The sequence below is a fragment of the Microcaecilia unicolor genome, chromosome 6, assembly GCF_901765095.1.
Source record: "Microcaecilia unicolor chromosome 6, aMicUni1.1, whole genome shotgun sequence".
Lineage (NCBI taxonomy): Eukaryota > Metazoa > Chordata > Amphibia > Gymnophiona > Siphonopidae > Microcaecilia > Microcaecilia unicolor.
The window spans coordinates 118,472,738-118,544,826 of record NC_044036.1 but is presented as its reverse complement, the minus strand read 5'-3'; the positions used below and the strand labels follow the sequence as shown (position 1 = coordinate 118,544,826).

Below are 72,089 nucleotides of genomic sequence, written 5' to 3'. Positions count from 1 at the left end.
ATCCAGCGGGTCTACATGGAAGAGCAATAGTGGCAAGAGGAACGAGTAGAGTGACGAGAGGAGTGTAAGAGCGGTGCGAAGAGCATGAATTCCAGCTGCATAAAATTAAGATGGAAATATCCAAGGCTCCAGCCCATCCTCTGCGCTGAAGCAAGAGGCAGGATCCACAACCCAGATCAGACCCAACTTGTTTCTACAGTTCGATGATACCTGAGGTGACATTGATGGCTACCTAACTACCTTTGAAAATGTTTGCCACCTCAATGAGATTCCCAAAAAAGACTGAGTGTGCTATTTGGGAGGAAAGCTCACTGGTAGAGCACTCAAGGCATTCCAAGGATTGTCCATGGAGACATGCTCCCAGTTTGAGGAGGTGCAGAAAGCTTTGTTGAACCATTATGCCATAACCCTTGAGAACTACAGGCTAAGGTTTTGGACTTTGCAAAAAGGGGCAGATGATACCCACAGCGAGTTCAGCAAAGATGCCAGCACCATCGATGGCTCAATGGATCTAAGGTTGAAACCCTGAAGGACTGCCAAAACCTGATAGTCCTGGAGCAGTTTCTTACAGTGCTGTTGTCCAGAGGTGAGGGAACACGTTCAAGATCACCAGCTCCATACTCCAGAGAAGGCGGCTGAGGTGGCCAGCATCTTTGGTCAGCAAAGAGAAGCTGTCAGTATCCACAACATCCAGGATCTAAGGGCAGTCAGAGCCCTAAGTTGAATATTCTTGCAACCTCGGAAACATTTCCAGTTGTCCCCAAAAACCTAAGGACTTTAAGCCCAAACATCCCTGTTACCATTGTGGGCGTACCAGAGTAGATTGCCCAGATAACTCCAAGCCTGTACTGAAGAGCTCCCCAATTCCTGCATCGAACCTGGCAGCTTTCATGGGCAATTCCAGCCCCATGAAAGAGGCCTACACAGCAGCCGTGGCACAAAACGTTACTGGTCATTTATCAAGCAAGGAAGCAGATTGGTTTCCGTAACACTATCGCACCCCAGTAACTGTGAAATCAGATGCAAGTAATTGGACTCGTGGACACTGGCTCTAGCATGGCCTTACTACAATCAGAGCTGAAGCCAGAGGATGCTGTTCTTCCAGGGCACACTGCAAATGTAGTGTTAGCCAATGAATCCAGAGAGACTGTACCTATTGCTCGACTATACCTGGATTGGTGTACCAAACCTAAATACAGAGAAATAGAAATAATGAAGAACATGCCAGTACCAATGCTGTATGGAACTGACATGGGTCCAATTAACATTACCCTTGACAGTGGCATCAGCATTTCCCCCATGGTGACCCGACCCAGAGTCGGATGCGGGCGGTCCAACGAACAAAACCAGCAGAGACCACCTCTCCAGTTCCAGAACCTGAGCCCATCCAGGTGGGACCAGCTGACCAAGCGACAGGAGGAAGTGCCCCAGTGTTTACAGCAGATCCAGTTCCTGAGGTGACCGGGGCCATGAGTGTGGGACAGCCTGATTTATCCAATACACCTATTTGATTAGACCATTTACTTTGATTTGACAGAGTCACCAGCAGAGGCCCTTCTAACTATGGATGCTGATATAGGACAGAGACATGCTTTCCAAGAAGCATAACATTCTGACCCTGACCTGGAAGCTCTGTGGCAGAGGGCTGGTCAGCCAACCGATGAGACCCCTAAAGATTGCATCCTATAGAAAGGGGCTTGCTGTGCAGAGAGACCGATCCTGTTGATCCTAACAGGCTCTGGACAGTAAGCAGACAGCTTGTAGTGCCCAAAGCATATAGAGAACAACTCCTACAGATTGCGCATGGCATTCCGCTAGCAGGCCATCAGGGAGTGACAACACGCACACCAAACTGAGACAACTTCTACTGGCCTGGGAGTATCTTGAACCATAGCTGACTATTATCAAACCAGTGATATGTTCCAGACAGTGGGTAAGCCCCCAAGATCACCCCCTGAAACCCTTACCCATAATCAGGAAGCCATTTGAGAGGATAGTCGTAGGTATAGTGGGGCCTCTAGCTGTCCCTGGTCTGGGAAAAGATATATACCAACAGTGGTATCCCCATCCTCAGTAGAAGCAGAGAAATATGCCACACTCTGCTAGAAAATTTTCAAGAAGAAATTCATCTAAGAAATGATCAAAAATAAATGAACAAATAAATATAAATATGTAAGAAATTAGGAGAAAACGGGTTGATCTATGACGAGGTGAACAGCTCCATCAGTATAACTGAAAAGTTTCTTAGATGGCTTGTTGCTGTTATTAATTCTGAGGATCCCCGTGTACTACAATATGAAGGAGTAAATAATCAATACACTGTGAAAAGACTGTAAATAATTCTCTAGTGTTTGGGATGATTTGAAGATTTTTGATTGATTTAATCCTCACACCTGTTGTATATGGTCCCTTTAAAGTAGACACTCTGCTAGAAGCATTTTCCTGGGTAGGAAATGCTGTCAGATCAAGGGGCACAGTTTGAACTGATCCAAATTCTTTGAACACACTGGAGTAAAATCTGTTCATATCATCCTATATCACCCTGAAACTATTTGGGCTGGTACAGAGATTTAATGGGATTTCGTGGAGTCAGGAAACTGGGACTGGGAAAGGTACTTACCTTACCTATTGATTGCATATAGAGGATTACCACAGGAGTATACCAGCTTCTCTCCATTTGAGCTGCTGTATGGCCAGAGGGTGAGAGGGCCCCTTGACCTAAAAAGACCCCTGTAATTGAATATGTGGTCAATATGTGGCAGAGATTAGAAGACCTCATGGGCTTTGTCAGAGAACTTGCAGCTTGCCCGGCCTAAGCAAAAGACCTGTTATGATCATAAAACCCGAAACAGAGTTTTATGAGGGTCAGCAGGTACTTGTTTAGCCCCAGTACGTCAGAATAAACTTCAAGCTAACTGGGTGAGACCTTACCAAGGGCATACAGCACCTAAATGACACAAACTGTTATATCTATGGACTTGCAAAACAGAAAGCAACATGCCCTTCATGTAAATATGTTAATGGCCTATGCAGATAGCACAGCTATGCTGCTAGCTGTATTTACCAAATCCAAGAAGACAGGAGGAGCCTCCACGGAAAGTCAAAGCAAAACAGCCAAAGTAGAGGCTGACAAATGCGCAAGCCAATAGGGAGATAATATCAATAACCAGTTTATTCATATCAAGGACCCGACACGGTCCGTGTTTCGGTGCCAAAGCGCCTGCCTCAGAGGTCACAATCAACTTTCTCTGAGAAGAAGCTGATAGGCTTGAATAATTCCTTTATGTATGCAAGTTAATCCACAGAACAAAAGAACAGCCAACCGATCAGCAAACACCATGTGACAAGAAAACCTAGTGTTTGCTGATCGGTTGGCTGTTCTTTTGTTCTCTCTGTGGATTAACTTGCATACATAAAGGAATTATTCAAGCCTATCAGCTTCTTCTCAGAGAAAGTTGATTGTGACCCCTGAGGCAGGCGCTTTGGCGTCAAAACATGGACCGTGTCGGGTCCTTGATATGAATAAACTGGTTATTGATATTATCTCCCTATTGGTTTGCGCATTTGCTAGCTGTATTTAGCCCACCAGAGGAGTGTCGGGATAGTGAACCCATAACTGATCAAATGGAGACATTACCAAAGGGATCTACACAACAAGTAGTGGGAGAGTAATGAACCCCCCACCCAGAAACAACAGCTGAAAACAGTATTGCAAACATATACCGATGTGTATTCTACTAAACCAGGAATTACTCATTTGGCTATTCACAATGTAGACACTGGTGACCATAAATGAAGCAGAGTGCTTATTGAGTATCTGCTGAGGTGGAGAAGTGCATGAAGCAGGAGATTGAGGAGATGCTAGGCCTAGGTGATAAGTCTTATAGTCCCTGGGGTTCCTCTAGTTCTTGTCCCTAAGAAAGATGGCACAACCTGCTTCTGTGTGTGGATTACAGGAGGTTTAATGAATGTATCTGATGCCTAGCCAATGCCCCAGATGGACATGTTGTAGACCACTTAGCTGGGGCCCAGTACCTGCCACAATGGACCTTATTTAAGGGTACTGGCAGATTCCCCTATTGGCTGCTGTTCAGAAGCGATCAGCATTTATTACCCCATATGAAAATTACCCCTAGTACGTTCCAGTGCTTGGTCAATCACCTGCCAAGACTTACTTTGACATTGCTGTGTACAGTCAGACTTGGGATGACCATCTGATCCATTTAAGTGGAGTGCTAGACTGAATCCAGGAAGCCCACCTGACCTTCAAACCCAGCAAATATCAGATATGAATGACAGTCCAGTATTTAGGACACCGAGTGGGTGGTTGACAGTTAAATCCTGAGCAAGCTAAGGTAGAAGCTATACAAAATTGGCCCACCCCCCAAACCAAAAAGCAAGTACTGGCCTTCCTCGGGACAGGTAGGGTATTACAGAAAGTTTGTACCTCAGTATAGCACCACAGCCAAACCCCTGGCTAAAAAGAGACTGCCTCAAATCATTACCTGGTCGCTAGGATGTGAAGCAGCCTTCCAAACGTTAGTTTGCATTGGCTACTGTTCCAGTACTAGCTGTGCCGGACTACCATCAAAGATGCCTTGACCTGTGACATTGGGGCTGTGTTCAGTCAAATGAATAGCAAAGGGGAAGAGCACTCCATTTTGTATCTGAGCTTCAAGGTCCTGGACAGAGAGGTAGTGTATTTATTTATTTGTTGCATTTGTATCCCACATTTCCCACCTATTTGCAGACTCAATGTGGCTTACAATAATACATCATAACAAGCACCAATCAAGAGTAGATAAACAATTGGTTACATAAAGAACAAGTGGAACATAAGGGATATAATCAATAAATCAGAAAATAGGTTATCAAGTAAATAGTGATGTGCTAGAGATCCTATTATTGATTATTATGGTAAGTCTTGTTAAAAAGGAAAGTCTTTAATGATTTTCAAAAGTTGATAAGGTTGTGAATATTTTTCAGATCAAGTGGTAATGCATTCCACAAGTGCGTGCCAATGTAAGAAAAGCAGGACGCATGTACTAGTTTGTATTTTAGACCTTTACAGCTAGGGAAGTGAATGCCACTATAGAGAGAGAATGCCCCTTAGTGTGGATCCTTAAGAAACTGCAACCATTGCAGTTTGGGCAAGACTTTACTGTCATTACAGTTCACAATCCATTGGTCTGGTTCAAGAGTCTTAGGAGAAAATGGGAAACTACTTCAGTGAAGTCTGTCCCTACAGATGTACAACTTCACCGTACAGCACCTGAAGGGCAGTGAACATGGCAATGCCGATGGACTCTCCAGGAAGAAGAGCCAGGGCAGCCCTGATGCTAGACTGTTGACCCAACCAGGAGTCTGAGCAGGCAACAGTCCAGGGTCTCTCTTGAAGGGGGCTCCCGTGCTTTGTGATTTTGTTGCCTTGTGACACTTTTTCCCTTCAGGGTATTTCCCTTGGCTGACCATCAGATGGTGTTAGACCTCTGTTACAGCTATAATGTAGAGGTCTGTTTTCTTTTTAGCTACATTCCCCAAAAGGGAAAAGTAACCTGCAGTGTCATTGGTCAAACATCCTTAGTGCTAATTCTCTGTGCCCTGATTAGCCCTAAAGACAAAGACTTAGCCCAGAATGTGCTAGAACACCTCAGTGTGGAGGGGGTAGACCTCTGCTGAGGCCCTGTTCAATTCTTGTAAACAATTTCTTTTTCCTGACCTCCCCATATACTAAGGTAGTAAAGTGGAGTGGATGAACTTTGATCCTGGGGAACTGGGTTCAATCCCCACTGTAGCTGTTTGTGACTCTGGGCAAGTCACCTAACTCTCCATCTCCCCATGTAAAAATAAGTACCACGTAAACATATTATCAAGTTCCATTCCCTTTCAGCAAGATTTAACACCAAATGTTATTTTTTTACCTGTACCTGTTTGCTATTTAAACTTTCACTGATCTACTATTTTTGATAATAAACCTAGGCGTTTGTTTGCTCTGTTGTACATCTGCTTTTAGACCTGGTGCTTATCACATCCAGGTTACAGAAAGGTGCTCTGATTGAGCAGCTGTCCACTGGAGAAATTAAGGCACATCACATCCCTAATCCCCCATTGGTTGCTGTCTCCCTCCTGTGAATGTGAAACTGGCAATTCTTAATAGCCCTCCATGCAGATCTGAGGAATAGCCTAATGGTTAGTGCAGTAGAGTGTGAACCAAGAGACCTAGGTTCAAGTTCCACTACAGTTCTCTGAATTATTATTTTTTTTAATTATGAGCCTTCTAGGGACAGAAAAATACCTACTGTACCTGAATGTATACCCACTTCCATAGCCTTCGTGTTTGCAAGTTTCTTATACATTCAGGTACAAGTAGATATTTTTCTGCACCTAGAGGGCTCCCCCCCCCCCCCAACAAAAACAAAAAAAAAAACAGTTAAAGTGGGATTTGAACCTAGGTCCTCAGGTTCTTAGTCCACAGCTCTAGTTTAGAGCTGTACTTAGTATATTTTACAAATAAAATAAAATACATAAGCATTGCCATATTGGAACAGACCAAAGGTCCATCAAGCCCCAGTATCCTGTTTCCAATAGTTGGCCAATCCAGGTCACAAGTACCTGGTAAGATCCCAGAACAGTAAAACAGATTGTATGCTGCTTATCCTAGAAATCAGCAGTGGATTTTCCCAAGTCAATTTTAATAATGGCATATGGAGTTTTCTTTTAGGAAAATATCCAAACCTTTTTTTTAAACCCTGATAAGCTAACTGCTTTTACCACATTCTCTGGCAACGAATTCAGAGTTTAATTACACATTGAGCGAAGAAATCTTTTCTCTGGTTTGTTTTAAATTTGCTCATAGGAGCTTCATTGCATGCTCCCTAGTCCTAGTATTTTTGGAAAGAGTAAACAATCAATTCACCGCTACCCGTTCTACTCCACTCAGTATTTTATAGATTTCTATTATATCTCCCCTCAACCATTTCTTCTCCATGCTGAAAAGCCCTAGCCTCTTTAGCCTTTCCTCTTAGGGAGGTCGTCCTATCTCCTTTATCATTTTCATTAGCTTTCTCTGTATCTTTTCTAATTCCGCTATATCTTTTTTGAGATGCGGTAACCAGAACTGCATACAGTATTTGAGGTGTGGTCGCACCATGGAACGATACAAAGGCATTATAACACTTCATCATTATTTTCCATTCCTTTCCTAATAATTCCTAACATTCTATTTACTTTCTTAAATGTCACTGCACACTGAGCAGAGGGTTTCAACGTACCATCGATTGACACCTAAATCCTTTTCCTGGGCAGTGATTCCTAATGTGGAACCTTACATCACATAGCTATAGTTTGGGTTCTTCTTTCCCACATGCATCACTTTCCACTTGCTCACATTAAATATCACCTGCCATTTGGATGCCCAGTCTTGTAAGATCCTCTTGCAAATTTTTCACAATCCTCTTGTGATTTAACAACTCTGAATAACTTTGTATCATCAGGAAATGTAATTACCTCATTAGTTATTCCCATCTCTAGATCATTTATGTTAAAGAGCAATGGTCCCAGCACAGACCCCTGGGGAACCCCACTATCTACTCTTTTCCATTGAGAATACTGACTATTTAACCTTACTCTTTCAATCTTTTAACCAGTTTTTAATACACAATAGGACATTACCTCCTATCCCATGACTTTCCGATTTCCTCAGGAGTCATTCATGAGGTACTTTGTCAAATGCCTTTTGAAAATCCAGATACACAATATCGACGGGCTCAACTTTATCTACATGTTTATTCACCCCTTTAAAGACATGTAGTAGATTGGTGAAGCAAGATTTCCCTTGACTTAAATCCATGTTGGTTTTTGTCTCATTAATCCATGCATAGGTATATGCTCTGTAATTTTGTTCTTTATAATAGTCTCTACCATTTTGCCCGGCACTGACATCAGACTCACCAGGCTATAATTTCCTAGATCACCTCGGGAACCTTTTTTAAAAATTGGCATTACGTTGACTAATCTTCCAGTTCCATGCTTGATTTTAAAGATAAATTATAAATTACTAACAATAGCTCTGCAAGTTCATTTTGCAATTCTGTCAGTACAATGGGAATGTATACCATGCAATCCAGGTAATTTGCTTCTCTTCAATTTCTCAGACTGCTCTATTGCATCTTCCAGGTTTACAGAAATTTGTTTCAGTATCTCTGACTCATCAGCATTGAATACCATTTCTGGCACTGGTATCTTTCACATCTTCGGTGAAAACCGAAGCAAAGAATTCATTTAATCTCACCGTTATGGCCTTGTTTTCCCTAAGTGCCCCTTTTACCCTTCTTTTTGTTTGTATTAATAGAGATCTTTCACATTGCTAAAGTAAAAAAAATCAAAACTGAGGCTTCCAGTGCCTATTAGCTGTGTTTATACTGATACTGTAGTAGTAAAAAATACCCCCCTTAAATGCTAGCCTATGGAACTGTAACACAGACTAAACTATTCCTTAAACTCCTTTGCTAATTGAGCAGAGTAACTTAAAATCCCTGAGGTTACCTATTTAATTCTAAGTCTAGTTTTCCCCAAGTTTAAAAATCACTTCTTGGCAAATTCTTACCAGTTAAGGTCTCTTCCTCTGGAAGTCTTCTCACAGCACCTCTTCTGGACTGAGGGGAGCTCAGCCCCACCTTATGTGTTTGTGCTTCCTTGGTGATTCACACTGCAATCATTGTGCCAATAAGGCTCTTTGAACTTTTTTCTTGAATCAGTCACTGGGGGGGGGGGGGGGGGGGGGGTTAATTTATGATTTGGAATATTACATCCATTACAAAAATGTATTAGATACAGAGAATATACTAAACATACTATAACATAAAATATTATTATTATTTCTACTTCGACCAATCAACACCACATTATGAGGCAAGAAACTAGGAAAAACAAAATAAGAAGAAAAAAAGTTGTTGAGTTTAATTTACTAAGAGGAAGAAAACCCCAGTTACTTGCTAGCCGATATAACAGCTTATTTAAAGTGGGGCCTCAGGTCTGAACATCAATCTTACTATGCTCTTTTGATTCAATATATTTTTGCATTTTTCTGGGGTCAAGGAACATATAATTAACACCATCAATAGACACAAAGCATCTGCATGGATATTTAAGAACAAATGTCCCAGGTATTGCGAGGATTCGTGGTTTAAGCACCAGGAATTCTCGTCTACGCTTTTGTGTCTCTTTGTTAAGGTCAGGAAAAATCTGGATCTTGGTTCCAAAAAAAAGTGCATTCATATGCCTGAAAAACAGTTTGAAGATATTATTTCTATCAAACTCAAGAGCGAATGACACCAGGAGAGTTATACGTTCAGTAACTACCTCTAATAAACTCTCGAGGAACTCGGTCAAGTTCAGGTCCGGATGAGATTGAGAAACCAGGGGCTGAGCTCGAATTCCAGATATGTAGCGAGCCCCAGTGATGGGAGGAAAGCCCTCCACTGGGATTCCTAAAATTTCTCCGAAGTATTTTTTAAGCATATCTTTAGCAGGAATTAAAGGAGACTTCGGAAAGTTAAGGAATCTCAAATTATTTCTCCTCCCCTGATTATCCAGATACTCCAGCTTTTTGGCTAGAGTATCGCTGTCTTTTACCAAAGTTCCTGTCAGGTCTTGTATTTTCTTAAGCTGTCCTCCCAACGCTTCAGTTTTTTCTTGGTTTTCTTGTATTTTCCCACAAAGCTGCTCTTGGGTTTGTTTTAAACTAACAATTTCTTCTTTTATGGAAGTTGTTACCTTAGATAGGCTGGTGTTCATCCCCTGTATGGCGTCCCACAACAACTCAAGCGTTATAGCTTGTTTTATTCTTTTACTGCTTACCACTGAAGGTGCCACCAGGACAGGAGTGAGTGCAGGGCTCACTGCACCCAAATCTGTAACTGCTATCTTTTCTGGGGTTGATGCTTCCATGGGGCCTCCTCCGGTTGCTAATGCAGTAAACACTTTGGTTTGCATTAGCTGCCCCTCCGATAGAGAGCAAATGCTTCCAGGTCGCGGTGGAGCAGTGAGTGGAGGCGGACTAAGTGACGCCGCCTCTAAGCTGCGGTCCGATAGACCAGCTACGGACCCCATCGTCATGGGTGCTGGCGTTCTATTCGTCTGAACTCCGTACTTCTCTAACGTTTGTTGCCGGGCTTCCAGGGCAGGAGGAGGACTGAATCCCTGTGTTCCCCTTCCTTTTCCCTATGAATCTTCAAGGGGAAAGTGCTGCTTTCTCAGGTAACGACGTCCGGTTTCGGGAGCTCAGAATCTACTTCCTCTCAAGTCGCCATCTTGCCTCAGTCACTGTGGTTTGATTGACAGACAAACTGAACATAGTTTTCATCTTGCTACCCAGGGCTGTGCCTAGGGTCTCTGGTGCCCCCCTGCAGACTATCGGTTGGCGCCCCCCCCCCCCTGTCCAGCAGAGCAGGAACAGAAGGGAGCAGGCAAGTAAGCCGGACCTCAGGAAAAAATAGCACTGTATGTATCCCTCATTGATAAGTCTCTGACTCTAAAGTTTAGCAATTTCATTAAAGCAAAATGTATTTTCACATATCACATCCTATCCAAGGAGAATGTTTTATATATGTCACCCGTCTGTGGTAAAACTTCACACAGTATCAAAATACCTCTAATATGTAGTCGTGCCAGCCAAGGAAACTAACTGTGCTCAGCTCACAAGAGACAGAGTGAACATAAAATAAAACTTCATCCTTAAAAAATAATATCGGATGAATGCATGAAGGTGAATATGAATTCCTGTGAATGGAATCAATTTGATTTACAATAAATCCAGATACTACTCCCTCATATATATATAACAAAAAATTATTTAATGGGAATGGAATTATTTGACTGTACTGGTAAACAGAAAGAAATACTCTATTGCATTCTAATCTCCTTTGCACCAAAGGATATAATTCAGATCAAACATTTATCTCTGAACAACTATCTCAGATCAAATATTTATTTCAGATCAAATATTAAGGTTTCCTTGCTTACAGTCACTTAAATCTACCTAGCCTTTATATAGCTTATAGGATTTAAACACTCTTAAACTGAAATTCACCCTTTTCTATTCTTCATAAACTTCAAGTAATCCTGAAATATTCAGATCCTTTTCTCACTAGAGAAACTTCAATCGCCACCAATCTCTTTTCACTTATATTTTCTCATTTACCACAATCAGGCGCTCTTTTATAACTTCAGTCAACAAACACAGGAAGTCACAGCTGGATGTCTCTCTTGGCAAAGGACAGCTCTCACTCTGTTCACTTCCCGGGCAGATTTCTTAACAGAAGCTGATCATCCAATCAGAGAGCTCTATTTGAATGCAGATTAACATACAGACACTCATGGGAATGTTTAGTGAAAAACACCGGTCTAATTTGCATATGATTTAAACAAATCTGAGCATATGACAACCAAGTACAGACTCCCAGCACCTGAATTCTGCAATTAGATTCAAGGCAAATACTTTTAAAACTTATTTTTTAGCACTTTTAAAATTTCAGGTTCTCTTTAATTTGAATGCTGTTTCAAGCTCTGAAACTCACCCTGACTGAGGAGCTGGCCCCAAACTGAAGCATAAATAGCAATCTGGTTGTATTCTCATGTAACTTGAAGAGCGTGCCTGCCTCAATTAATACTGCTCCTTTGCATAAAAAGGTGGAGATAGGAGAATCACAAGTTCAGGTGAAAGATTTTGCAAGTGAGCAGACGGACGACAGGGCAGTGGCGCCCCTCGAAGGCAAGCGCTTACCTCGCTTACTGCATCAGCACGGCCCTGTTGCTACCTAAAAGGAAAGCTCTTGTAAAAGGTTCTCTGTAAAGGTTCCTTTCTCTAGCAAATAATTTTAACTGGATATTCACAAGTATGAACCTACCCTTCTTTCTGTTTGTATTGATAGAGATGTCTTTGAAATGGCTGAAATTAAAAAGTCTAATCAGTGGCTTCCTGTACTTCTTAGCTGTGCTTTATACTGGGAATCAGTAAAATAGCCCCCTTAAATGCTAGCCTATGGAACAAAGACTTTGGGGCTCATTTTCAAAGAACTTAGACTTACAAATTTCCATAGGTTACTATGGTAACTTTGTGTGCTTTGAAAATGAGCACCTATATATGCTAAGAAAAACTATTCCTTAAACTCCTTTGCTAAGTGAGCAGAGTAACAAAATAAAGTCCCTGAGGTTACCTATTTAATTCTGTCTACCTTTCCCCGAGTTTAAAAATAAATAATTTCCTAGCAAATTTTTACTAATGTAGATCGATCTTTCTCTCTCTCTCTGGAAGTCTTCTCACAGTACATCTTCTGGCAGAATACGAATACTGAACATGAATAATGGGCATTGAGCTTTAACATAATAAAAAGCAACATGAAATCAGTGATCAAGTATTTATTTCAGTTGGATTTAGCACAGTAGAGCCCCGATTATTTGTATATTTGGTGCAGCCTTAGTATGGATGGGTGTTTGTGTGGCCCAGGGGCGTATCTGCGTGGGGCCACAGGGGCCTGGGCCCCCGCAGATTTTGCCCCGGACCCCCCTACCGCCGTCAACCCTCCCTCCCTCCCTTGCCTACCGCCGTCACCTACCCCGAGGTCCGCTTCCTCCGGCTTTTTAAAATATTGCTTCAGCTGGCGGGGGACCCCACCCCCCCCCCCCCCCCCCCGCCAGCCCAGCCGCGATCTTTAACTTTTTCATCCTCGTCGTGCAGCGCGCTGTGAAAGCTGCATGCATCTTTAGATCCAGTTGGATGGAGTCTGATGTCGCAGCACGTTGTAACGTCAACGTGCTGCGACGTCAGACTCCATCCAACTGGAACTAAAGATGCATGCAGCTTTCACAGCGCGCTGCACGACAAGGATGAAAAAGTTAAAGATCACAGCTGGGCTGGGGGGGGGGTTGGGGTCCCCCACCAGCTGAAGCAATATTTTAAAAAGCCAGAGGAAGCGGACCTCGGGGTAGGTGACGGCGGTAGGCGGGGGAGGGAGGGAGTGTTGACGGCGGTGGGGGGGGGGTTGACGGCGGTAGGAGGGGGCTATAATGTGCCCCCTCACTGTAGCCCCTGCCCCCCCTACTGCCGAACCTCAGATACGCCCTGTGGCCATTTTATAACATAGATGTTTTTATGCTGCCACGACGCTGTCCATATCCCTTTATTTTCTTTCTTCATAATTTGGACATTTCAGTTTGTAAAACTCAACTATTTAATTGACACTAGATGATATTGTGGTGCTGAAAGATAGATCCCAAGATCATCCTCAAACCCATGGTATACCTAAGGATTAAAGACACTGAAACAAGCCTACAGGAAATTAGAACGGACCTGGATGAAATCACAAGCAACCCAGGATTGAGAACCTTGGAGATTGCAAATCAGAGAATACAAAATTATGGTTAGAATAGAGAAACAAAAATTGTACTCCCGAAAGATTACTAATAGCTGCAATTCCTCCTGGACACTGTTTCAAGTAATGCAGTCATTAATGAATGCTACACAGCCAATAGAAAATGTAAATCTCTCCCCTGATGCCTTTGCAATCCCTATAGATGACAGCTCCTACAGACACAGCCATGCCTAGTCCACAGCAGACCATCCCTGGACTTCCTTCAACCAGTCAGACTCAAGAATTTAGATCTCCACTGGGCAAATTTGCCAAGGGCTCCTGTATTCTCAACCCATGTAAGGCAGAAATGCTTAAAGAAGCACCCACAGCAATAGTAATGCAGATCAGAGTGATGATAGAGAACATACTAAACAAAGGATCCTTTCCCAGAGAGATGGGAGGCATTGTCCAGTCTCCTACAGGGAGAAACACTAGACAAAACATCACTATTGACCAGTGGCTAACATCCCCACACTTGCAAAGATAATGGAGGCAATAGTGGCCATACAATTCTAGAACTTTCTAGTCCAGCATGACCTATTGTATCAATTGCAGGCTTATGCCCTTACCACAGCACAGAAGAAGTAAGAACCATGCTTCTTTCAGAATACTGCCTACTGCTTGAGAAGGACCAACAAATCTTTATAATGCAATAGGATTTATTGGCTGCATTTGACCTAGTGAATCACACATCTGCTAGAGAAGTTAGCTGAAGTAGGAATTGCAGACACAGTCCTTAGATGGTTCTCTGGCTTCCTTCAGCACAGATCAGTTCAAGTAAAATGGCAGCGCTCACTATCCTGCACTTGGCCTATGAAGTGTGGGGTCCCACAAGGATTTCCCTTATCCCCCATTCTCTTCAACTTCTACTACCTGAGAGATATAGGTGTAATCCTGACTCCATATGGGATCAAATACTTCTCATGTGCAGACGACATCATTCTTCTCTTCCAGTGGTCTGACACTCCATGTACATGTTGATGAATGAAGTATTCAGTTCACTTTTTTCATGGTTCCATGAAAGAAACCTGAAGCTAAACCCAGATAAAACGAACATCCTATGGTTAGGTAAGGACACTTACGCCCCACCAACTCTACTGCCAAAGCTACCAGGATCCACAATTGCCATAAAACAAGAAATAAAGTTTCTAGGGGTCTGGATAGATTCTCACCTTACCATGTCCACCCAAATAAACACTGTAATACACAAATGCTTCTACCAGCTGAAACATCTCTGCCATGTTAAACATTTTCTGGATACAAAACACTTCCAGATTGTGGTCCAAGCACTAGTTATATCAATCCTTGACTACTGAAATATAATGTACCTAGGCCTCCCAGATAAATCATTAAGGAAGATGCAGATTATGCAAAATGCTGCAGCCAAACTAATAGGAGGTTACTGGATTGATTATGCCACCCCAAACTACACTGGCTTCCCTGCAAGGCAAGGGTTGAATTCAAACTACTCTAATCTTTAAATGCCTTTACAAAATAACCCCACGCTACCTACAAAGGTTCATATAAATATACCAACCCAAAAGAGCATCAGCCTGGTACCTCCAAATAACCAATACAACAATAATGGGCAACGGTGCAGAACTAAGGAACTCATTACCAATAAAGAATAGACAGACCCCAAACTATCTGAGCTTCTGTAAAAAAAATGGAAAGCCTGACTTTTTTTTACAAATACTATAGACCACAAATGAACCCTTCCTAGTGACCACTCAACTCCCTGCATACTCCAAGGGGCTACAAAGGAAGTAGAGCAATGACATAGACAATTCTGTACAACCAATATTCATAGTCATTTCATTCATTTGTTTTCTCTTTTTAGTTACCAAATGCTAAATTGGACCTGACACACAAACACATGTAACAAACTTCTCTTCTCTTTAATAACATTCCTGCACTTCTTTTGTTTCAATGTTAACTATTTGTAGAGCTTTTTTTTCAGTTTCAATGTTCAAACTCTTCCCAATCTGGATTTGTTCTCCTCCTATGCCTAAATTAAAATGGATGTTTATGCTGGACATCTCCAACACATGAATGTGCACATCTCATTAGACAGCTGTGTCAGCAGAAGCTGTTCTAAAGTACATGTGAAATGGACGCCCATATTCGGAGGTAGACTTTCTAAAATCTGCCTCCACCCTGTGTTATGTGCAAAATAAGTGATGTAACACAAAAATGAAATACAGTAGTTTAAATATAAAAGCAATACAATAAATGAGAGAAAAAATAAATTATCTCTTAAACCAACTGCAAAATATGTGTTGGGGGGGGGGGGGGGGGGAATGCCTTGATGTTTCCAGAACATCACATAATTAGACTTGTGCTTGTGCAAAATAATTCATACTAGTGGAGCATAGTAAGAGAATGCCAAATAGTGTCAGAATTCAAAGTACAGTAGGCTCAACAATTATGCAAGATTAGGCAGTTGCCTAGACCAGGTGCTTCGGGGGGGGGGGGGGGGGGGGGGGGGGGGGGGGGGGGGGGGGGATAAATCAAAGAGCTGCTGTAGTCATCAATTGTCTTTGTACATTGAGGAAGCAATTTGTGTCATGGTGATTCACCCCATGCTAAATTCAAGGCTTTATTACTGTAATACACTGTACATTGATGTAACAACAATGGATTTGCACCAGCTCCAAGTGATTCAGAATGCCTCAGCATAACTGACAAAAGGTTTGAAGTGACATTGCCCATGTCATTTCATACTGGTTTTACCCTGAAACAGGAGGAATCCAACATTTCAGGGCCCTTTTATGAAATGGTTGCCTGATGGCAACCTGGAACTACCGCTGGCCCAACGTGGCTGCAGGCAGTAGTTCTGGTACACTGGAAAATATTTTTGAAATATTTACAATGGTGCTAACCTGGTGGTAATCAGGCAGTGCCATGGGCTGCCTGGCTACCGCTGGAGCCCTTACCGCCACCTCAGTAGGTAGCAGTAAGTGTTGCCTGTCACATGACCACATGGTATGAGTAATACTGCATGGCCATTTTTTTTTTTTTTTTTTTTTTTGGGGGGGGGCTTTTTACCTGCTGCAGTAAAAAGGGGCCTGGCGCATATGAAAAATGCCCCTCTCTGCTACTACAGGGCCCTTTTACTGTAGCTTGGTAAAAGGACCCCTCAATGTCTTATCCTGTGTTGGAGAGTGGTCACTCTTTGGAAAGACCCTGAAGAGTATATACTTTCCCAACATCCCCTCCCCCCCAAACAAAAAAAAATTTGACTGTGTTAAATTTCCTATGGATAAGATGGTGGTCAATGCCAGAAGATAGGCCTTCTCAAGAAAAGCAGTGTTGAAAGTGTGCGCTGCCAGGAAAAACAGCATGTCCCCATGGTAATAGGTACTCATTCGTTGCATTGCTATTCAACTGACTCCTTTCTATCAATATGTGAAGGTGCTGTCTCATGCCCTGATTGGAAAAGAGGCTTAGAAAGAAAAAAAGGCCCACTGAGCTCTATGCTAATGGGTTCCAGGTACTCCTTACCTTCCCCTTACTCTCAGGGCTATCTAGTTCAGGGAGCAGGGAGGCACTTGACCAGAGAGCTTCCAGAGGTGGGTAGACCCCCCTGAACCAATTTTATTCACTAGGTTTTTTAGAGTTGTGCTCAGCAGCATCCCTCTGTTTACACTGTCATCGTCTAAAACAGTGGCACCTAACTAGACCCAATTTAACCTCTTACAAAGCTCTGGGCATAAGTACATAATATAAGTACATAAGTATTGCCATACTGGGAAAGACCAAAGGTCCATCAAGCCCAACATCGTGTTTCCAACAGTGGCCAATCCAGGTCACAAATACCTGGCAAGGTCCTAAAAAAGTACAAAACATTTTATACTGCTTATCCCCAGAAATAGTGGATTTTCCCCAAGTCCAATTTAATAATGGTCTATGGACTTTTCCTTTTTTAAACTCTGCTAACTGCCTTTACCACATTTTCTGGCAACGAATTCCAGAGTTTACACGTTGAGTGAAGAAAAGTTTTCTCTGATTCGTTTTAAATTTACTACTTTGTAGCGTCATCGCATGCCCCCTAGTCCTAGTATTTTTGGAAAGCGTAAACAGATGCTTCACATCTACCCATTCAACTCCACTCATTATTTTATAGACCTCTATCATATCTCCCCTCAGCCGCCTTTTCTTCAACCTAAAGAGCCCTAGCCACTTGAGCCTTTCCTCATAGGGAAATGATCCCATCCCCTTTATCATTTTCGTCGCCCTTCTCTGCACCTTTTCTAATTCCACTATATCTTTTTTGAGATGCGGCGACCAGAATTTATCACAATATTCGAGGTGCGGTCGCACCATGGAGTGATACAAAGGCATTATAATGTCCTCATTTTTGTTTTCCATTTCTTTCCTAATAATACCTAACATTCTATTTGCTTTCTTAGCCGCAGCAGCACAATGAGCAGAAGGCTTCAACGTTCAAACATTCATAGATGGGCACCCTTTATATATTTTTCAGATTGATCGTCCTCCAAATCAAGCAGCCAGTAAATGATGAATTGCCTCTAGAGGTACCATTATCTTTAAATGTTTTGCTTTATTACATCAAATATTTTGAGATACAGAAGTACTCCATCTAAAGATAACAAACAGCTTAGGCAAGGACGCCATTTCAATTACCCCCTACATGGGAGTGAAGTCTGGGTCTAATTCAGGAAGGGAGAGAACTTCAGTATAATCCCTGCAGATTTACTCTAAACGCATTCTTCATTCACAGAAACCAGCCCAGTAATGGGGGCAGAGAAGAACTAGAATTTTTCCCCTTACTACTCACTTTGACCAAAAAAAAAAAAAAAGGAAATTCAAATTTTGATGCCACCTTACCATTACCAACTCCCTCCATTACCAGGCACCCTGCAGAGAAGTACAATACCCTGGAAGAAACATTCATGGTAACATAGTAAATGATGGCAGATTCAATTTCTCTGTGGTCCATCCACTCTGCCGAACAAGGCAGCCAGAGTGTACCTGCCACTCTGCAGGTTATACTCCATGCCCTGTTTAAAGCATGAAGGTCATTTAAGGTTTGCTTTGATTACATCCTCTTTCTGTTGGGATCCTCTGTGTTTATCTCATGCATTTTTTTATGTTGTCACTGTTTTTGTCCCCACTGCCTCCATCAGGAGGGCACTTCAGGCATCTACCACCCTCCCTGAAAAAGTATTTCCTGATGTTAATCCTAAGTCTACCACTCTGCAACCTCAATTCATATCCTCTAGTTCTACTGCTTCCCTGTCTCCAAAAAAACATTTGTATATGAATACTTTTCAAATATTTAAATGTCTTATCATATCTCCCCATCCCTCCTTTCCTCTAGTGTATTCAATGTATTTATTTAAAAACATAACCTGCACAAGCCATAGAGCTCTTGGTTTACAGTAAGTACATTCACAGTGATGAAATGATAAATCATAATAAACAGCCATCATCTACATACTTCACCAAGGACTCAACACAAAGTAAGCAAACTAACGTCCACTACACATTACTTACTAGTTTACCAAAGCAGATATGGCTCATACCTAAACAGAGGCTTGCTGGTCACCAAATGCTGCTAAGAAAAACAATGTTTTATGCTACGTTCTAAAATTGATCTAAGGCCTTCAAAGACCTTATGTGCATAGGCAACACGTTTCACGATTTTGGCCCCTCAACTTTATGTTTCAATACTTTTTATTGATAACAGATCAAATAAACAATGTAATTACTATGAAACTTATACAATGTAACAGCTGTCATCAAGTATTATTTTACCCCCACCCACCCCCCTCCTATTACATAATATGAGTCATTATTCAACATTCACACTGAAAACATTACGATCATCTTCACAGACGAACCATTTCTCCAAACCTTCCTTCACTTCCTCCCCAGATCTCCCCCTCCCCCTTGTCCCAAATTCTAATCTCTATCTACCCTTCCCTTCCCCAGTCCACATATCCTTAATTAGTACCCTATAAGTTCAGCAAACGGCTCGTGGCAGCAGGGGTAAGAGTATTCCAGAAGGGGCTCCATATCCGTTGTAAATCATCTCCAGCTTTGGAGTTCATGTCAGCAACTCCCAGACGTTCAATACGCATTAAATATATCATACATACTCGCCATTGCTGCAGCGGTGGATACTTTTATGACAACCACTCAGTCACGATGACCTGTTGAGCCATGATAATCACCTTATTAACGAATGTTGTAAATCCACTAGTGTTTGAACGCCCCAACCTTGGTTGCCCAAACAGGAGTGTGGGATCACATCTCCACCTTGTCCTCCACAAACCGGATGTGTAACGCACAATTTCTTTCCAGAATCCAAGTATTCCTTTACATGTCCAAAACATATGTCCTAGTGTCGCACCACTGGATCCACATTTCAGGCATGACCCCCAAGGTGAGAGTCCCATATAAAATGCCCTTTTCGGGGATATATATAAATGAAGAACAAACTTATATTGCTGTTCCCAGTGGTGTGCCAACGCAGACCTGCGGCGAATCGATAAAATATAAGACTTAAGTTGTGCTACAGTTATTGTTACCTGTAAGTCTTGTCGCCATAATGTCTCCAGCCTGGAATAATCCAACTCTGGCACTGAGTCCCTAATGTGTCTATGGTAAAAGGAAAGTGGCACCTTCTGTTGCACTTCCAACGAGAAAGCAGATGAGAGTTCTACCTGGGCGTCCTCGGCCAAGGATTCCCAAGGCAATGATGTTACATAGTGCCGTAGCTGAGCATAATGGAACTCATCAGTGCTTGGTAGTGCAAATTCTACTTGTAAGTCTGAAAAACGTTTTATGTGTCCTTCTTCAGAGACCACTTGTAGTAGATATGCAATGCCCTTTTTCTTCCATCTATGAAAAACTGAATACATCTGACCTGGTGCAAATGCTACATTATCACAAATTGACAAGAATGGTGTGACCTTTGAAGTGGTATGCGTTGGTCTTCTTGTCAAGGCTTATTCATTAAAGAACTGTGTTCCATTTTTAAAGGCCCGTGGTGCTGTTTTATTGTTTGTGACCTTTGAAGTGAAATGATGCAGTTGGCATATCCACTTCCACACTTCCCTAGCTGACTGCATGATCTGAGAAGTTTTTAGTACATATGGTATGGAAACCCCTGTTACATGCAAGTAGTTACTGAAATGAATCCCTGGCGACAATTGTAATTCCATGACAGTATTAGAATACTCTTGGGTTGTTCTATACCAGTCATTAATGTGTCTCATGCCACTAGCAGCGTTAAGAAAACGTATACTTAGCAACCCTAGCCCCCCATATCTACAGGAATTTGCAATGTTGATATGGGGAGGCGTGCTCTTTTCCCTTTCCAGAGAAAACTCTGAATTAAAGAGTTTAATTGTTTCTCTTCTTCCCTTCTTAAATATAAGGGCATGGTCTGAAAAGCATAGAGCCATCTAGGGACTATCATCATATTGAATAATGCTATGCGACCCAACAGAAAAATAGATAATGATCCCCAGGCCTGCAGTCTCAATTTTGTTGCCTTTAATAATCTCTGAATGTTTTGATCATATAACTTGGGTAATTCTGATGGAATATAAACTCCCAAATATTTAATTTCCCCTTGTGCCTATTGAAGGGGGGATTGTCCTTTCCGACTAAGTTGCTCATCCGACACCATCTGTAGGGCAGAGGATTTGGATAAGTTTAGTCTGAACCCAGAAATTTGCCCAAACTGTTCTACACTTGCAAGAAGTAAATCCAGTGACCGTGATGGTTTGGTTAATATCAGGAGCAAATCATCAGCATATGCCAGAACTTTCACACTTTGACCTGTCAGCGGGACTCCCTCTATCTCTTTTGTTAGCACAAGCGTTCGGAGCAAAGGTTCTAATGGTATTACAAAAAGTAGGGGGGGGGAGAGTGGACACCCTTGCCTTGTTCCCCTACCAATAAGGAATTCTTCTTCTCTAATACCGTTTATGAAAACACTTGCTTGTGGGTGACAGTAAAGGGCCCCAACCACTTGAACAAACCAACCATAAATTCCCATACTGGCCATAGTTTGAGATAAGTAGTCCCATCTCACCTGATCGAATGCCTTTTCTGCATCTAGGCTGACCACCAGTGATGGGACATCTCTTTCTTTACAAGACACCATCACCAGTAGTAGCCGCCTGACTATTATGTGTTGCCTATCGACAAACCCCACCTGCTCAGGTCCTATCAATTTTGGTAACCATTGCACCAGCCTTTCCGCCAACACTTTAGCCAATAGCTTTACATCTAAATTTAAAAGTGATAACGGTCTGTAAGAATCTGCTCTCTCTGATGGTTTACCAGGTTTTGGAATTAAAGTTATCAAAGTAGTGTTAGCGTAATTGGGGAAACAACCTTCTTCTACCACCTTTTCGTGGAACTCCAATAATGATGCCAAGGCCTCCGGAGGTAATATCTTATAATATTCTCCTGTAAATCCATCAGGCCCGGGGGCGGAATATTGTTTTAATTACTTCACCGCCCGCTGCAATTCAGTTAACGTTAAGGGGCTGTTTAGGCAGTCTACTCCTTCTGGGGGCAGTTTTGAGAGACCTGCACGCTCTAAATATTCTGGCAATTGTCGTCCATTTTATGCTGTGTACAAAGAGAAGTAATCTGTAAATATCTGCCCTATTTCTTTTCGATCATTTGTGAGAACTCCTCATTTTTCTTTCAGGGCCGCCACTGTCCTGGGTCCCCCCAAATTTTTTATTGCAAGAAAACAAAACCTTTGTAACTTGTATTGCTTTTATGGCCACTGCCACACACTGGGCAGAAGATTTAATTGTATTGGTACGATGACACCTAGATCTTTTTCTTGGGTGCTGACTCCTAAGGTGGATCCTAGCATCAAGTAACAATGATTTAGATTATTCTTCCCAATGTGAATCACTTTGCATTTGTCCACATTAAATTTCATCTGCCATTTGGATGTCCAGTCTTCCAATTTCCTAAGGTGTTCCTGCAATTTTTCAGAGTCCGCATGTGTTTTTAACAACTTTTAATAGTTTTGTGTCATCTGCAGATTTAATCACCTCACTTGTTCCAATTTCCAGATCTTGTATAAATATGTTAAATAGCACTGGTTCCTGGACAGAACCCTGTGACACTCCACCAGTCACCCTTCTCCACTGAGAAAAAGGGCTATTTAACTGTTAGATCTACTGTTTATATCTGATTTGAAGCTGTACAGCTCCCGTTACATTCATTCAATGGAACAGTAGATAGTAGTGGGAAAATGTGGGCTACAAATAAATAAATAAATAGATGAAATCTGACCTCAACAAATGTAAGGCAGCCATAATTGGAGGAAAAATAACCAAAATTGAAAACATCTCTGACAGATGACTAATATAGAAGAACTCGAATAGAAAGGACTACATAATATATACATATTTACAGACCCAGATTTTGGCACAGGGAATTGCCTAGGCCCTATGGTAGAGGTTTTCAACCCAGTCCTTGGGGTAGACCCAGCCAGTCAGGGTTTTCAGAATATCAGATATCCTGAAAACCCTGACTGACTGGGTGTGCCCTGATGGTTGGATTGTAAACCTTTGCCCTATGGTATCAAGTTTTGATAGGCACCATGATGTCATCCAGGCCTGTTACAAGCCATCCTCTTGAGTTAGCACCCACAGCAGCATCTCAGAGAAAACAGCATGGGGTCCATGAGCCAGCACATAGTCACAGTATCTATAGTAGCCCCACCCTTCACAAACATTTCTGTGGTAACAGCAATGCCAGCCCAAGGGTAGCCGAAGCCGTAAGCAAACCTTCAGATATGTGCCCCTGCCCAAGGTGACTTATGGCCCTACTGTTCCTCTCCACCAATAGTCCATCAGCTTCCTTTCCTTTCCTTACCCCACCCCATTGTTCGGTATCTCTCATTCCCTTCCCTAACTCTCTCCTCCATAGTCCAGCATTTCCCTTTCCCTATTCCTTTAGGGCAGCCCATTCCCCTCCCTACATCATCACAAGATGGCCAACATCTTCCCTCCCAAACCCCTAAAGGCCAATATCTCTCCTTTTTCTACCTACCACCCCTCCAGGGTGTTCAATATCTCATCCCCCTTTCCCTACCCTCCTATGTTCAGCACCTCTTTCTCTCCCCACCTTCTTTATATCCAGCTCGCCCTTTCTTTTCCTCTCCAGTGTCCAGCATTTGTTTCCCACATCCTTGTTTAGCATCTCTCCCATATTGTCCCTTTCTTTTATAGGCCCTGATCCTATCTTCCACTGCTGCCACCATCTTACCTTTACCTGAAAGCTCTTGAAAGTAGCATGCACTTTGGGGGATCTCTCAACACATGCACATGCCAAGCCAGGGGCGTAGCCAGATGACCAATTTTGGGTGGACCTGAGCCTAAGGTGGGTGGGCATGGAATTCATCCCCACCCCCGTTTGCTCCTCTTTCCACCCCTCCCTGCCCACAAACCCCAAATATTAAATAGTTGAGCTGGCGGGGATCCCCAAACCCTGCCAGCTGAAGATTTCCTCCTCCTCCTCAAGCAGCCAGCACTCTTCCAAATGGCAGCCAGCAGCACTTGCTTCAAATTGATGCTGCTGCCGGCAGGCCATGCATGCTCAGTGCTTTTGCTTGTGTGAAAACTGAGCATGTGCAGAAGGGCCAGTCTCAGCCTCAGTTCAAAGAGTGGGGACTGCCCAAGGACAGAAAATCTTCAGCTGGCAAGGTTTGGGGATCCCCACCAGCCACAGCAAGAGTGTCACAATTTTGGGTGGGCCTGAGTCCAAAGTGGCTGGGCCCTGACCCACCCAGGCCCACCTGTGGCTACGCCACTGTGCCAAGCCAGTCTTGTTTTCAAGATATCCACAATAAATATGCTTGAGAACTGTTTGCATACAATGGAGGCATTGTATGCAAATATAACTCATACATGTTCATTGTGAATATCTTGAAAAACAGACTGGCTTGGGGCTCCCCGAGGACTAGGTTGAGAAACCCATAAACATTCAAACATTGCAGTACCAGAAAACATTGGGATCATGACCCTGGCACAACTGCAGAAAATTAAGAAGTTGGAATCATATAAAACATTCCCATTCCCACTGAGAAAATTAGTTTGATGTTAGAAAAGCTGGCATAGTGGTAAAGGTGAAAGGCACAAGAAGGAATTACTGATTTATTTATTTGTTGCATTTGTATCCCACCTATTTGCAGGCTCAATGAGGCTTAAAATTTTTCCGTCATGACGTATGTCATTTCAGAATACATATACAATTGGTAATATATATAGAACATGAATGCTAATTGATAGAAATGTAAGTGCCAAGCAATGATTTTGTACAACATATTGAGAGACTGCAGATCACTAAGTACCAAGGGATGCAATCAGAGACCTACAAAATACAGAGGAAAGATACAGAGAGGTGTATTTTCAAAACATTTATTTATTTGTTGCATTTGTATCCCACATTTTCCCACCTATTTGCAGGCTCAATGTGGCTTACATTATGCCGTAGTAGCGATTGCCATTATCGGGATGAGAAATACAGAGTGGCATTGCATTAAAGTTCATAAGTGACAGAGTACTTAGACTTAGAAGGTTACATGTTAGTAACCTATGGAACTTAAGTGCTTTGAAAATTAGCCCCTCAATCTGGGTATCACTAGTTTAATTGAAAAGAACTTCCAAAGTCATCTTGATATGTTACTTATACACATTATACCCTAGGACAGTGTTTCCCCTGGAGTACCCCTTGCCAGTCAGGTTTTCAGGATATCCAGAATGATTATGCATGAGATTGATTTGCATATACTGCCTCCACTGTATGCAAATAAATCTCATGCATATTAATTCTGGATATCCTGAAAACCTGACTGGCAAGGGGGTAATCAAGGACCGACTTGGGAAATACTGCCCTAGCACAGAACAAAAAAGGGGGAAAAAACCCTACGTGCAGACAAACAACAGCAAAGCAAGGAAGTAGTGGTGGAACAAAAGTACTCTGCTGGCAGTAGGGTAAAGGATCAGCCTTTATTAAGCACCACAGTTGTCTACAGACCTGACACGGGGCCATGTTTCGACGGGAATACCGCCTACTTCAGGGGCCACAACAACTGTGTAACAGCACTAGTTCTGCTCTCCAAACAATGCAGAAAGGTTCACAGACCTTACAATAAAAGTGAGCGATACCACACAGGTATCCTCATTTAGACACTCGCAGAGATGTACTGCATCCTGGAGAACAACGTTTCTGTGATTGTCTAAACGAGGACACCCATGTGATATGATGACCAGAAGTGAACGCAATACTCAAGGTGAAGTTGCACCATGGAGTGATACCGAGGCATTATAATTTTCTTGGTCTTGTTTACTGTATCTTTCCTAATAATTCCTGGCATCCTGTTTGACTTCTTGAGGGGAGGACAGCAGAGGCAAGATTCCCCCGAGCCCTGGCACCAGCAGCCCGTGAGATCTAGCATATTTCTCTCCCTTCCCAAACACCCCCTCCCTCTCATCCTCTATTTGCCTGGAGTCATTGAATGGCAGGCAGCAGAGAGCGAGAGAGACTGCTCTGCCAGCCATGGGTCCTTCTGGCAGCCATGGGTCCTAAACAGGAAGTTACTTCACAGGAGATGGGACGTGGCAGGAAGGCCCCATGTCTAGCAGAGCAGTCTCTGTCAATCACTGCTGCTTCCCATTCAGAAGGGCCCATTTACATTGTTTGCCCTGGGCCCAACTTTGTCTCTTTGCGGCCCTGGGTATTGCTCGCTTTTATTGTGAGGTTAGTGAACTTTTTTACCTTGTTTGGAGAGTAGCACTAGCACTATTACACAGTTGTTGTGACCCCTGAAGCAGACGGTATTCCCACAAAAGCATGGGCCCGTGTCAGGTCTGTAAACAACTGCAGTGCTTACTAAAGACTGATCATCTACCATACTGGCTGCAGAATACTTTTGGTCCACCCCTAAATACTAAATGCTGCCCTGGGACAGAGTTGTCCAATCTCGGCTGCAATCCAGTCAGGTTTCCAGGATTTCCCCAATGAATATGCATGAGATCTATTTGCCTGCCCTGCCTCCATTATATGCAGATAAATCTCATATATATTCAATGGGGAAATCCTGAAAACCTGACCTGGCAAGGGCTGAGGTTGGACTATCCTGCCGTAGGAGCTCCAAAAGAAAGTCCTCCTTGGTGCAATGCAAATATTAAAAAGTACACTAGCAGTGAATTTGAGAGATTGAGATCATGTATAACATACAAGTGCAGTTCATTCCTGTTCTAATAAATACCGACTAAACTCATTTGGAGACATTACCCCATGAGTGAATTTGCTACGCATGTTTTGTTGTGATACTATGAGAGAGATGAAGCAGGGAGAGTACAGAATAGAGTTTGTTACACACACAACATGTGTTGTGATAGTAGTTAAGGGAGGGGCAAGAGGAGAAAGCTATGATTAAAGGAAAGAGTTTCAGGTGCATATAGGGGAGGAAGGGGACTTGATATACCTCCTTTTTGTGGTTTTTGCAACTACATTCAAAGCGGTTTTGCATATTATATCCAGGTACTTATTTTGTACCTGGAGCAGTGGAGGGTTAAGTGACTTGCCCAGACTCACAAGGAGCTGCAATGGAATGGGAATCAACCTCAGTTGCCCGAGTTCTCAGCCCACTGCACTAACCATTAAGCTACTCCTCAAAGCAGCTACAAGTATAAATGGGAGTTGGGAAATACATGTGCAGTATTTCAGTGTTAATGATTACTAGAAGGAACAAATTGCTCTTTGTGTCTAGCAGTTCTAGTGGCTGTATTAAGAGGAGATTTCACTTTTGTGTTCTGTTAATCAAGAGCTTGTCATCAGCAGCGGTTAGCAAGAAGTTAAGTGGCTTACAAGGCAGAATGCCTGATCCCCAACTGTTCTGGAACATTGAAGGAGATAGGCTTCTCTAATATTGGGGCTCCCAACCCTGATGTTTGGGAGATGAAAATCTGACATTTTGAAAGATATGATTTAATCATCCCCTTTTGGAACCAGGGCTCAGATGGTTTGGATCCCCTACTAGGAGGTTATTCCTCCTCCCTTTATTGTATGGGTTCTCAATCTCTGTTAATAAGAGGCCTGTCACAGTTCATGGTTCCGATCTTAGCTAAAAGGAATCTATATGCAAATACATCTGATGAATATTATGGAAAGCAAAGCTGTTTGCAGTATCCTAGAGTCCCTGTTTTAATACACTAGTTCATGAGGGTGACACCAGTGCAGTCTTAAGTGATTGGCAGGGGTCACTGAAGAGGAGGAATGTATAGGATGGATTGTGATTGGCTGTGAACAAAATAAGGGCTAATTTGAGAAATTTCTGCTTCAATCAGCTCCCTGAGATGGGTAGGGTACCCAATCAAACAGTACTACTGGTAATTGGTTCCCTATAAGAGTCAAGGGGAATCAGCTTGTAGGTGTGGTGTATTTCTTGAAGACAGAAAGATGAGCTCTGGTGAGTGGTTAAAAAGTAGGGCTTGAGAACTACTGGTTCTGGCTGAGCCTTAAGTAAGACATTAATATGTTTCTTTTAGTTGTGTCCATTTTTGTTTAGGGGTGTTTTGGGTCTCTTGTTGTTTAACTTTCTCTTTTTTTTTTTTTTTGGCCTCAACTCATTTTAGGACAGCATGAGTTTCAAGAGGGGGAGATTAATTTTGTTATCAAGGTAAGCTTGGAGTTTTTGGTATAAAACAGTACTGTATTATGTTCTTAACGCAAATCTTGGAAGGAAATTAGACTGAAAAAGTAGGGGGGTACTGATGTGACTTCATATATCTTACTAATTCTAGACAGCAATAATATCCTAAACAAAATTCACCATTACAATGTAAAGATCTTTATCCCAGTGGGTTGGATGATATGGGGATACAGTTAATAATGCCTTTTAAATTAGCTATGTGAGGATATAGGGATACTCTGGAAAAACTACCCCCTTAATTTTTATTTTACACCCTACATCTGGGTGCCTCCATTTAGGTGCTGCAAGTAGAGGAGTAGCCTAGTTGTTAATGCAATGGACTTTGATCCTGGGGAACTGGGTTTGATTCCCACTGTAGCTCCCTGTGAATCTAGGCAGGTTGCTTAATCCTCCACTCCAAAAATAAGTACCTGTATATAATAGGCAAACTGCCCATAGAAAGGCATGTAACTATCTTCTTTCCCTTCCATTTTCTTTTATAACAGAAGATGGCTGCCCAGCTTCTGTTGTACAATAACATTACCTGGAATTGTGCCTAATATCTAGGCATTTGCAGTTACACTATCAGCTATAGAGCTGGTGTAACCTTGGGCACCTAAATGTGGCTGAGATGTCTGTAACTCCCATGAAGTGGGAGCTGTTTCTGCTCTGCCAAGATGTATGCAATTTGAGCTATTCTACAAATACTGCTTAAGTGCTTCACTAGTGCTTAAGTATGGAAGAGCTAGTGTTCTACAAACTTTAAAAACAAGATAATCAAAGATACACAATCTGATAGAGGAACACTATTTTGAGAATGGTGAGTCTGCTGGCTCATACTTTGGTGTTTAAGATGAGAAGAGAAAAACAGAACAAATTCTAGAGGGGACGATGAGAAGGCACAGAAATGTGTAACTTCTTCTAGGAATATGCTTTGAGTTGCTGCCCCTGAGCTGGTTTGTGTCTCTGAGAGACTGGTTGGGAACTTGTTCTGATAAGCTATCTTGTAAGAGCTCTTTTGATATTTTGTACTAGTTACAAGTCCAAGTTTCCAACTTGTTACTAGTACAGCCTGTGTGTGACTGACCGGTGTTTAAATTCATTGAAAACAAACATGAACTGGAAAAGGTATGTGTTCTGTTCTCTGCTAGGCTTTGAAAGCTGTTTACTTGATTGACGGGTGTTTAAATTCATACAAAACGAATAGGCATGTGTTGTCTCAGTTCTCTAGCTGTTGGGTTTGTTTGTTTTTTTTTCCTAGGCCTTGCAAGCTGCTGTTAGTTAAATCACTTGCACCTTCCAGGGTAACATTCTTCTCATACCACTGTACAGAGAAAAAATAATTAATTTCTGCATGAACAGGGTTTTATATCTCCCTAGTGAAAGGGAGTAGTTTGAAGCTTCCTGTGGAAGCTTACAGAAATGTAAAATCTGTACAGAAGTAGTAGTGTGTTCTGCAGACTAAATTCTTGTGCACTGGAAGATATAGAACTGTGGTTATTTAAAACAGACTTGCAAGTGTTGTCTAGTGTGTGTGCTTGCAGCCTTTAGGACCATAGCTGAGATGTATAAGGGTGATTAGGGTAGGGGAGAAACCTTCCCAATTTCAAACTTGCCTATAAGAGGCTGCCTTCGTGGGGTGTAGGATACGTCTCACTGCATCTTCATGCTTGCCTTTTGATGCAGGAGTATCTTGCGGATGAACCCTTCCAGGATATTGAGAATCTCCAAGGGAAGCTGGAAAAACTGAAATGTAAGGTGCCCTCAAAGAGGGAGGCTGAATTATCAAGAACAGCACTGTTCTGTACGTGTGGCTGGGAGTAGTGTATTATTAAATGGCTAGCCATAAAACTGGATTTCTGGTTACTCTATTTACTGTTCACCATGTATTTGTAAGCAAAGTTTCTTGACCTAGCAGCATGGTAAATGTATTTGAAACTATTAGGTTTGATGTCCTTGCACCCACTTTAGCTTACTCCCACATACTGCTTTTGAGGTGACTCAGGAACTGTGGCTGACAGTTCATCTTGGCCATGTATAACTTTTTTTTTTTTTTTTTTGGGGGGGTGGGGGGTAGTAGGGAGGCAACCATCTGTAGCCCAATGTTTAGTGTAGTGGCCTGAGAACCTAGGGATCTGCAGTTCCCACTGCAACTTCATGTGATCTAACCCTCCAGGAGCTTAGGCACATAAAACATTAGATTGAGCCTACTAGGGACAAAGTGCTTGCATATCTATATATATATATAAAACTGACCCTCAACATTCTATTGGCTTCTGACGTCACTGAAGCCAAGGTTCGTATGTTCGAAGCTCTGAAGCCTCGAAAATCAGTCTCTGGGCCCCGCCCTCGCATCAAACGTTATGACGTTGAGGGCGGAGGCGGAGCAATTCACCAACATCAATGATGGGGGGGGGGGGCCACAGGAAAGCCTTGCTAGCGCCCGTTTCATTGGCTCCAGGAACGGGCCTTTTTTTACTAGTAATATATAAATTGTTTTTGTTTCACCAGAGAAAGGTGACACATCAAATGTTTACCTCTACCTCCACCAGTAATTTATTTATTGCATTTGTATCCCACATTTTCCCACCTATTTGCGGGCTCAGTGTGGCTAATGGATAAAACAGTGGAGGAAGTGGCATTTGTGCCAAAGCATCTTAAATTGCTTTGCAAAATAGCATCACCAGGCAAGATCTGAGAGAAACTGTAAGTGTCCATGTTCAATGAAGATCCAAGAGAAAAGCATAGGAAAGATGAGTTAAAAATCAAATCTCTGAGAGACCTTAAGGTTCAGACTAAAATGCTTTTATCTGCTTTTTTTTTTTTAAGGTATGTTCATGAAATATGATGCTTCAAGCAAAGGAGAAATCGGTAAAGCTACTTTATGACCCTCTTTTAAACTAACCCTTTCCTTCTTGTTGGGTGATGGGTCTTAAATGTGGGAGTGTGGTAATGGTTACCAATTACAGGTTCTTGGTGTGGATCAGACTTTAAGCTGCAGGTGTCAATTTCATATACTGGGTAGTCACTTTCAGGCAAGAATGAATCTTGCTAAACTCTGATGGCATTTGTACATGGAACCCAATAACCCTTTTAAGCACTGAAGGGCTGGTGAGTGGTCCAGCTTCCATGTCATCTTTACTTCTTCTTGCCAGGAAAACTTTCACTGGGTATCAACATTCTTGTTAATTACAGGATGCAGGAAGAGATGCCATCTTGCTGCATCCAGATCTACATAAGTACATAGCTTTAGTGTCATACAATATAAATATAAACTTAAATTTCCCACTTAATGGGAGAAGCAACTAAATCCTTATGTATGATTTGAACACCAGTGGCACATACTGTAACAACTTGCTTATCCACTCCTAGTCTAGCTGAGATCATTTTCATACTCATTTGACTTCTAATTCCTCTTCTTTTGTCCTACCTGTCTATTTGTTCCACCTACTGTCTTGCTATTTAAACATAGATTATTTTTGCTTTGGGTTAACTTCATAAAGGCAGTAAATGAATCCCAATATCTAAAGTTTGGCCATAAAGTAACTTTCCAGTTTGTTTTGTAACTTTGAGGACCCAACCCAATTGATCTTTACAGCTGTTATAGCCCTAGTGACCACCTGTATATCACCCATCAGATGTCACTTAATCTAAAGTAGAGAATTTCCCTCTCCAGAAGGACTAAGTATAGATGTGGGACTCAATTCTGCTCAGACTTCAGTATTGGTACTAGTCATCAGACGAGCAAGCTTTAAAAAGTTAGTGATTTAACCAGCAATCCATGTCTTTGTGGGTCCAGACTGGATCTGCCACCATGAGCCTTCATTCACCTATATAAGGGAGGGGTGTTTTTCTTGTCTGCTTATCAAATAACTTTTATGGTGGTAATTTATACCAACTGTTCTTAGCCAGTGGGCTTGACCTGGCCTCCATTACACTGATGCCCTAGTTTATAATCCCCTGGGGAATACTGCTTCCACACTAACCCCTGTTTACCAAGCCAAACTAGCAGTTGTCAGTGTGGTAATGCTAACATATCCGCATTGCCATGCAGCTTTGTAAACAGGGGTAAATCTAGCTGACCTGATGGAGCATAAGAGCTGAATGTAGCATAGGGATGGTAATAGCCCAGACACTATCTTGGAGCCATATCCAATTAGCAGGTTCTGTAAGTCATAAACTCTAAAATTGCTGGTCTGCCTTTACTGTTGCAGACTATGACACTCTAAGCATCATGGTACAGGAGCTAGGATTCTTCCGAACCCCTTCAGAGATGAAGAAATTGGTGCAGGAGACCACTGGAAACAGAAGCAATGTAGTCACTTTCAAGGAATTTGCTATGGTAATGCTGGGGCGACGTTCTACCATGTGCCAGCGGTAAGTAGATGTTTATACAGTCTCGGGTTGGAATAGAATTTGAGTAGATCTGGCATTTGGCTCTAGGCAGGGCTTTTTTTTGAGGGGGTACTTGGGGGTACTGAGTACCGGCACCTTTTCCACTGTCTGCTAAATTTGACCCCTGGTCTCCAAGTTTTAATGAAAAAGCTCAGGCTCTACACACCAATTCTGCCTTGTCATAGATTCTGTGAGTGGTTGCAGGGGGCCTGGCTATTGTGGGGAGGTCCCTCAGTGATCACCCCACCCCTGAAGGGTGGCCTGGCATTTGAGTACCAGCACATTTCTCACTAGATAAAACGCACTGGCTCTAGGACTGTCTTTGATGCCTCTTAGTCATCCATCTCTACTTGGTTGTAGTAACCAACTTCAGCTTCATTCAGACCATAGGCGGTCGGTGGCCCAACTGTTTGGGGAGGCTAAAGGGGGTGGGGTCAGGGGCTGTGCCAGGGGTGGGGCTTACATTCATAATTATCTTACAACACAGAAAAAAAGTAAAAAACATTTACCTTTTATTAAATTTAGATATTAGATATGTTTGTATCATGTCAAAGAATAAACTGGTTGCTCAAACTGTCAGAGCTTGATGGCTGAACAGTATAGTTGGAAGGAAAGTGTATTTCTATAGAATAGGCAGTCAGAACTTTTGGATGACACACAAGCACCAGTGCTAAGGTCCAATTTCCAGAGTGCAGAGATACCAAGGGTGTACCATCCCAATTAGTGAGATTCAAGGTTAGCCAAGTGAAAGTTGAGCTACTACTGAGAATGCTATGAGCTAACGTCCAAATTCTAATATTAGGCATATTGAAAAGTAATGCAAAACCTTTAAAAAGTCACTCAGAACCTATAAAGCAAATTGACTGTAAAATAGCCATACTGAGTCAGACCAACAGATTTAAATTTCAGAAACTGACACATTCCAATCTAAATTTAAAAAATGAATGAATATTTGAAACAAATCTGTCCGGGTAACTGGTCTACTCGTCACAACACTAGTGGTGCTGAATGGTGGGAATACTGTTGGTAACACAGATGGAGATAACACTATGCTACAGGAAACACAGGAAGAGGCTAATTAAAATATCCAGTAGTTGCAGGGAGAAATCTCTGGTAAGAGAAACAGCCTTGGTTCTGGAGCTGAATTGGCAGTTGGAGGTAGATGGTGGAAAAAAGGCTCCTTGAGACTGAGAGCTCCAACTTTATGGTCAAAGGCAAGTGCTCCAATAGGTGGTGGTCAGGTGATGTTCCAGACTACCAAGTCTTTATCCACAACCGTCTCGATTGATTTATACTCACTATGGTAGCGACAGGGTCGGGCTGGCTACCTGATCAATGACAGGACTTGCACCAGGCAATCTCTCTATGTGGTGCCCCGCTCATCCGTCGCTTCAATCAGATCTGGGAGGTGGTCGGGTGCACAACGATCCTTAGTCTCTGAATGCGCAAGTGGAACGCACACTTTTTAAATCAGGCCAGAAGTGCTGACCTTCAGAGCCGTGGTGCAGCTGTAGGCAGGAAGGAAGCAGTCTCAAATGATACAGTCGCCGGAACAAGTCAACGACCTCTCATCTCACGGCCTGCAGAAGAGCCCACTATCCGAGGGCGGGGGAATCCACGGGCCGGTCACCCTCTCCTCTCCCTCCAATCACTACCAATCAAGGGAGCAGTGGAGCACTCAGCAGGACTCGATGCTAGCCCAAGTGAGTCATGCAGACCGTGCAGGTGAGGGAGAGAGCGAGGAGAAACCACCGTGGGGTGCTGCAAAAGAGAGTGGACTGGCTAGGGAGGCTTAGCCTCCCCAAGCCTCTTATACCAGGCGCCTATGATTCAGACCTATTTTCAATGTCTTATTGAAAATACCAAGAAATATATGCAAACACTTGAAAATGAGCTCAACCCTAAAATGTATAATTATACTCTTTTAATCAAAGCATCAAACAAGTGAGCAATGGAATAAGCTAACTGTCATAACCTTTTTATTTTTTTTTTCTCTCCCCCCTCCCTCACCCCCTTCCCCAAAACAAGCATCTGCCTTGGTGACTACCTACCTTCCCTACCCAAAACAAAATGGTACAAAACACCATTAGAATGCACCTGAAAATGGTTCATCTCATCCTTAAGTGGTTCCCAATTTTGTTTTCCACTTGAGCAGTCTTATACTGGATTGCAGTTACATTCTCCATCTCATCAATGTAATGCAGCTTGTTAGACCACCACACCAAGGGCATGCCTGGCTTTCTATTGAGGAACCAAGACCAATTTAGCAGCACTCAAATAATGGTGTATCACTGTCGGCCAAAGTAAAGCCCAGTATTTCTTTAGACTTCCCACAATTCAGTATGTTCTATTCAATTAGCAGCTTGTGTACAGCACTTCTCCCTTCAAGCATGCTAACAGGATGTGAGCTAAATGTATGCATAAACAAGATCAGGCAGAACAAGCAATGTCTGGAGTACAGGGTACCAAATGGTGCACGGCTAGCTGGTCGGGAGTTCATATCTGATCAGCTGGAAAGGACTAAGAAGCTTTAGATGACAAACCTGTTGGATTATTTGTAGTAAATAATTAGCAGATCTTAGTACACACAGCTTCAGCTTTAGAAATGTTAATTTCTTTCTTCATCTCTCTCTCATTCACCCCTGAATAATTCACTGCTGAGTCACTTTAAAGTTGAAGTAACAAAACATCTGTTTACTCACAGTTTGTAGTTAGATTATAATCAGACAGGCTTATATATACATATTATTATACATTTGTCTTATCAGCTCCTTCCATGTGCTTAGATGGTAATGGATGCTCACACCACCATAGATCCTCTCAGGTTAGGAGAGATCATGAGCTCCATGTGCTGCATGTGCTGCATCTAAACCCCACAGGAAGTTGCATAGCTGTGTGACCTCTCTAAGTAATTCACATCAGAGGTCACAGAGTAATCACAGAGAAATAATAGGTGACAGGCAATGCATGTAAAATACAATTACATTCCAACAAACCCCTTCTCATGCATAACTGTCATGCAATTATTTATTCATACAAAGTCCAAGCTTTATACGCAGATTCACAAAATGTTCTCTGGGTAACGGTTTGGTCATGATGTCAGCTGTCATCTCACTGGTGTGACAATAGTGTAGACTGATGACCCCTTCTTTCGTCAACTCTCGCACGTTGTGGTATTTCGTTGCGATGTGCTTGGTGCGTGACTGAACCTTGTCATTCTGTGACAGTCGGATGCAGCTCTGATTATCTTCCATTATCTGGATTGGTCTCTTTTCAGCTATTCCGAAATCCAGCAAAGTTTTTCAATCCACATCAGTTCTCTGCACGCTTCCGATACGGCCACGTATTCAGCTTCTGTAGAAGACAAACTCACAATACTTTGTTTATGACTGGCCCATGAAATTTGTACATTTCCATACATAAACACATATCCACTTGTGGATTTATAGTTAGAATGATCCCCTGCCCAATCTGAATCACAGTAACATATTAGTTTTGGATTACTATTGGCTGAAATCTTTAATTTACAATCAATGGTACCCTTTAAATACCTTACCATCCTTTTAACTGCAGTCCAATCTGATTTGGTAGGTGAGCTGACCCTTCTGCTCAAAATTCCTACTGCATTTGCTATATCAGCCCTGTATGTGGTAGCTAGATATAAAAGCTTACCTATGGCTGATCTATATTGGATGTTATCTGGTAAAGGTTCTCTTACTGTTTCATCCTTCAGAAAATCAGTGATCATGGGAGTGCTTACAACTTGGGCATCTTGCATACCTAAACTTTCAATAAGCTCATTTATTTTCTGCTTCTGGCTTAGAAGATAAGAACCATCATTTTGTTTCTCAATTTCTATACCAAGATAGTATGACACATTACCAAGTTCTTTTATCTCAACATTGAGGTTTAAATATTTTACAATGTCCTTGTACTCTTGCTCACTTTTGCTTGCCATGAGCAGATCATCAACAAAAGCTAAAATGTATGCATATTGTCCATTTCTGCACCTAGTGTACAAACATTTATCTGCTTCACCTTGCTTAAATCCTAAATTTGTCAATATTTCATGCAATTTTTCATTCCAACATTTTTCACTTTGCTTTAATCCATAAAGACCTTTGTTTAATTTACACACTAGCTGTCTTTGTTTTGTATTTATGAAACCTGTTGGTTGTTCCATGTACAAGTCTTCAGTTATATCTCCGTGAAGAAATGCTGTTTTCACATCAATGTGTTTGACTTGCATGCCTTTTGAGACTGCAATGCTCAGAAGTGTTCTTATTGTCGTGTGTTTCACTACAGGTGCAAACACTTCATCAAAATCTTCTCCATATTTTTGAAGATATCCCTTTGCCACTAATCTGGCTTTATACCTTTCCACTTTTCCTTGTGCATTCTTTTTTAACTTGAATACCCATTTGCATCCTATAGCTTTCTTGCCAGGAGGTAATTCTGTAAGAATCCAAGTATTATTTTTATCCAATGCATCAATTTCTTCTTGTGCAGCTTTATGCCATTCAGCAGCTTCTTCTGCTGGCATTTTCTCAATCTCATCCCATGTTAAGGGCTCTTGAGCTTCTGCTGACTTTGTTAGGTAAGACAGTCTTGGGGGTGGAACACCTTTGTTTTCCCTGGATGAGCGTCTGACAACAGGTTGGTCTGACCTTTCCGCATCCTCTATATCTGAGAGTCCTTCTCCAATTGATTCCCCTTCTCCAACTGTACTGTCTTCTTCAATGATCCTTTCTGTGTCTGCTTCCTCTGCCTGTTCCTCGTTAGATACAGATGAGTTGCTTTCAGACATCTGCCTTGGTATGGCATTTATATACACTGGCATGTCTATTATGGTTCTAGTTTCATATTCTGGATGATAAGGCTCATCTGGGATAATCCAGCCTTTATCAACCCTTTTGTTTTCATCAAAATATGTAACATGTCTTATGCCAACAATGCCAGTTTTCAGATTCAAAATTCTATATCCTTTGTGTCCTGGAGTATAGCCAACTAAAATGCCCCTTTCTGTTGTGGAATCCAGCTTATGCCTTCTTTGCTTTGGTATATGAGCATATGCTGTACTTCCAAATGTTCTTATGTGTGACAGGTTTGGCTTCCTACCATGCCATGTCTCATGTGGTGTGCGCTCAGCGCCTTTAGTTGGCATTCTGTTTTGTAGGTACACTGCTGTGAGAATGGCTTCCCCCCATAGTCTTTTAGGGAGATTGCTATCTGACAGCATACATCTGGTCATTTCCACAAGTGACCTAAATTTTCTCTCTGCAACAGAATTTTGCTCTGGTGTATAAGCTACTGTTGTGATATGTTGAATGCCTTCTTGTTCTAGAAATGTGCGCATGCTTTGTGAAGTGAACTCACCACCATTGTCGGTCTGAAGAACCTTTGGTTTTCTTTCAAATTTATTGCTCACCATGGCTACGTATTTCTTCAGCATGTCTGTGACTTGACTTTTCTCTTTCAGCAAATAGGCCACACAATATCTAGAGAAATCATCCAAGAATATTAGCACAAATCTGTTATTTCCCAATGATGGGATATTAAACGGTCCACATAAGTCACTGTGTATTAAGTCCAGTACTTTATTACTCCTATTTCCTGTGTATGCAGGAAATGAGGGTCTCACACCTTTTTGAGTAACACAGTCTATGCATTTCTCCATTTTACCAGCATCTGCACTTATCTGAATGCCAGTGGCTAGTTGCTTACTGTAAAGATCCTGGATCACCTTAGAATCACGATGTCCCAGGCGGCGGTGCCAGATTTCCAGACTACATTTACCATCATTCTTCCTTACTTGCGCCATATGTGAGGCTTCACCTGAAATGCTCAGTTTATAAACATCATTATGCATAAAAGCTTCAGCATACACTTCATCATTTTTAGAGATTGTGCACTTACTGTTTTCAAAATGAATCGCAAATCCCTTCTTATCTAATGTAGATACACTAAGCATATTGCAAACTGCTTGGGGAATATACAAGACATCACTTACAGGAATTTCTTTAACTTCATTAGACACTTTGCATTTTAAGAATCCAATACCTTTTGCTTGGATCTTAGCAGTCCCTGCGTTTGCAGTTTTAAGAATACCTTCCTCTGGACACATTTCCTGAAAGAAATCCTTACAATTGGTTAAATGGCATGTGCTCCCCGAATCCAAAATCCAAGTACTTTCATTTGAATTATTATTTACCATAGTCAAAGATTTTTCTGCCATTAGAAAGCCCTTGTGTTTATCTTTGTCCTTCATACATTTCCTGGTTTGAAAATTCTTTAGTTCCATTGGCTTAGGTGAGCTAGAGGGAGTGTTTTGTGTTTCCTTACACCATTTAGATACATGTCCCTCCTTTCCACATGAGTAGCAAATCAGCTTGCCCTTGGGTGGAGTTTTCCCATAGCTCCGCCTTCCTCTGTTCTTTGCCAAGAAATTTGTTTCATTTCTCTCTGACTTGCTTTGAGAACACATCTCCTCAGAATCATTTATTATGCATTCCTGCCTTAGTTTTGATGTTGTCTGTTCAAAAGATTGCCCTTCAATGGCCTCATTTACAGACCTAAAAACATCAAACTTCTTTGATAGTGAGGTAAAAAGAAATGCTCTTTTCAATGCATCACACATGGGAATTCCTGAAAGTTCTAGCTTTTGAAATGAAGACATAAGATGCATAATGTGATCATTACATTTACTTTTATCCCTTAATTTGGTTTCATTCAACTCTGCCAGCCAAATTGGTTGCTGCTTTGCATATGTAGTTGCATACATAGTTCTCAGTTTATATAAAATGTCCTTTGGTGTATCTTTTCCCTCCACTAATATGGCTTGTTTCTCTGAGAGAGCTTCCAAAAGCATGCACTTCACATAATAGTTTGCATTGTCCCATTCAGCCATATTTTCAGCTGTTCTGTCTTGATCTAAGCATATATTTAATCTTTTTGCTCGAAGGAGACATATGAATCTTAGTTCCCACTGCCGATAATTAAACTCAGTTAATTTAGGCACCTTGAGAGAATAGAAAAATGGTGAATTTCTTCCCTCAGCCATTTTCTTAGCCTTCTGTCTGCTGTGTGGGGGGAGAGAGAGACAGACTGAATCTTTCCTTTAAAACTTAAGAGAAAAATGTGGCCTTTTTTTCTGCCTGGTAATATTTCTCTTCTTTTTCAATTCCTGGCCCTGGGCCCATAACCCTTTTGTTGGATTATTTGTAGTAAATAATTAGCAGATCTTAGTACACACAGCTTCAGCTTTAGAAATGTTAATTTCTTTCTTCATCTCTCTCTCATTCACCCCTGAATAATTCACTGCTGAGTCACTTTAAAGTTGAAGTAACAAAACATCTGTTTACTCACAGTTTGTAGTTAGATTATAATCAGACAGGCTTATATATACATATTATTATACATTTGTCTTATCAGCTCCTTCCATGTGCTTAGATGGTAATGGATGCTCACACCACCATAGATCCTCTCAGGTTAGGAGAGATCATGAGCTCCATGTGCTGCATGTGCTGCATCTAAACCCCCACAGGAAGTTGCATAGCTGTGTGACCTCTCTAAGTAATTCACATCAGAGGTCACAGAGTAATCACAGAGAAATAATAGGTGACAGGCAATGCATGTAAAATACAATTACATTCCAACAAAACCATGGGGGTGAAAGGTTTCATTTATTTTTTTATACACTTTGATAGCCAGCCAGGTTGTGGTTAAAGCCTCTTAAACTTAGCTGCTTATAATGTACCTGGCACAAAACTTACACATACTATTTCTGCTCACACAGAGGGTGCTAAACTCTGGACTGCCCAGACAAGCAGTGTTGGCAGTACTTTAGCTGCCTGTGTGGATTCTGTTGCTTGCCCCTCCACCTTCCATTTGAGGGCAGGAGGTAAAGAGAAGTCAGACTACTGTTGGCCAGCTCAGGAAGCATGTGGGCTCAGATGCCCCTCCTCCCCCCCCCCCCCCCCCCAAAAAAAAAAAAAAAAAATTGGTACTTTGCAATTTACGCAACATGAGGTAAAAAATTCTAAACCTCTCAATTCATTGCTCCACCTTGAGCAGTAATATCTTGCCCACTCATCCCAAATCCTGATGGCCAGCTTTCTGCAGTCCAAAAACACTTGTCCATAGAGATAGCTGATAGTTACTGTACATTTACTTATTTGACTGCTTCATGGTAGATCTTAAGCCAGTTGAATCTAGTTGTTCAAGTACACAGATCTTCTGGAAATAACCAGTTCATTGCATAGGATTGTATATGTATGTCTTAACTCGTACCATTTGGTAATGTTGCTGCTATTGGCCATGTTGACAGAGGCTTGACCAGATGGACCTGAGCTTCCCAAACTATGGGTCAAGATCCCAGATGGTGTCAAATCCACATTTGGAGTCGCAACCTGGGTGGTCTCTCCATAGTTTGATTTATTCTTCATCTTGGGGGTGTTGCAGAGTTTTATTGGGTCACAGCCACAAAAATTGATGAGCGCTGCATAGATTAAGTTCACTTAAGGGTTCAATGCAGAAAGCTGTGTATTAGAGCCACTGACTGCACAGCTACAAGCGTTTCACAACAAAATTACCCACTGAATGCAGTATTTGATGGGCATGCACATATAGTGCATTAAAATCGTGAGTAATCCACAACTCATGGAAATGTCTCCCTTCTATCAATGCATGAGCAGGTCGTTGCATCCCTAACACTTGCCTGAGCCACTGTACTGGAGAATGATGGTACCTGACTTGGGCAAAGAATTCTGGGATACACACCATGGGATCAGTCCAGTTGGTAGTCTGGGTAGATCAACTACATGGGGAACTACCAAATTTTTTTTTTTTTTTTTTTTTTTACTTTTCAAAGTGGCATTGCACAGGCAAGAGTGATAAGGGCTTCTGCCTCTATCAGGTAAACCATGGCAAGAGTGCCACTAGACACAGGACTTTTGTGGCGGGGGGGGGGGGGGGGGGGGGGGTTGGAGAGGAGATACCGGCAGGTCCGCCGAGAGACTGGGCCGGGCCAAGGCTGCCGCTGCAACGCTTGCCTGCTGCAACTAAGTACCTTGGCTGGCAGATCCCCAAGGCCCCGCCAACAGAAGAGATCATCCTCCAGCACTGCTCTTCTGCCACGTGATCTTCCCCTGCGGCTGCTAGTCCCCTTAGGCCTTCTGCCCTCTCTCCCTTCCATCGAGAGTTTTTACCCTCTCTGCCCCTTCCATCCACCATTTCTTTCTGCCACCCAGCCCTCTGCATTAAAAAAAAAAATCTCTCAATCGGAAGTAGTGCCTCGCGTCTGAGTGAATGAAGCAGATCGCCTCGGCCCTGCCCTGCCCTCTTCTGATGCAATCTGCTTCTTTCACCCAGATGAGGCGCTACGCTGCCGATTTAAAGACTTTTTTTTAATGCAGGGGAGGGCCTCACTGCCCCCCCCCCCCCCCCTTGGCAGCCCTGGATACCAGTATTTGTTGATATTGGGGAGGATGAAGGTCTTGGAGAGTGTCACAACACCAGGACTGACTTCTATCTAAAACTTTTTATTTATTTAAATTTTAGGGATGGGGAGATTGGAGGTCATCCTCCAATGCAGTGCTGCTAACAGCCTCTTTACCGTGTGTGTGCACTGATGCTTAACACTGCTTTTGTACTGAAGCAAAACTTTGTGCATTCAGCAGTGATTTTGTTGCCAAAACCTCTCATCCACAGCTTTCTACATTGGATCCCCCCACCAGGTATCTGTTGTTACAAATTGGTAGCACACTCAGCCTTTGCATCTGCTGTTGATTATAGAGCACAGTCCTCTTGACAATCATAGAAACAGTACCTATGGTGTACTTGTGAGATGTGCCACACACCGGATGCAGGCTAGCAAGAGTGAACATTCCCACTTATGAGTAGCAGGGCTGGTTCCAAATGTTGTGGTGCTTGTGAGACTTCTTTGTGAGCAAAGGAGCACCACCTCACTGCTATAACCCTATTCACTTATTCTTGTTAATAATCACAAGTAGCAATACAGAAATTTCTAGCTTTTTAAAGCACACTGAAGAAGTCTATTGATTTACCTCATGAGACTATATTGTAAAATGGCATCTACCATAGGGTGTCTTGTATATAATATCAAGCAAAAAAAAAATGTGAATAAGGACCATAGAAAATTAGTACACTGTGTGCATCAGCAGATACCGTGTACCGTGTTGCACTAAATGTCTTGCATACAACCTATGCATGTTGCAGCTTCTGATCACCAGAAAGAAGCTCTTTTAGCAAAATGCAAGTACTACATCTGAGATCTGTCAATTTGGGAGGCTGCAATACTCCATACCCTGGCTTAGGAGTGAGGTTCCTTACTGCCACAGTATGCATAAAACTTTGATTCCACAAGAAAGCAATTGGGGGGGGGGGGGTCTGAGTTCTTCCCACACACATATCTCTATATAAAAAGCAACACCAACGTTCTATGAAGCCTCCAGCCGGAAGTGTGAAGGGGGCGAGAGATCCGGTTTCCCTATGAGTGTCTGCCCCGCCCTCTCTGTAACACAGTCAGTGAAGGAAAACAGCAGAGCATGAAATCAAATCGCTGGCTCTGTAACAGTGAAGGACTCAGAGGGGGGAGGGGAGAGAGGGCAGGGACACACACACTCCCACATGCACACAAAAGAAAACATTGCTAGCCCCCCGTTTCATTTGCATCAGAAACGGGGCTTTTTTACTAGTCATAGAATAAAGCACTTGAGCATCTGTGGTATGAAGAATACAGCAAACCTTCATAATTGATCAGATATGTTAACTGATTAAAAAAAACATTCCTCCTATGAACACTGCTAAATCTGTGGTTTCCCCAAACCATCCTGGGGGCCTTCCTTAGCTAGTCAGCTTTTCAGAATCTCTGTAATAGTAATGCATGAACTGCCTCATTTCAATATTCATGTCTGAAGGTTCTGCTCCATTTCTAACACCCTCAATGTCTGTGTTGGTGCAGATTACCGGAATAAATTTTGCATATATATTTTGAAGTAGATGGGGAGGAGTAACTGTTCTCTAACTCTTCTGTCTTTAGGATAATGCGTTACAATGAGAACAGAAGAGAGCTCTTGAAGATGCCCTGCCTGCTAGACAAAGTTTCATATGTGAGCTTTGTAAATATAACTTTATCGAGGGGGCTTCCTTCCCCACTCGCATACTACCTACCTGCCCCACCACCTTCTCCTTACCCATCTGCCCCACCACCATCTCCTGCTGATGCTATTCCTGGGGGTGCAGTGACCTATCCTGCATGAAACCTGAGGTATGAGGAGAGGATCAAGCCACTTTTTTACTTTAAAGTTAATGTTCTGTATTACTGTAGGCACTTATTTTAAACAATAAATTGTCTTAAAGCTTCAAGTACAAACTGTCTGAAGAGTGGTTGAGTTGGAGAGCCTTGAGTGGTTTTGAGAAGGGGGTGGGGGGAGAAGCAGCCAGCCAGCCTAATGGAGAGGGTTGTGTATTAAGTTGACTTGAGGTCAGTCTGTTCTCCTCTGCTTAAATTAATCCCCATCTAGTGTCGGTAGTGACTGGGGCTAATTCAAGGGAACCTACAACTATGCATCAGATGGCATGCAATAGAAGCCTATTCTATGAAGGAACATAAGTAGAAGTAGGTAATTTCGGCACTCCCACCAGCCAAAAAGCTAGTGTAAGCACACAGTCCAGCACCAGGTACCATGTTTCCCACATAGGCGCCCAAGCTGAACCACTGTGTATGCTCCCTGAAATACTACTACTACTACTACTTATAACTTCTATAGCTGCTTAACGTTTTATATAGCAGTAGTGTGTATGAAATGGCTGCATACCAAGACCACTTTTTACTATCACTGTTAAAACCCTAGTTTTCTAATTTAATTACCGCACTGTCTGCTAATAAAATTGGTAGGTGACCATTTACTGCCTGAGCTCTTAACTGCTATCTATTTAGTAGGTGAAAAGGGGCACTAGCATTATCTTCTGACGTAGGAAACCACCAGTGCCTGGCAGTAGTGCTGTTTTGCTACATGCTACCCATACAGTAGCCCTACTGTTGCTTTGTAAAAGGGACACGTGATAGTGTCTCTAGACTAGCATTTAGGTGGCATGTAAAATGCACTCTTTAACATGTGCTAAACTGCTCTTACTGACAAGCAGAGCAAAGTGATGTACAAACTACAAAATACTTGGAAAAGGGAACTCCATTTCTCCGAGGACAAGCAGGCTGCTTGTTCTCACTGATGGGTGACGTCCACGGCAGCCCCTCCAATCGGAAACTTCACTAGCAAAGTCCTTTGCTAGCCCTCGCGCGCCCGCGCGCACCGCGCATGCGCGGCCGTCTTCCCGCCCGAAACCGGCTCGAGCCGGCCAGTCTTCTTTTGTCCGCACTCGGTACGGTCGTATTTCGCCGTGTCGGGCCCCGGAAAGTTGACCTCGCGCGTCCAAATTGTTTTTTGAGCGTGTTTTTTTTCTTCGGAAAAGCTTTTCTAAAGTCGGGAAGTGCTCCGGAAACCCTCCACCGGGTTTCGTGTCAATCCTCCCCGTACTTCCAGCTTTTTGCCCCGGTAAGTTTTCTTTCGTCGTCGGGGTAGGCCTCTTTTCGGCCTCGGTCGAGATTTTTCTCCCTCTAAATTTTGGTGCTTCAATTTTCGCCATTTCGGCTTTTGATTTCGCCGGCGTGATTTTTCCGCCCATGACATCGAAGCCTTCCAGCGGCTTCAAGAAGTGCACCCAGTGCGCCCGGGTTATCTCGCTCACTGATCGACACTCGTCGTGTCTTCAGTGTCTGGGGGCCGAGCACCGCCCTCAGAACTGCAGTCTGTGTTCCCTGCTTCAAAGGCGGACTCAGGTAGTGAGACTAGCTCAGTGGAACGTGTTGTTCTCGGGCTCTTCGTCGGCATCGGCACCGGGATCTTCGAGTGCATCGACGTCGTCAGCGTCCAGACCATCTTCCTCGGCCGCCCCTGCATCGAGTGCATCGAGGCATCGGGCCTCTGCATCGGCGCCGAGACATCGGATAGCTGTATCAACGTCGGTGGTACCAGGACCTCGTCTGCTGATGTCGTCGGACGGTGGTGCATCGGGTGGAGTGCAGGTGAGGGCTGTCCATTCCCCTGCTGGTGGCGGTGAGCCCTCGGGTGGGTCTCCTCCTACCCTGAGGGCTCCTGCGGTACAGCCCCCCCGAGATCGACCCTCTTCGGTCTCGGCCCCGAGGAAGCGACGGGTGGATTCGACGTCCTCCTCGTCGGTGCCGGGGAGCTCCGGTGACATGCTTCGGAAGAAGTCGAAGAAGCATCGACACCGGTCCCCTCCCCGCGTCGGCACCGAGAGCTCTGGGTCGCCGAGGGAGTCGGCACCCAGCAGGCATCGGCACCGAGAGGACCGCTCACCCTCTGTTCAGGAGGTGTCGATGCGCTCCGCTCTGGACAGCCCGGAACAGCCTCCACGCCCGGAACAGGTACTGACGTCGACACCTGCATCGACCTCCATGCCTTTCTCTGCAGCCGCTCTGAACGAGAGCCTCCGGGCCGTTCTCCCAGAGATTCTGGGGGAGCTGTTGCGCCCTACCCCTCCGGTACCGGCGGTGCTTGCGCCTCCGGTACCGTCGAGCGTGGCGCCGGCTGGCCCATCGCCCGGGGTGAGGTCCCCGACGTCGGTACCGCGTGCGGTGCCGACTGCGGCCACCTCCCAGGAGAGCTCCCCGACTACGTCGGCGGAGGGAGCTTCGCCGATGCGGGCGAGGGAGTCTACCTCTCGACGCCCCCATCGTGGACGTGGCTCCACGGAGTCGAGCCGGGCCCGGTTGCAGACGCAGGTCCGTGAACTTGTGTCTGACACCGAGGGTGAGGCCTCGTGGGAAGAAGAAGAAGATCCCAGATATTTCTCTGACGAGGAGTCTGAGGGTCTTCCTTCTGATCCCACTCCCTCTCCTGAAAGACAGCTTTCTCCTCCCGAGAGTCTGTCTTTTGCTTCCTTTGTCCGGGAGATGTCTACGGCCATCCCCTTCCCGGTGGTTGTGGAGGACGAGCCCAGGGCTGAAATGTTTGAGCTCCTGGACTATCCTTCTCCACCTAAGGAAGCGTCCACTGTTCCCTTGCATCATGTCCTAAAAAAGACATTGCTTGCGAACTGGACGAAACCTCTAACTAATCCCCACATCCCCAAGAAGATCGAGTCCCAGTACCGGATCCATGGGGACCCAGAGCTGATGCGCACCCAGTTGCCTCACGACTCTGGAGTTGTGGATCTGGCCCTAAAGAAGGCTAAGAGTTCTAGAGAGCATGCTTCGGCGCCCCCGGGCAAAGACTCTAGAACCTTAGACTCCTTTGGGAGGAAGGCCTACCATTCCTCTATGCTCGTGGCCAAAATTCAGTCTTACCAGCTCTACACGAGCATACACATGCGGAATAATGTGCGGCAGTTGGCGGGCTTGGTTGATGCTCTTCCCCCTGAGCAAGCCAAGCCTTTTCAGGAGGTGGTCAGGCAGCTGAAGGCGTGCAGAAAATTCCTGGCCAGAGGAGTTTATGACACTTTTGATGTTGCGTCCAGGGCCGCTGCTCAAGGTGTGGTGATGCGCAGGCTCTCATGGCTGCGTGCCGCCGACCTGGAGAATAGACTCCAGCAGCGGATTGCGGACTCGCCTTGCTGTGCGGACAACATTTTTGGCGAAAAAGTCGAACAGGTGGTAGAGTCTCTCCACCAGCGGGACACCGCATTCGACAAATTCGCCCGCCGGCAGCCTTCAGCCTCTACCTCTACAGGTAGACGATTTTTCGGGGGAAGGAAGACTGTTCCCTATACTTCTGGCAAGCGTAGGTACAATCCTCCTTCCCGACAGCCTGCGGCCCAGGCTAAGCCCCAGCGCGCTCGCTCTCGTCAGCAGCGTGCGACTCAGCAAGGCCCCGCGGCTCCCCAGCAAAAGCAAGGGGCGAGCTTTTGACTGGCTCCAGCAGAGCATAGCCGACATCCAAGTGTCAGTGCCGGGCGACCTGCCAGTTGGAGGGAGGTTGAAAGCTTTTCACCAAAGGTGGCCTCTCATAACCTCCGACCAGTGGGTTCTCCAAATAGTCCGGCAAGGATACACCCTCAATTTGGCCTCAAAACCTCCAAATTGTCCACCGGGAGCTCAGTCTTACAGCTTCCAGCACAAGCAGGTACTTGCAGAGGAACTCTCCGCCCTTCTCAGCGCCAATGCGGTCGAGCCCGTGCCATCCGGGCAAGAAGGGCTGGGATTCTATTCCAGGTACTTCCTTGTGGAAAAGAAAACAGGGGGGATGCGTCCCATCCTAGACCTAAGGGCCCTGAACAAATATCTCGTAAAAGAAAAGTTCAGGATGCTTTCCCTGGGCACCCTTCTCCCCATGATTCAGCAAAACGATTGGCTATGCTCTCTGGACTTGAAGGATGCCTATACACACATCCCGATACTGCCAGCTCACAGACAGTATCTGCGATTTCAGCTGGGCACACGCCACTTCCAGTACTGTGTGCTACCCTTTGGGCTCGCCTCTGCGCCCAGGGTGTTCACAAAGTGCCTAGCTGTGGCAGCAGCGGCGCTTCGCAGGCTGGGGGTACACGTGTTCCCATATCTCGACGATTGGCTGGTGAAGAACACATCCGAGGCAGGAGCCCTGCAGTCCATGCAGATGACTATTCGCCTCCTGGAGCTACTGGGGTTTGTGATAAATTACCCAAAGTCCCATCTTCTCCCAGTGCAGAAACTCGAATTCATCGGAGCCCTGCTGGATTCTCGGACGGCTCGCGCCTATCTCCCAGAGACGAGAGCCAACAACTTGTTGTCCCTCGCCTCACGGGTGCGAGCGTCCCAGCAGATCACAGCTCGGCAGATGTTGAGATTGCTGGGCCACATGGCCTCCACAGTTCATGTGACTCCCATGGCCCGCCTTCACATGAGATCTGCTCAATGGACCCTAGCCTCCCAGTGGTATCAGGCCGCTGGGGGTCTAGAGGACGTGATCCACCTGTCCACGAGTTTTCTCGAATCCCTGTTTTGGTGGACGATTTGCTCCAATTTGACTCTGGGACGTCCCTTCCAAATTCCTCAGCCACAAAAAGTGCTGACCACGGATGCGTCTCTCCTGGGATGGGGAGCTCATGTCGATGGGCTTCACACCCAAGGAAGTTGGTCCCTCCAAGAACGCGATCTACAGATCAATCTTCTGGAGTTGCGAGCGATCTGGAACGCTCTGAAGGCTTTCAGAGATCGGCTGTCCCACCAAATTATCCAAATTCAGACAGACAATCAGGTTGCCATGTACTATGTCAACAAGCAGGGGGGCACCGGATCTCGCCCCCTGTGTCAGGAAGCCGTCAGCATGTGGCTCTGGGCTCACCGTCAGGGCATGGTGCTCCAAGCCACATATCTGGCAGGCGTAAACAACAGTCTGGCCGACAGGTTGAGCAGGATTATGCAACCTCACGAGTGGTCGCTCAATTCCCGTGTGGTGCGACAGATCTTTCAGGCGTGGGGCACCCCCCTGGTGGATCTCTTCGCATCTCAAGTGAACCACAAGGTCCCTCAGTTCTGTTCCAGGCTTCAGGCTGGATGCCTTCCTCCTGGATTGGGGGGAAGGTCTGCTGTATGCTTATCCTCCCATACCTCTGTTGGGGAAGACTTTGTTGAAACTCAAGCAAGACCGAGGCACCATGATTCTGATTGCTCCCTTTTGGCCGCGTCAGATCTGGTTCCCTCTTCTTCTGGAGTTATCCTCCGAAGAACCGTGGAGATTGGAGTGTTTTCCGACCCTCATCACGCAGGACGACGGGGCTCTTCTGCATCCCAACCTCCAGTCCCTGGCTCTCACGGCCTGGATGTTGAGGGCGTAGACTTTGCCTCTTTTGGTCTGCCAGAGGGTGTCTCCCGCATCTTGCTTGCTTCCAGGAAAGACTCCACTAAGAGAAGTTACTTCTTTCATTGGAGGAGGTTTGCCGTCTGGTGTGACAGCAAGGCCCTAGATCCTCGCTCTTGTCCTACACAGACCCTGCTTGAATACCTTCTGCACTTGTCTGAGTCTGGTCTGAAGACCAACTCCGTAAGGGTTCACCTTAGTGCAATCAGTGCATACCATTACCAAGTGGAAGGTAAGCCGATCTCAGGACAGCCTTTAGTTGTTCGCTTCATGAGAGGTTTGCTTTTGTCAAAGCCCCCTGTCAAGCCTCCTACAGTGTCATGGGATCTCAATGTCGTTCTCACCCAGCTGATGAAACCTCCTTTTGAGCCACTGAATTCCTGCCATCTGAAGTACTTGACCTGGAAGGTCATTTTCTTGGTGGCAGTTACTTCAGCTCGTAGAGTCAGTGAGCTTCAGGCCCTGGTAGCCCAGGCCCCTTACACCAAATTTCTTCACAACAGAGTAGTCCTCCGCACTCACCCTAAGTTTCTGCCAAAGGTCGTGTCGGAGTTCCATCTGAACCAGTCAATTGTCTTGCCAACATTCTTTCCCTGTCCTCATTCCTGCCCTGCTGAACGTCAGCTGCACACATTGGACTGCAAGAGAGCATTGGCCTTCTACCTGGAGCGGACACAGCCCACCAGACAGTCCGCCCAATTGTTTGTTTCTTTTGACCCCAATAGGAGGGGAGTGGCTGTAGGGAAACGCACCATATCCAATTGGCTAGCAGATTGCATTTCCTTCACTTACGCCCAGGCTGGGCTGGCTCTTGAGGGTCATGTCACGGCTCATAATGTTAGAGCCATGGCTGCGTCGGTAGCCCACTTGAAGTCAGCCTCCATTGAAGAAATTTGCAAAGCTGCGACGTGGTCATCTGTCCACACATTCACATCTCATTACTGCCTGCAGCAGGATACCCGACGCGACAGTCGGTTCGGGCAGTCAGTTCTTCAGAACCTGTTTGGGCTTTAGGATCCAACTCCACCCCCCGAGGGCCCTGTTTGTTCTGTTCCAGGCTACACTCTCAGTTAGTTGGTAATTTTTTAGGTCAATCTCAGTTATGTCCTCGCCGTTGCGAGGCCCAATTGACCAATGTTGTTGTTTTGAGTGAGCCTGGGGGCTAGGGATACCCCATCAGTGAGAACAAGCAGCCTGCTTGTCCTCGGAGAAAGCGAATGCTACATACCTGTAGAAGGTATTCTCCGAGGACAGCAGGCTGATTGTTCTCACCAACCCGCCCGCCTCCCCTTTGGAGTTGTGTCTTCCCTTGAAGTGTATTGTCTTGCTACATACTGGACTGGCCGGCTCGAGCCGGTTTCGGGCGGGAAGACGGCCGCGCATGCGCGCGAGGGCTAGCAAAGGACTTTGCTAGTGAAGTTTCCGATTGGAGGGGCTGCCGTGGACGTCACCCATCAGTGAGAACAATCAGCCTGCTGTCCTCGGAGAATACCTTCTACAGGTATGTAGCATTCGCTTTCTTGATAGGAAACTATCACAAGCGCACACATGACGCAGAGGGGAGAGGAGTGAGGGTTCCAGGGAAAATTAGAGAAACATTTTAATGAAATGGCAACTAATCTGGACCCCCATAAGCCTGTCAAAATAACCAGGTCTTTAATTCTACCAACTTGAGTGCTACTCTAAGTGCAACTTCATCTGGTCTCTGCATCCTGTTCTGGAATCATGTGGGGGAAAAGTTAGCTGTTTTACTCTAGGTTCTTGAATTGTTAGGCTGCTCTGGTCATATGACCTTTAATTGATTACCCTGCTATGCATGATTTCATATGTTGACGTAGACAATTTAACCCATACTAAAAGCAAATCACTTGACACCTGGACATTACAACCTTTGACTTTTTTCCCTGGCCTGAATTACCTTTTAACTCTACATTGACCTCTGGGTTCCCTTTGAGCTTTGAACTTTAACACCAGGTTACCTTTGACCCCTGTCTAGTGAGGGCAACCAGGGTGATCTTTGACCATCTTTATGATATCCAACCTTCATTTTCTTAACATTTAATCTTGATTAATCTTTGACCTTTGGTCAACCTTTAGTTAACCTTTAGCACTAACCTTAACCTAGGTGGTACACCCACCCACTTGTTTGATTTATATGTTGCATCTCTGTTTCAAAAGGGGAATTCCAAAGGCTGAGATGGAGTAGCCTAGTAGTACAAGCACTTTTTTGTAACTTGTTGTATACGGGTTGTTCTAGATCAGTGCTCCATTGATTACAAATACTCCAAAATGTAACAGCAAGACTGATTTGTCAGGGCTCAGAATGGGATAGTGTGACTCCCATCTTCCCTGTTTACTAAGCCACACCACGACAGCCAATTCAAAGTGAATGGGCTGTGTTGGATTTGGTGCACCACCAGCTGCTAACACAGCATAATAAACAGGAAGCAAGATCACTGTTAAAATTGTGTGTGTGTGGGGGGGGGGGGGGGGGGGTCTAAATTTCTCTTGGAGAAAGTACCTTCAAACGGAGTAAGATGGTTACGTTTTCCCTTGATGTTGCAGGTGATGTCTATTTCCTACTAGGCAGCTAATATCTGGAATTGAGTTAGAATTCGAAAGTTCGAGTATTTACTAGATTTTCTTGGTAACTGATCTTGATGACTTCTATATTTGAATAATATCTGGCTGTATATATCTTGTAACTTCCAGTCTAAGTGGCTGGCTTATTTTTTTTATTATAAGGTGTGGAGAACCAGAAGGTAATTAGCGGAATATAAATACAATTGTAGAGTGGAGTTAAAAATAGTATCCACTAAGTGCTGCTTGCATTAAGTTCAGATTCTTTCATCCAGGGGCCCGTGTCACCCTTTCCTGTCAGTACCTGAGTGCTGATTCGCCTCTTGTCAGGCACTGACTAGAAGGGTAACTCTGGGTTTGGCTTTTTTTTAACTGTGCCATAGCATCTTGCAGCGCTGCCCCCTTGTCTTCCCTCCCCCTTCTCCCAATGTTTAGCCAAACATCTTCCCTAACCAAACACCACTTTCTGCCTCCCACCTTAGGGGGGGGGGGGAGGGTAGATCACTGATGGCTAGTGCCACTCTAATCTTTGGGCTATACAGTGGGGGAAATAAGTATTTGATCCCTTGCTGATTTTGTAAGTTTGCCCACTGACAAAGACATGAGCAGCCCATAATTGAAGGGTAGGTTATTGGTAACAGTGAGAGATAGCACATCACAAATTAAATCCGGAAAATCACATTGTGGAAAGTATATGAATTTATTTGCATTCTGCAGAGGGAAATAAGTATTTAATCCCTCTGGCAAACAAGACCTAATACTTGGTGGCAAAACCCTTGTTGGCAAGCACAGCGGTCAGACGTCTTCTGTAGTTGATGATGAGGTTTGCACACATGTCAGGAGGAATTTTGGTCCACTCCTCTTTGCAGATCATCTCTAAATCATTAAGAGTTCTGGGCTGTCGCTTGGCAACTCGCAGCTTCAGCTCCCTCCATAAGTTTTCAATGGGATTAAGGTCTGGTGACTGGCTAGGCCACTCCATGACCCTAATGTGCTTCTTCCTGAGCCACTCCTTTGTTGCCTTGGCTGTATGTTTTGGGTCATTGTCGTGCTGGAAGACCCAGCCACGACCCATTTTTAAGGCCCTGGCGGAGGGAAGGAGGTTGTCACTCAGAATTGTACGGTACATGGCCCCATCCATTCTCCCATTGATGCGGTGAAGTAGTCCTGTGCCCTTAGCAGAGAAACACCCCCAAAACATAACATTTCCACCTCCATGCTTGACAGTGGGGACGGTGTTCTTTGGATCATAGGCAGCATTTCTCTTCCTCCAAACACGGCGAGTTGAGTTCATGCCAAAGAGCTCAATTTTTGTCTCATCTGACCACAGCACCTTCTCCCAATCACTCTCGGCATCATCCAGGTGTTCACTGGCAAACTTCAGACGGGCCGTCACATGTGCCTTCCGGAGCAGGGGGACCTTGTGGGCACTGCAGGATTGCAATCCGTTATGTCGTAATGTGTTACCAATGGTTTTCGTGGTGACAGTGGTCCCAGCTGCCTTGAGATCATTGACAAGTTCCCCCCTTGTAGTTGTAGGCTGATTTCTAACCTTCCTCATGATCAAGGATACCCCACGAGGTGAGATTTTGCGTGGAGCCCCAGATCTTTGTCGATTGACAGTCATTTTGTACTTCTTCCATTTTCTTACTATGGCACCAACAGTTGTCTCCTTCTCGCCCAGCGTCTTACTGATGGTTTTGTAGCCCATTCCAGCCTTGTGCAGGTGTATGATCTTGTCCCTGACATCCTTAGACAGCTCCTTGCTCTTGGCCATTTTGTAGAGGTTAGAGTCTGACTGATTCACTGAGTCTGTGGACAGGTGTCTTTCATACAGGTGACCATTGCCGACAGCTGTCTGTCATGCAGGTAACGAGTTGATTTGGAGCATCTACCTGGTCTGTAGGGGCCAGATCTCTTACTGGTTGGTGGGGGATCAAATACTTATTTCCCTCTGCAGAATGCAAATAAATTCATATACTTTCCACAATGTGATTTTCCGGATTTAATTTGTGATGTGCTATCTCTCACTGTTACCAATAACCTACCCTTCAATTATGGGCTGCTCATGTCTTTGTCAGTGGGCAAACTTACAAAATCAGCAAGGGATCAAATACTTATTTCCCCCACTGTACCATATTCCCTAATACTATAGTGGCACAGTGTAGGGCAGGGTACTACCCTGTTGAAGGTGCTGGAGGCAGGAGCTAGTAGGCATGGCTTTTGTCTGAGGGTCCTACTAGACTACAAGGGCACTTCTGGCAGTGTGTGGAGGGAAGGGTGTTGCTCCACCACAAGGGCAAAGTGGTGGTGGTTGTGGTGTGTGTGTGTTTTTTTTTTAATAGTGGGAGAATAGAGGATCAGGTTCGGCGGGGCTGGGGGCTCACTGTGGAAAGCAGTCTGCAGTAATGGTTTCTGTGTGAGTTAACACCCCCACTCAATGCCACTTTAACTAATTTGGATTCCCCCCCCCCCCCCCCCAACTTGGCTAGAGGCACAATTTTTTCTGAAACAAATGCAGCATAAAGGTACGGAGCTGCTGTCTAGGTCACACTGCTGATAACTCTGCTAGTTCTACACCTTGAATTCACCACTAAACCTTCTCCTCCTCTTCATCCTATAACGCACTCCCTCAACCATCCAACCCAGGCCGCCTTCTCCTCTTTTCCTGATATCACTGAAGAGGAAACCGCCCATCTCCTCTCCTCCTCAAAATGCACCACCTGTTCCTCAGACCCCATCCCCACCAACTTACTTAGCACCATCTCTCCTACTATCACCCCCCCTATCTGTCATATCCTCAACCTCTCTCTTTCCACTGCAACTGTCCCGGACACCTTCAAGCATGCCGTAGTCACACCTCTCCTTAAAAAACCATCACTTGACCCTACCTGTCCCTCCAACTACCGCCCCATTTCCCTCCTACCTTTCCTCTCCAAGATACATGAACGTGCAATTCACAGGCGTTGCCTCGATTTTTCTCTCCTCTCATGCCATCCTCGATCCGCTTCAATCCAGCTTTCGCCCCCTGCACTCGACAGAAACAGCACTATCTAAAGTCTGCAATGACCTGTTCCTCGCCAAATCCAAAGGTCACTACTCCATCCTCATCCTCCTCGACCTATCTGCCGCTTTTGACACTGTCAATCATAACTTCTTGACACACTGTCCTCTATTGGATTCCAGGACTCTGTCCTCTCCTGGTTCTCCTCTTATCTCTCCCATCGTACCTTCAGAGTACTCTCATGGTTCGTCCTCCACCCCTATCCCGCTCTCTGTTGGAGTCCCTCAGGGATCTGTCCTTGGACCCCTTCTTTTTTCAATCTACACCTCTTCCCTGGGATCCCTGATCTCATCTCTTGGCTTTCACTATCTTTATGCTGATGACACCCAGCTTTATCTCTCCACACCAGACATCACTGCAGAAACACAGGTCAAAGTATCGGCCTGCTTATCCGACATTGCTGCCTGGATGTCCAACCGCCACCTGCAACTGAACATGGCCAACACCGAACTTATTGTCTTCCCACCCAAACCCACTTCGCCTCTCCCTCCACTCTCTATCTCAGTTGATAACACCCTCATCGTCCCAGTCTCATCTGCCCGCAACCTCGGTGTCATCTTCAACTCCTCCCTCTCCTTCTCTGTGCATATCCAGCAGATAGCAAAGACCTGTCGCTTCTTCCTCTATAACATTAGCAAAATTCACACTTTCCTCTACGAGCACACCACCCGAACTCTCATCCACTCTCTCATTACCTCTCGCCTTGACTACTGCAACCTACTCCTCACTGGCCTCCCACTCAGCCATCTATCCCCCCTTCAGTCCATTCAGAACTCTGCTGCACGTCTTATCTTCCGCCTGGACAGATATACTCACATCACCCCTCTCCTCAAGTCACTTCACTGGCTTCCGATCAGGTACTGCATACAATTCAAGCTTCTCCTACTAACCTACAAATGCACTCGATCCACAGCCCCTCCTTACCTCTCTACCCTCATCTCCCCTTACATTCCTACCTGTAACCTCCGCTCTCAAGACAAATCCCTCCTTTCAGTACCCTTCTCCACCACCGCCAACTCCAGGCTTCGCCCGTTCTGCCTCACCCCATGCGTGGAACAAACTCCCTGAGCCCATACACCAGGCCCCCTCCCTGCCCATTGTCAAATCATTGCTCAAAGCCCACCTCTTCAATGTCGCCTTCGGCACCTAACCACCACACCTCTACTCAAGAAATCTAGACTGCATCAACTTGACATTTCGTCCTTTAGATTGTAAGCTCCTCTGAGCAGGGACCGTCCTTCTTTGTTGATTTGTACAGCGCTGCGTAACCCTAGTAGCGCTCTAGAAATGTTTAGTAGTAGTACACCTTAAAAATAGGAAGTTTAATGTCAGAAGAAGCAGGACCAGTGGCGCCATCAGCTATGTAGCCTCGACAGCAGTTACATCCCAATATTATTTTTGTGTGTGGCTGAGGGCCGGGGGGTTCTGAAAGCAGTGGGTCAGGTACTGCTGGAAAATGGGGAAGAAACTTTTTTTTTGGGGGGGGGGGGGGTGGGGTTTGCTAGAAGTAGTGGGGTTGATAAGGTAATGCTGCAAAAAGGGGAGATGCAGGAAGGAAGCTGCTGGAGCAGGAGAAGAAAGGGAATGAAATATTGAACCGGTGTCCCATTCCAAAGAGTGAAACTGAAGGCCACTGGGCGAGACTTTTTTTTTTTCTCCTGGAGCATTTGGGATATAAACTTGGCATGGTGGTGAAGGAACTGAGGCCTGAGAGAGTCTGCTGGCTACTCTTATTGACAAGTAATGCCTTCATATGAATTGATAAATGGAATGGCATGTTCAGAGCTGCCAAGGGGTCCCAATTTGAGAGAGATTTTAGTACATGCCCAGCCATGCCCATTCTGTCTTGGCTCCACCTACTCTACCTTGTGTCACCTTGCATTTCTTTTTATGTAGGCATAGGAAAAAAAAAACATTTCAAGTGCTCCCAGGTTTTAACCTAATTCATGTTTAATTATGGGATATAAAGTAATAAATAGAAACTCTGAATGTTGGAACACCTAATTCTCATAGAGGTCATTTACCTTGAGAGAGAGAAATTTTTTCACCAATATAACAGTGCTAGGGTGTCCATATAACCAGCTCCTCCAAATGCTACACTGATTACACTTTCTAACAAATTACTACTCTACCTATGAAAAGTTATTCCTTTATTCTACATCTGTATACTGCACAAGCCAACAACTTTTTAAATTTTAAGAAATAAAAAAAATACTACCAACAATATAAAAATGACAACTGTGGATGCAGCAGCTCAGAGGTCACAGTTTACTTACTTAGAGACCAATCAATGGCTTCAACTTTTCATCCGATCCCTCCACCATGATGCAGCCTGTGCTGTGCAGCAACTACATCCATGACAAAATAAAAAACAAGCAAATGCAGGGCCGCAGCAGCCTTCAGGCATGCGCTGTCGGCTCTGCTGTCGTCAACGTTGCGTTCCGGGGGCAGAGGACCAGCAGTGCTGCGGCTCTGCGTGTTTGCTTTTTTGTTTTTCTGCCGCTGCTGCCTTGGGAGAAGCAGCAGCGGCGGCAGCTGATGAAATCTCAGCGGGAGACTTCACCGCTATGGCGGGAGGTCTGCATGTTACATATTTTAAATTCAATTATTTCGAACACTTGATTCCTCAAGAGGCAGTGTCTCATAATTTAAACCTGATAAAACAAATTTCTGCTACAAGACAACTACCTAAACACATCAGATCTTGTAGTGTGTTTTTAAAACCCTATCTGATAAGATGCACAATAATCATGATAATTAAAAAAAAAAAAAAAATTTAAAACAGCAACATTACAATGTTTTCAGTTTCTTGCTTAGCCAGACAGATATGAAAAGGTATTTTAGTAAGACCAACACAATGCCTCCACCACACAATACTATACACACATGCGTGCAGAAATACTAAGATGGAGCGGAACAAACTTATCAATGAATAGGCAACACTGTAAACATTATACCAGGCCCTAGAACTCAATAGACCACCTAGTGGGAAGAGAACAAAATACTACTTCAGCTCTCTACACAGAAATTGCACGGCATGCTAGCAGACTACTGTACCTTGGTCACAAGCACAAAATACACAGAGATCGTCAACAAAGGGACTACACATCAATAACAGTGATTTGAAGGCACGAAACTGAACTGGAACCTCAAGAAATCAGATTCTGCATATACAGAAAATAGAGAACTAGAAACTTGAATGCAAGATGTGTAGTTCCAAAAACTCCTAATTAATATGAAATTCAAAATAAAAATGTTCTACCTTTTTTGTTTAAACATTTTTCTATGTGCTTTAGTCCTACTGTCTCTCTCCTGTTTTTCTCTTTCTTCTGGTTTTTTTTTTTTTTTAAGGGTCTTCTGGCCATCTGACATTTCTTCTCTCTCCATGAGCACCGTCCTTCTTCCTTCTGTATGCCTATTTTATCCTATCTAGCATCTTTTTTTTTTTTTTTTCTGTGTCCCTGTACCTATCCTACCAGGTTCAGCATCTGTCTCCCCCATCCCCCTTTTCTGGCATCTGCCTTCCCAGTCTCCCCATCTGTTTTTCCAACATTGCTCTGTATTCCAAACTCATTCCCTTTTCACCATCGTCCCCATATCCGTATCCCCCCCCTTCCCAGTAGTATTTTCTGTAACCCTAACACATCCCCCCCCCCTTTCCAGTAGTGCCCTACTGTGTCCCTATCTCCCCTTTTTTTTCCAGCACTGCCTCTTTGATTCCACTGTCCCTACCCTGTCCATCACTGACCCTCTGCATCTCTATCCAGAATTACTTTTAATAAGTCCTCCCTGTCTCTTTTGGTGCTCTCCACCTCATGTCTGCATATTTCCATGGTCTGCTCTTGTGGTCTGGAAACTCTCCCTTTTCCACACACCCCATGAGTCTTACATCTTTTCCTCTCCCTTCTGCTTGCTCTCATCTGCATTGTCCTAAGTACTGTCCTGAACGTTGGAATTTTTTTTGCCTATACAATTCAGGTTCCTCCCAATAGCCCAATTAAAATCTGAGCTCGAAACCTGTTTGTGCAATTATTTAAGGAATTACAGTGGTTGTTAAAGCCAGAGTGGATTTTAAGATGGCTTATCTAGTTTATAGAAATTACTATGGTTGCTGTCCTGTAGATCACTTTTTTTTGTTTCTTTTTGGTGTTTTTTTACTGGATCAGATCAAAGGTCCATCAAGCCCAGTATCTGTGACCTGGATCAGCCACTGTTGGAAGCAAGTACATGGCACAATCCTAACAAGTAGATTCATTTCCCTGCTACTTGTCCACAAGGATAAGCAGTAACTTCATGTGTCTCCTACTCTTTGTACTTTTTGAATCATACCACCCCTCAGCCGTCTTTTCTGCAAACTGAAGATACTTAACCTCTTTAGCCTTTCTTCAGTGAAGAGTTGTTCTATCGTAGTTGGCTCTTCTTTGGCCTCGGTTGCCAGATACTGTGCTCAAAGGCCGGTGCTATAACTGTCTAATCTATTTAAGAATGGGTTTCTGCATGACAGACCTATTAATAAATATAGCTAGGTCTTTAGGGAAATGCAATCCAAACTATTCTTAAACAAAGCCAGGTATTCAGTAATTGGAATCACTGCCCAGGAAAAGGATGAACAATGCCTCAAGATCATTTGCTTAGAGTATGGAAGCAGTAAAAAGTAAAATTACATTACAAAAAATTATTAACATGCCTCTTGATAGATCCACGGTAACATAGTAAATAATGGCAGATAAAGACCTGAACTGTCCACCCAGTCTGCCCAACAAGATGCAACTAATTTTACATGGTATGTGATACTTTATGTATACCAGAGTTTGATTTTTCCTTGCCATTCTGAGGGCACAGACTGTATAAATAGTTTGAATACTCTATGCAGTTTTGGTCGCCTCATCACAAAAATTACATAGGGGGATTGGGAAAAAGTACTGAGAAGAGTGACAATAATAAAGGTTAATAAAAAAACAAAACTAAACAAACAAGAAGGTCCTAGGCTATAAAGGCAATACTGTAGGTGTACTACAGTAACTGTACTACATTATCCAGAAAGAAGGGGATGGAACAGCTCTTTTATGAAGATAAAAGAATTACTAGATTAGGGCTTTTCATATTGGAGAAGAAATGATAGATGGGCTATGATGGAGACTTACAAAATCATGAGTGGTGAGGAACAGAATTACTATTTACAGTGTTAAACTTTACAAGGACTAGGAGATACTCCTTCAAACTAGCAAGTAACCGATTTAAAATATATTCTACAATCAAGCCATGGAATTAGATGTCTCTTTTGAACAAACAATTATACTTGAAACAAATCAAATTAAAGAGAGTCAAATAACTTTAATAAAAGAAAATGTATATTTACATAGGAAAATATAAACTTTAGAAAATCTACAAAGGATGAAAACATTGAGATTTATAAATTTTCCTAAAGTTCCAGCAGTGGCTCCTTTAATAACATTTAAAAGATATCTTTCTGAAGTATTAAAAATTACTGAACAATTGTTTCCACCTGTAGCAAGGATTTATTATTTGGCTCCCTATGTTAAGAAACCAAGTGAGCGCATAATACCATCTATGGAAACCCCATTTGAGGAGCTAAATTTGAATTTATCACAAACAATTGAACATGAACTATGTGGAGTACAACCTGCTACATTAATTATAGACTTTGTTCTACAGCCGGATCGGGACTGGATCTTGAAAACTTTCTTTAAACATAGACATGAAGTCTTTCTGAATTGCAAAGTCAAAGTATTTCCTGATATAGACAAACTCAGAAAAGACGCCAGTCTTTTTTGAAACTTCGTGATCGTGTATTGTCACAGGGTGGAATTTTCTGGCGTAATTTTCCTTGTAAATGTGTTGTTAAATTTCAGTCTATTAAATATGTTTTCTTTGAGAGTGATCAGTTAGCAAAATTCCTGGACTCCAGACAAGAGCCAGCCGTAAACTCTCTGGTGCTTCCTCCATTAGTATCTACTCCATGATAGGATAAGTGGGAATATGTTCTATTCATTTTTTTCTTATGTTAACCAATTTTTGAATAGTGCCTTGCCTATAATTGTGGACTTTAGCAGTAATTATCATTTAATAGATTTTCTTTATAAAATATTTTCTTGTATGGTATGGTAATACTCCTTTTCTGCACAAATGTTTCTTGTAAAATTCATTAAAATTATTAAAAAAAGGAATTGGATGTCTTGACCATATCCTCTGGTAACAGCTGTAGCTGGGTTTATGGGCTTGGCAGACTTCAGTGGAAGTCTTGTGAGGCCACTGCTGGAAGTCTCGGCAGCCATTTTTAAAGAGCAATATGGCAACAGAGGGGTCAGTGCCGGCAGCAGGCAAGGAAGCCTGGGGATCTTTCCTGCCCTGAAGACTCCACTAGACCACCAGGGTGGCTTCAGGTAGGTGCTGGAAGGGCACCATGTGGCTCAGGGGAGGGGAGGCAAGGAGACAGATTGTGGCAATGGCGGGGAGCAGTGCCATGGGGCCCCTGGAGGCGTGGGGCCCTGTGCGACAGCTCCTGTCACCCCTTCCTAAGACCCTGTTCTTATGTTCTGTAGTTGGCTCCAGAATGGAAAATTAAATTGAATCTCCAACATGCAAACCATGGCTACTCATAATATAATACACCTTTTATTTGTACTAAGTAAAACTGGAATATATTAATGGTTCTTTCAGCTGGGAATACAGAAAAAAGATGTAATAGTTTAGAAATACATATAAAAATGTTTATGAATATGTCAGAACTGTCCATATAAATCATTCATGATATCTCTCTGAATCTGATTTTTCTTTCGATTTAGTGTGCTTGCCAGTGCATCAATGTTTTCATATTGTTTGCAACTGGACCAATGTTTTACGGACCATATCAATCTCAGTAAAATGTCCACAAGTGTTACAGCTGGATTCTAGGTCATCTGAGTTTGATTTTCTGACTCCTGACCTGGTATTTGGCTTAAACAGCAGGATTCCAAGTACCAAGAAGACCTGGTGTGTGAGAAAACAGAATTCAACTGACTCCTCACAACATGCAGTTGGATTGGCAACAGTGACACTGAGTCTCTTTTTTGTTTTTTTTAATATAAATTTCTGATCCATGCTAGTAACCCCTATTTCGGTGTGGAAAGTTGTTCTTTTGTGCTGCTAACCTGGTTTGTCTAAGTCTCTCCCCTAGCTTCTGACATCGTGGAGAGTTGTACATCATACATGACCATGTTGAAATTATCCCAAGCAAATATCTTCTTCATGGTGGGGTTATAGTCTATCATACTATTATACCTGTAGCGGTTCTTGAAGGCGACGCCCAGTTCTCTGCTCTTCCTAGTACTGGTGTCATAGGCAAAGTTGACCACAGTATCTGGTGCAGAGTAACTGCTGACTGTATATAAAGTGCCACAGATCATGAAGGAATTGGCAACAGATTGCTTGCGGATGGCTGTTTCCCAGGTCTGCTGTACCTCTAAGGTATCAGGGTCCAGTTTGGAGAGAACTATAAGGCCTCTGGTTTCATCAGTGCTATAGACTGCCCACAGCCCAGTCTCATCGATGGCCAGATCAATGTCTGTATATCCTCCCCAGGAATAGGGAAACTGTCCATGGTATCCAGCATTGGGAAGTTCCTTCTGAAGAGTTAGATTTTCCATCACTAGGTTGTACTTGGCTAGGATCCTGGACTTGCGCTTCTGAAAGTAGAGGAAACCCTTAAATATAACAGCTCCTGTGCTCTCTATGGGCTGTGGTAATACATGAACCTTGGATGGGTAACCCTTCCTGAAGTCATCAAGATTGTCATACTCAAAGACTTGTCGTATATCATTGCCCACAGCATTGATTCTCCATATGGTCTCATGCGTATAAGGTAACACAGGTTCTGGGTCTCTCATCCACACCCCATACTTTCCAGCGATATTCTCAGCCTTGCGGAATGTCATGGGGTCCCCGACCCACACGAGTTCTCCACAGCCTGTAAAAGGACAAAAGACAAAGTTCACAATATTCAGTGCTGAACCACATTCAGGCCCTGGCACTGAAAAGTGGGGGCTACATGTGGGCAGGCAGGCAGGCTGCCGCAGCTCATGCAGGCCCAGCCAATAATAAATACAAGACAGGAAAAGTCCTCTACGATGACAAAGCACACAAGGTGAAAATAGAGGCTGTCCAAAGATGAGTCACCACTGGAGATATGAATCCAACAGTCTTTATTATTCTACTTAAAAGAAAGGCCCGACAAGGGCTGTGTTTCAATGCACGCAAGTGTCTACTTCAGGGGTTATACAGTGAAATCCAAGGCAATATACAGGACCGCAGCCCTGCTCTTCTCTGAAGTTTTAGACCTTACCCAACGTGCGATTTTTGCTACTATAGCAATTATATACAAGCAATTTGGGTAAGGTCTAAAACTTCAGAGAAGAGCAGGGCTGTATATTGCCTTGGATTTCACTGTATGACCCCTTAAGTAGACGCTTGAGTGCGTCGAAACACGGCCCGTGTCGGGTCTTTCTTTTAAGTATAATAATAAAGACTGTTGGATTCATATCTCCAGTGGTGACTCCTCTTTGGTCCGCCTCTACTTTCACCTTGTGTGCCAGCCAATATTAAGCCAGGGCCTGCATAAGACAGTTATGCAGGTCCTGGCTGAATATCAGCCGGGACCCGCATAACATAAAAAATATTTTTAAAGTGCCACAATCCCCCTCCCAGCCTCCCTCCTTCCTTCCCACCTTCTCCCTTTAATCCCTGGTAGTGCAGAAGGCCTTTGGGGAAAGAAGCGCAGATCCCTTGCACTTGTCCCTAGTGGCTGGCCTTACAAAATGGCTGCCACAACCACTTGTGTAAACCAGCAGCTTGCATTACTTGTGAGGCCATCCACTAGGCAGAGATAGGCAATTCCAGTCCTCGAGAGCCACAGGCAGGTCAGGTTTTCAGGATATCCACAATGAATATGCAGGAGATAGATTTGCATACCAAGGAGGCAGTGCTTGCAAATCTATCTCCTGCATATTCATTGTGGATATCTTGAAAACCTGACCTGCCTGCGGCTCTTGAGGACCGGAGTTCCTACCCCTCCGCTAGGGGAAGGAGCAAGGGAGCAGCGCTCCTGGTCCCAACGACCCTCTGGACAACCAGGGATTAGAAGGTAGGCCTTGGGGTGGCCTACCTGGAATACTGGGACTGGGGGGGGGGTGACATTGTGGGGGGGGGGGTTAAACTTGGTGTGGGCTGACAAAAGGGTGAGAAGGAAGGAGGGGGATCACAGCACTTTAAAATTCTTAAGTTATGCGGGTGATGGCCTGATATTCAGTGGCGGCACCTGCAATGCTAAGTGGCCTAATTTAGGATAGCTTTTGAGCGGTCTTAAATTAGGCTACTTAGCAATGTGGGTGCCAGTACTGAATATTGCTGGCACCTGCATAACCTGGGCTCCTCCCTCCCACTGCCCCCAGTACCACCCCTGACATCCACACTTTCCATGTTCAATAGCATTAGTGTCACTGAATATCAGGGGTTAAACAGCCCCAGGGAATTTAAGCGGGCAGGAGCCTCTCCTGCCTGCTTAAATTGCTCTGAATATCAGGCCCAAAGTGCTTACTTCTCTAGTGAACAAGATATTTAGGAATGCAAGATCAGAGCAGGACATTTGGCACAAATGTAAGGATACTTCTAACACACAAAATCTGCAGCTGTAGCAAACAGAACCAAAACTAGTGAGGAACTAGATCTGCAAAATACCAAATGCAGGTATACGTATGTTTGCTGAGATAACCTGAACCTTAGACTAGCGCCAAGCTTTTTAGTAACCTATTTTCAAATAATTGTAACTTGTTATATCCAATTGCAGTTTCACATTTGGCCAGCTGTAGATCTTTTTTTTGTTGTTTTTAAAGAGTGGCCTGTCAATGCAGGTGCAGAGGATGTTGCCTTAGCTGTCCTGCTCTCAGGAAAAAAGTGCTACATCTCTTGTTACTGTTATCTTTCCTGCCCCTACTATACTGTTCATATGATGTTAGAGAAAGCTTTTCTTTCTTTTTTTTTTATATATACCTAATTTTAATCATTATTATTATATTTATTTATAGCAATTTATATTCTTACAAGTATAACTTGCAAAGTGAAATACAGAGAAAAATTAAATATAAAGAAAAAAAATATTCCAAGAATATACAACAAATCTCTTTCTTAGACCACAAAAAAAAAACCTAGATGGGGGGGGGGGGGGGGGGGGGGTGCGATTTACAGATAAGGAAATCAAAATACAATAAGAAAAGCAGAAATAAGTAAGTGACCTAGCCTGAATAATCCCACCCTATTATTAACTTAATTAGTTGTTCCTTCAATTATTATACCTTTAACCTACTAGATAGCTTCTTCATGTCCAAAAATGAAGTTGTTCTGGTTCAAAGAAAATATATTTATTGCCCAAGAATCAAATTAGGCATTTATATGGATATGCCAATAGAAATGAGTAGAGAAAGCTTTTCTAGTCTTAATGATCTGTAGAGTTAGAAGCAAGAGTATTTTTTTTTACTTTTTTTACATTTTCTTCAAAAATATTTCTTGCAAATGCTCCATTCAGATTATAAAACTAGTGCCTACCCTGTCCCAGTCCTTGATTGCCAACTGATTCTATCTGTACTTGGCAGACCTTAAGCAAACAACATCCCACCACTATCAGAGAAACTTGGAATCCCTAGCCTCCCACCAGTGGCGTTCCTAGCCTCGATGACACCCGGGCTGGATCGCAGATGCGCCCCCTCCCCCGGGTACAGCGCCCCTTCCCGGTGAAATGACCCCCCCCTGGGTGCACGCCACTAGGGGGGGGGTGCCGCGGCGCGCGCCTGTCAGCTGCGAGTTTCAAATCGCTACGCTAAATTCTCTCGTTCGCTGCAGCTCCCTCCCTCTGCCCCGGAACAGGAAGCCTGTTCCAGGGCAGAGGGAGGGAGCTGCAGCGAACGAGAGAATTTAGCGTAGCAATTTGAACTCGCAGCCGACAAGCGTGCACTGCGGCACCCCCCCAGCGGCGTGCACCTGGGGTGGACCGCCCCCACCCCCCCCCCCCCCCCTTGGTACGCCACTGCCTCCCACTCACATTTTTTTACTGCATCTGGCTAACAGGCAATATTATGCTTCCCCTCCGGATTATCTAATTCCATAAGTGGCGTGGAGGAGTTGCCTAGTAGTTAGAGCACCAGGCCAGGAAGCAGGGAACCCTGGTTCAAATCCAAATCCCACTGTGGCTTCTTGTGACTTTGGGCAAGTTATTTAGACCTCCTTAACTTCACATACAAACAGAGATTGTAAATATCTCCTATACCTGAATGTAACTCACCTTGAACTAATTCCACATAGATGAGTGTTTTCAGTAAACCTAGTGCCTTTTGTATGAATTTCATAAATTAACATGGATCTGTGGTACTTATCCTCCATAGCCTGAGCCTAACTTGACCAAACACTTGCTATGAGGTACCAGGCCTTCAGAGGGTGAAGTTCATGGGTTGAAATCATAAAATGTTATTTGTAATTCATTGGACTTCTCAAGCATGAAAGATATTATCTTGAACTTCAGCTCATCTGGTTTGTATAGTTCTCCCCCTTCCTTCCTCGCCATCTTAACCTTCTATGTTATTTTAGAAGCTGCTCTGTTGGGTGATACTCCTTGACCTTAGAGGGTATTTCTTTAAACTGTGCATATTTCTAAAATGGTTGCCACCCAACGGGGCCCCGTCACTTAACCTATAACACTGAGGAAAACAATACAGTCTTGAAGATGAACGTCAGCCTCAGGTTTGAATGCTAGTCAAGATGGTATGTCTGCAGAGAAACCAAGGGTGGACCATCCCAAAGCTGAAGATTTACCACCGCTGAGCTGGAGATTGAAGGTCAATGAGTGAGGTTTTTCTCACAAGCCCCAACCATGTCTAAAACCAGTTCTGGCAGAAGCATATTCCAAAAACAAACATATTCTAATCAATAAATAGAAAATAATTTTTTTCTACCTTTGATGTCTGGTCATTTTATTTTTCTTATTGTGTTGGTCCCAGTCTCTGGTTTCTGCTTTCCTCTTTCTTCTCTTAACTGTTTTGCCAGAGTCTCCTTGTCCATTTGGCACTTTTTTTCTCTTCATGTCTGCCATCTTCTCTACATCCCTATCTATCTGACCCAGCGTCACCCCTATCTTCCTGCTATATTGAGCATCTCCCATCTCTGTCCCTATTCTTGCCCTAACATCATTCTTCAGTGTCCCTATGCTCCCTGTCATGTGTCAACATCTCTCCCTCTTTCTTTCCTCCCTCTGCCCCCCCCCCCAAAGGTCCAGCAAGTGTTCCTTTCTCTTCCCTCGCTCCTGTTCCGTCTCCCCTTTGCAGGACCAACACCTCTCCCTTTTCCTTCTTTCCCAGCAGGTCCTGGCACCAATCTTCTTTCTTGTCCTCCCTCCCCCAAGTCCAGCACCGTTCTCCCTCCTTGACCCCACCCATGTAGCACCTCTCTCCTTCCTTGGCCCTCTTAATGCAGCACTTCTCTACCCCCTTACCTCCCCTGAAGCAGCACTTTTCTCACTCCTTGCCCCCACTCCTGATGCAGCACCTCTCTTCCTCTTTGTCCTCCCCTCCCCCCCCCAATTTGGTACCTCTCTTTCCTTGCCATGATTAATTTTTCTGTGCACTGCCAGCACCCTCAGAAATATCTGGTTGCTTCAACCAATCCAGGGGTCTTCCTTCAACCATGTCCTACCCTCGAGGAAACAGGAAGTTGCTTCAGAAGAGGTGGGACACGACTGAAGGAAGGGCTCTGTACTGGTTGAAGCAGCCTGCTATTGCTGAGGGTGCTGATCGTGCACAGGAAGGAAAATCGAGGCATGGAAAAAGAAGTACCAGATTGTGGGGGAGGGGGGAAGACAAAGAGGGAGAAAGGTGCTACATTCAAGGGGGGTGATGGGAAGAGATGCCCAATCCCAAGGAAGGAAGGGTAGAGGAGGGGAGGGAAGGATAGGATGGAATGCCAATGCATGAAATTGGACCCCTTAATGTGTGAGAAGGAGAAGGGACCTGAATGTGTGTGTCACACATCGAATGCATGTGATTTGACTTGTCTATCTGGCTTTATTAAAGTACCTGAATTAAAAAATGGAGCTAATGGAAATAAAAGGTCCCAGATTTTCATGTGTTATTTTTGTAGAAGCAAAAGTGAATGTGCTAGCATGTGGCCCACACTTTTCTACTCTCCCTGACTGTGATAGTCCTAGAGAAAGGGCTTCTACCTAAACCATCAGCTTCCACTGGCTTCAAAGACCTCATCTACTTATATATCAGAAAGACACAAAAGTCTCCTTAGTATTGATTCATCAGGCTGATAGGTAAGATTTGGTGTTCTCGTCGGTGTCTCTGAGGTGAATTTGATATTCAGCATATATTACTTCTCTGTCAGTAATGCTGGCCTTGAATTAACTGTCTGTGGCTTCGAATGCTGCCTGCTGTATCCATGCTTTAGTTCCTCTGATTCTGCCCATAGCAATGCTGTGAATCTCATGAGGCTGCCAGTTCAGCGTGCCCAGTGACTACACAGAGGCAAAGCAAGGAAAAGGAGCAGAAGGAACCCATCAGACCTCCAGGCAGCACAAGAAAAACTCACTCTTTCAAAGCAGCTCAGATTAGAAAGAGGAAACAAAGGAGGGGCAGGGAAGACAAAGAGGGTCCAGGTACCGGTAGTGGCTGCTTCTCTGCTGCTAGAGCTATTGAGAAAAGAGGGGATCCCTTGAATGTGTCTGGCAGTAGGGATCCCTGTTTGCTCAGATTTCAGCTCCTGGTAGACCATGCTGTCTGCTTCCCATCTGGATGCTGAAACACAGGATTGCAGTAATTAGTCTTAGCGCAATGAAAATCACCAAGGACCTCAGGAATAAATATGTTACATATCATCTGTATGCCCTCCTCTTAACCTTCCCTAATGCTTCTTTGGAGTAGCACATACTTCATATTTTCTGATTATACCTTTGATATAAACACAGTTTGCCTTAAAGTGAATATTTTCATGTCTTGTTTTCTGTCTACTATTCAGAAGTTACTTCAGATGGTTCTACAAAATCTACCAACTGTATTTCATAGACTTCTATTGCAATGTCTAGTATTATGTCTTCTAACCAAGCTTACGAGCTCCTTGGCTTATGCATTTGCAAGTCTCTGTTATTTTGATTTATATAAGGCTAGTCTCATTTTTAGCTGGAGATTCCCTCTTTGGAATGATAGTGTCAAGAGCTGTAATTCAAAGTGATGTAAGTTTGCTTTCTATATTTTAGCACTATTTTTTCAGGTAGGACTCTGTGCAATCTACTGACTGGATGTACCTCTGAGCAAAAACTTACCTTGGTGAGAACAAGCATCATCTTCACTGACCTTATTTTTCCTCTCTCTTTCTCTCTGTCTCAGGTACATAAAAACCACCACTGTTGATTAATCCAGCAGCATCACAAGGGACCACTGTGCTTCCCCCTAGCTTCTGCTCATCCCTCTCAGTATTTATGTCAACAAATATGCTAACCTCACCAAACTTTTTACCTCCACTCGGCTTCAGCTGTTCCTTTATCACCACCTATTTGGGTCTTTAGATATAATACCTACATCATGTGGCATAACCCGTGAGTGCCTGGTTCCCGTTTCATCTTATGGAACAGAAATAGGGAATTAGATTTCCTGCGCTCTGTAGTGTCAGTGTTCATCTCACAGCATCCTAGCTCTGGTTCCTACTCATCTGAAGAAATTTATAAATTGTGAACTCTGCGAACCACAATTTCCTGATTATAAAAGCAGATTGCACATATCCCAGATGAGCAGCTTGTCCTGCACCTGCAATTTTCATTCTATTCTGCCAAGAAATCCATCTGGTCCGGGACTTTGACATTGCTTTGCTTCCATCATGTACTTCCCAACATTGTCCTCACAAATTGCATTTCTAAATTGTCTATATTACACTATAGTGAAAGTGATGACCTTGCATAGTGTGGCAGCTCCATTATTGTACTGTACGTCATGCTAAGCAGAGTGTGAGGACAAAGAAAGGACTAGTTTTAACCCATCACCAACAAAACTGATTAAAAAGGAGCCAAGAAGTTTGTTGGGTAGAGGAACAGCCTGTATGCAATGAGCTTTCAGGACTTCTGCCATCTTTAGATGTGCATTACAAAACATTTATTAGTACAGTGGTAATGAATGACCTGTTCCCTCTGATAATCTATGACCTGAGCTATCTCAAAACCAGCATGCCCACAACTCGGTGTCAGTCCAGTCTCTCCTTTATAGAGTCTATACAACATAGCTGCTTCCCTTACAGTTGTGGAAATGGAAGAAAAGGGTTAATTCTGTGCTTTAAGAAAATATGTAACTTAGAAATTAGCTTTTAATCAGAATATAGTGGTTATTTTAGAAGCTCTATTCATGTTTTGGTCATCTGAAAACTGCCATTTAGACATCCATATTGCATAGAGGTCCAAAATCCAATTACATAAAGCCAGGATATGGAGGTCTATCGCTGCAGTACGTCCATATGGTAAGGAATAGAGAGGGGCCAAAATATGGACATCCAATAAATTTTGATTACAGAAGGGGACGGGACGTCCATGTCTAAAAAGATGGACACCTGTATTTAGACCTGGTACTTGTAACATCCAGGTTACAGAAAGGTACTCTGATTGAGCAGCTGTCCACTGGAGGGATTAAGGCATAACACCTCCATAATCACCACTGGTTTCTGTCCCTCTCCCTCTCCCCTGAATGTGAAACCAGCAAGGGATACCAGGCTCTGTGACTGCCTCTGTTACTATAGGCATTCTTAACAGAATAACATGCAGATCTGAGGGGTTGTCTAATGGTTAGTGCAGTGGACTGAGAATCAAGGGGACCCAGGTTCAGATCCCATGCAGTTCTTTATTTTTTTCTTTTGTAATTTGTGAGCCATCCAGGGACAGAAACATAACTACTGTATCTGAATTAATTGAATTGAAGAATAGAATTGAAAAATATATAAGTGAAAAATGAACTTGCAGAACTATTGTTAGTAATATGTAATTTATCTTTAAAATCAAGCATGGTACCGGAAGATTGGAGGGTGGCCAGTGTAATGCCAATTTTTAACAAGGGTTTCAGAGGTGATCCAGGAAATTACAGACTGCTGAGCCTGACATCGGTGCATGACAAAATGGTAGACACTATTATCTGGATTTTCAACAGGCATTTGACAAAGTACCTCATGAAAGACTCCAGAGGAAATTGGAAAGTCATGGAATAGGAGGTAGTGTTCAATTGTGGATTAAAAACTGGTTAAAACAGTAGGGTTAAATGGTCAGTATTCTCAATGGAGAAGGGTAGATATTGGGGTTCTTCTGCAGGGGTCTGTGTTGGGACTGCTGCTTTTTAACATATTTATAAATGATCTAGATATGGGAATAACTAGTGAGGTAATTAAATTTGAAGACACAAAGTTATTAAAAGTTGTTACATTGCAAGAGGATTGTGAAAAGTTGCAAGAAGGCCTTACGAGACTGGGAGATTGGGCATCCAAATGGCAGATGACGTTTAATGTGAGCAAGTCAAAGTGATGCATGTGGGAAAGAGGAACCAGAACTATAGCTACATGGTGCACGGTTCCATGTTAGGAGTCATCATTGACGATACTTTGAAACCCTCTGCTCAGTGTGCTGCAGCAGCAAAGAAAGCAAATAGAATGTTAGGCAGGGGCGTAGCCACGGGTGGGCCTGGACGGGCCCAGGCCCACCCACTTGCCCTCCAGGCCCACCCATCCAAATCCTTCATCGCTGTCGCTGCCTTTTCTCCCGCGGCTTCCGGGAGGCAGCGATCAGCGTTACCTGTCAGTGCCTGCCCTGAAATTATGCTTCTCTTCTCCCCAGGCTTCGCCCCGCTCATTTCTTCACTCATCGGCAGCGCTACGCTACGCTGCGCTGCTATTCAAACAGGCAGCTCCACTCCTTTCTGCTGCGTCCATCCGGCCCTACTAAACAAGAAGTGCATCAGAGGGCCAGATGGACGCGGCAGAGAGGAGCGGAGCTG

The 72,089-nt window shown here is 43.9% G+C and overlaps 2 protein-coding genes across 3 annotated transcripts in view; one reads left to right on the top strand and one right to left on the bottom strand.

Moving 5' to 3' along the window:
* The first annotated feature begins 27,826 nt into the window (after window positions 1–27,826).
* Window positions 27,827–43,853, top strand: LOC115472886 (allograft inflammatory factor 1-like). Its single transcript, XM_030207374.1, has 6 exons — window positions 27,827–27,894; window positions 28,061–28,104; window positions 29,803–29,869; window positions 30,946–30,987; window positions 32,331–32,493; window positions 43,571–43,853. Exons 1-6 carry the CDS (start codon window positions 27,885–27,887, stop codon window positions 43,788–43,790), a joined length of 546 nt encoding a protein of 181 aa, XP_030063234.1. The 5' UTR covers window positions 27,827–27,884; the 3' UTR covers window positions 43,791–43,853.
* Window positions 43,854–61,871: 18,018 nt separating this feature from the next.
* Window positions 61,872–72,089, bottom strand: part of MYOC (myocilin) — a 20,688-nt gene continuing 10,470 nt past the window's right edge. The window contains exons 2-3 of one of the 2 annotated variants that reach the window (XM_030206691.1): window positions 68,733–68,867; window positions 61,872–62,998 (exon numbers count right to left, since the gene is read on the bottom strand). In XM_030206691.1, the coding sequence (XP_030062551.1) occupies window positions 62,193–62,998; window positions 68,733–68,867 (941 nt within the window). In that variant the 3' untranslated portion in view covers window positions 61,872–62,192. The remainder of the gene's footprint in view (window positions 62,999–68,732; window positions 68,868–72,089) is intronic. The other variant, XM_030206692.1, reaches the window with a different exon arrangement.

Excerpts from the sequence above, each read along its gene's own strand:
- LOC115472886 (XM_030207374.1), top strand. Across the intron at positions 30,988-32,330 it reads TTCAAGCAAAGGAGAAATCG|ACTATGACACTCTAAGCATC; the intron begins GTAAAGCTACTT and ends TTACTGTTGCAG. Across the intron at positions 32,494-43,570 it reads CGTTCTACCATGTGCCAGCG|GATAATGCGTTACAATGAGA; the intron begins GTAAGTAGATGT and ends TTCTGTCTTTAG.